General features: G+C 41.0%; 4 protein-coding genes across 5 annotated transcripts in view; 2 read left to right on the top strand and 2 right to left on the bottom strand.

The window, feature by feature from the left end:
• Positions 1-15,494, bottom strand: part of LOC130172606 (heterogeneous nuclear ribonucleoprotein C-like) — a 38,295-nt gene extending 22,801 nt beyond the window's left edge. The window contains exons 1-2 of the mRNA XM_056381433.1: positions 15,287-15,494; positions 9,227-9,302 (exon numbers count right to left, since the gene is read on the bottom strand). Of these exons, the coding sequence (XP_056237408.1) occupies positions 9,227-9,302; positions 15,287-15,308 (98 nt within the window). The 5' untranslated portion in view covers positions 15,309-15,494. The remainder of the gene's footprint in view (positions 1-9,226; positions 9,303-15,286) is intronic.
• A 19,717-nt stretch (positions 15,495-35,211) lies between these two features.
• On the bottom strand, positions 35,212-45,173 carry LOC130171146 (C-type lectin domain family 18 member A-like). Its single transcript, XM_056379010.1, has 12 exons — positions 44,980-45,173; positions 43,902-43,993; positions 40,605-40,838; positions 40,357-40,454; positions 39,992-40,113; positions 39,167-39,274; positions 38,925-39,017; positions 38,431-38,537; positions 38,183-38,312; positions 37,928-38,024; positions 37,433-37,524; positions 35,212-35,378 (listed from the first exon to the last, which is right to left on the bottom strand). Exons 1-12 carry the CDS (start codon positions 45,104-45,106, stop codon positions 35,353-35,355), a joined length of 1,326 nt encoding a protein of 441 aa, XP_056234985.1. The 5' UTR covers positions 45,107-45,173; the 3' UTR covers positions 35,212-35,352.
• A 2,621-nt stretch (positions 45,174-47,794) lies between these two features.
• Positions 47,795-54,239, top strand: LOC130171186 (fibulin-7-like). The gene is made up of 8 exons (XM_056379056.1): positions 47,795-47,921; positions 50,208-50,367; positions 50,471-50,641; positions 51,193-51,318; positions 52,201-52,398; positions 52,497-52,634; positions 52,878-53,013; positions 53,211-54,239. The coding sequence occupies exons 1-8, from the start codon at positions 47,853-47,855 to the stop codon at positions 53,572-53,574; spliced, it is 1,362 nt and encodes a 453-aa protein (XP_056235031.1). The 5' UTR covers positions 47,795-47,852; the 3' UTR covers positions 53,575-54,239.
• A 5,246-nt stretch (positions 54,240-59,485) lies between these two features.
• Positions 59,486-71,427, top strand: kif7 (kinesin family member 7). 2 transcript variants are annotated; one of them, XM_056382311.1, is made up of 20 exons: positions 59,486-59,710; positions 61,553-61,945; positions 62,266-62,463; positions 62,618-63,017; positions 63,122-63,469; positions 63,842-64,034; positions 64,159-64,326; positions 64,606-64,764; positions 65,108-65,253; positions 65,426-65,547; positions 65,686-65,841; positions 65,948-66,153; positions 66,352-66,549; positions 67,024-67,149; positions 67,587-67,763; positions 68,464-68,679; positions 68,937-69,143; positions 69,414-69,612; positions 69,776-69,937; positions 70,688-71,427. In XM_056382311.1, exons 2-20 carry the CDS (start codon positions 61,615-61,617, stop codon positions 71,080-71,082), a joined length of 4,107 nt encoding a protein of 1,368 aa, XP_056238286.1. In that variant the 5' UTR covers positions 59,486-59,710; positions 61,553-61,614; the 3' UTR covers positions 71,083-71,427. The 2 variants fall into 2 exon arrangements, with proteins under 2 accessions (XP_056238286.1, XP_056238296.1); XM_056382321.1 differs by lacking the exon at positions 59,486-59,710 and adding an exon at positions 59,735-60,470.
• Positions 71,428-72,089: the final 662 nt, after the last annotated feature.

The following is a 72,089-nucleotide window of genomic DNA, read 5'->3' as shown; positions in this document are numbered from 1 at the left end:
TTGAATGAATTCTGTCAACGGATGGTCGTCATACTGATAAAAAACACCATCATGGGGGCAGGTGTGTGAGTGTGATATTTGAAGGGCATTCATCAGAAGGTATCACAGGTTAAACTGCAAGAGTAAGTGGAGCTTAAAGCTGCGGGGAGGGGACTTTGAAGTGTGTGTGTGCATGTGTCTCTCATGGAGGCCAAATGTCAAAAAAAAAAAGGTCTGGCCTTATTTTGCCGAAGCATTAATGGGAGTAAGTTGGTCATTAGAGAGCCTGTGCATTTGGCACTGAGGCAAGAGGAAGGCCAAGCCACAACAGGGTGTCCCCTGAATGACGTGTCTCTAAATCAGCATCTGTCTTTGGGAGTTGCTGGTTTCCAGCCCCTATGAGAGAAAATGTTTTTTGTTTTTTTCATGGAAGAAACTGAAGATTTTAGAGAGTGACTACCATTACTTGGTATTGTGAGTGCATGCATTCATGTATGTTTGTTTGGTTCTCTCACTGTAGTGCTGAGGGTCACAGGGGTCACCGATACATTGTAATATGCCTTGGGATATGCAGTCACTTGTATCCACACACACACACATTTTTATATACCCACACACTCATCTTCACTCCTTCTATCCCCCTCCGCTAACCCCCATTACCCCTCTGTGCTGACAGAGAGCTTTTCCAGTCCAGGCCACAGAAAAGGCTCTCCTGCTGCCCCCCCCCCCCTCTGTTCCACTGCACTCCCTCAGTCTCTCATTGCTTTTATTGCTCCCCGTCACCTTATCTCTGTGTCATCAAAATGAACTTCGAGTTAGTTTTCCATGTGTTCTGATCCCCTGTCGTGCTCGATGAAGTTGCTGTCAGCTTCAAACTAATGACCAACGTGGTGATGACAAATGAAAAAAAAAAAAACCCACTGTAAAGTCCACAATCCCTAACAAACATAAATGGGAACACTGGTGTCTATACAGTAATCACAGCAGGCTGGAGTCTACAAAGACGACCAGATATCTTGAGTAGCAGCCAGTTGATTTTTCATTAGCTCATAACTTTATGAGTACAGACGTTCAGTGGAAGCTGTGCCATGTGTGAGCTCCAACAATCCTAGACTGGACTTTCCAAGTGTTTCCCGGAGATGCTGTTTGGTGAAAGTCACTTTTGAACAATTGTTTATATGGTTTTATTTTTTACTTGGCCTGGAGAGGCAGGTTGCTCCCCTAAGCTGACTGACTGTCTAAATGCAAGACGGTATTGATTGTCCTTCCTCAGGCTTTTCACACAGCCTTGCTGAGGACACATTAAATGTGTTATAAGTCATTAAGAGCTCCAGGCCTCAAATCTCACCTGTCTAGCTTAAAATATATTGACATATTGTGCACTGACAAACTTTCTATTTTTTGAGGTAGCCTCTAGGTGTGTACTGATGCCTGGGCAGAGGGTCTGAGAGCTTGTGTGCGGGTGTTTGTTTATGTGTCTGTGTCTGTACGCGGTATACCCTCTCTGTACTGTGCTGAACACTGGGGAGCATGTGTCAGTGTATAGTACACGCAGAGACATTGAATCTGTGTGTGCTTGCGATTGTGTGTATGGTTTGTGTGTGTGTGTGTGTGTGTGTGTGTGTGTGGTGTGTGTGTATAGGGAGCAGGCTCGTCCTCTTGCTGCCCCGGGGGCTCAGAGCCCATTTCCTGTTGTGCAGTGTGATAAGTTTCCCTGTCAGATCCTCCCAGCACCACTATATTTCTGATAAGCTCCACTGCTAGTTTTCCCGACCTCTGGCACAGAGATCAATTTGAGATTGATTCAGAATGCCCTGCTGGGCCGAGCTGGAAGATCAATTTGAGATGGATTGTTCACGCCAGGGGGCCAATGACACGCAGTGCAGTGCTCACTTGCTTTCCCTCCTTTGCTTTCTTCACCCCTCACTCTCCCCGACTGTTGTTATTTCTTTCTCTCTCTGCACATTTCTCTCCTATCTACTCCTCTCTCTTTCAATTGTTTCACACTTGTCCTCTGTGCTGTTGTTACTCTGTGTTGCACCTTGCACATTTTCACCCTTTTGCATCAGTCCTTATTCATGCCTCCTTTTCTCCCTCTCCCACCTGCTCCCCTCGCTTTTTCTCCTCCCAGCATAGAGTAGGCAGTAGGGATAGAGATGACTTCATTAGCAGAGGGACCAACCCCTGTAGAGTGATGAGCCTGCAGGACAGGAGAGATAACTCATCTGGTTTGGTAATGCACAGGGCCAGTGAATATATGGATAGAAAGTAACTCTCACACACCCACACACACACACACACACAAAAACACACACACTGACATGGCTGGAAAAAACATTTTTTATTTTCTCAGTTATATGATTGTGGTCATTCTTGCTATCGTGCCCTGAGCTACGAGTGTCACCACCGCTGGCTCATGACCTTATCTCCACAGAACATCGTGTCTACAGCCAACATATCGCTATCTCCCTTTCTTCATGCCTCTCTGTCTCTATCCACCCGTCTATCTTCACTTGTTCTCTGCGGCCTCAAAGGCTTTGGCAGTGGCCCTGAAACCAGCAGGTGCACTCTCCTCCCTGCTCTGCACAGTGACCTTTTCCCCAGCAGAACATCCACCTCTGACTGCATTGACCTTTACCTACAGTACAGCCCCTGTCATCTCTCACAGGAATGGACTGCAGACAGCACATTGTCTGTGCATCCGTGCAGAGAGAACGCCGACAAAGGACAGAGGGAAGAGCTGGACAGACAAATGAAAATAGCAGCTGCACCTTAAAATTGATGCTAAAGTGAAAGGGGAAGGTACAGCAGGCTTTAGTGAATAATTAGTGCGCTGTTTTTGGCTCGAGCAAAAACCGCCACCCTGGTGATATGCTTGCCATTTGAGGTGCTCGCTCACACACGAAGAGATAGTGTGTGAGGATGCTGTGGAGGCTACGTGGTTCAGTGAGCTTCAAACAAACTAGTGCATACACAGTGTCATCTGGATATGTTTAAAGGCAAGTGTTTATATTGTAGCTGCTCCAAATGGCCACGCTCAAAGGCAGGGTGTGTTGTTGGATTCAACAACCCAAATTTCCAACGTTGGAATGGTGTGGTGGTTCGACTGCTGATGGTTGATCTGACAAGCGCTTTGTTTAAAGCATACTAATGCCTCACTTTGTTGAACCTCTGCATGGGAAGTTTTCTCTGTATATGAGCATTTTAATTTTGTATTATCATTCTATTTAATAAAGATCTTGAAATGAGTGAACATGTAACAAAACACTAAATAAATCACCGTTGTGTCCGTGATGTTAGACATGAACACACACCCACGCACACACACACACACACACACACACACACACACACACACACACAAAAACACACACACTGACATGGCTGGAAAAAACATTTTTTATTTTCTCAGTTATATGATTGTGGTCATTCTTGCTATCGTGCCCTGAGCTACGAGTGTCACCACCGCTGGCTCATGACCTTATCTCCACAGAACATCGTGTCTACAGCCAACATATCGCTATCTCCCTTTCTTCATGCCTCTCTGTCTCTATCCACCCGTCTATCTTCACTTGTTCTCTGCGGCCTCAAAGGCTTTGGCAGTGGCCCTGAAACCAGCAGGTGCACTCTCCTCCCTGCTCTGCACAGTGACCTTTTCCCCAGCAGAACATCCACCTCTGACTGCATTGACCTTTACCTACAGTACAGCCCCTGTCATCTCTCACAGGAATGGACTGCAGACAGCACATTGTCTGTGCATCCGTGCAGAGAGAACGCCGACAAAGGACAGAGGGAAGAGCTGGACAGACAAATGAAAATAGCAGCTGCACCTTAAAATTGATGCTAAAGTGAAAGGGGAAGGTACAGCAGGCTTTAGTGAATAATTAGTGCGCTGTTTTTGGCTCGAGCAAAAACCGCCACCCTGGTGATATGCTTGCCATTTGAGGTGCTCGCTCACACACGAAGAGATAGTGTGTGAGGATGCTGTGGAGGCTACGTGGTTCAGTGAGCTTCAAACAAACTAGTGCATACACAGTGTCATCTGGATATGTTTAAAGGCAAGTGTTTATATTGTAGCTGCTCCAAATGGCCACGCTCAAAGGCAGGGTGTGTTGTTGGATTCAACAACCCAAATTTCCAACGTTGGAATGGTGTGGTGGTTCGACTGCTGATGGTTGATCTGACAAGCGCTTTGTTTAAAGCATACTAATGCCTCACTTTGTTGAACCTCTGCATGGGAAGTTTTCTCTGTATATGAGCATTTTAATTTTGTATTATCATTCTATTTAATAAAGATCTTGAAATGAGTGAACATGTAACAAAACACTAAATAAATCACCGTTGTGTCCGTGATGTTAGACATGAACACACACCTACGCACACACACACACACAACACACACACACACACACACACACATACACACACACACTGTGGGCCTATGGGTTTCATTCTTGTTTTACAGTTAGTCATAACAGCTGATTGGGCACGTTGCGTGCGACATGGCCAGACCAACGTTGCGACTCACAATGAAAACACTGATATATTAGTCACACGGGCCTAGAACTCCCTCCACACTTCATTTAACTTAATTTTACCAAAGTGCAGACATAAGCAGAATGCTCTTGCTATTTGTGAAAAACTAAACGGCAAGAAATGCATCACTGTGAACTCCAGTATACTCTGAAATGCTTTTCAATATAAAACAAATGAACAGCATAAACCAAAGTCATGCTGCAGTAGGCAATTTTTCTTCTTCTTTAATTTTTATCTGTATTTACCTTGTTTTATTCTTTGTTTTTCATAATATATCTAAAAACAATCAAATATCAAGTACATGCTACGGTGACTTCTGGCCAATTCAGCAAAACACAGGACGACTATTTTGTAAAGGAACGAATGTGGTGGTCTGCAGGATGGTCACACAGTCACAAACTCACACCAGACCCCAACATGAATCTTGAGCAACTTGTTCACATAATAATCTGACATCCACACCGGGAAGAGGGGAACAGGTGGGGGTAGTTCAAGCACTATGTTGCATTTATTTTATTTGTTTATTTATGTTTTCCCTAGAAAAATGCATTTTTTTGGCACATTAACAATAAATACATGCGTAAAAATATATTAATAAGTAAATATATCAGTATGTGGCAGTATGTGACCCCTCTTTTAAAATAATGTTTACAAATGCCATTACAAAGAAAAAAAAAATGATCATGACGTTGTGTGTGCAGATTTAGCTGTGGGTGGGTGTCATAACAGCTGGCAGTCAGCTGTGTTGTGACAATCAGAAATACGTCCAGCAGACTGAGGTCGTTCATAAAAACTGGTGAACTTCAACATTGCTTTCTTTACTGCAGATTGCCTCCATTTGCCCTTTGCTTTTTCACTGCTCGTGGTGGTTTTACAGATGTCAGCCAGTCGCGCCTCAGGCTGGATACACATATACAATCTGTCAAAATAAGTGACAAGTCTTGCATGGGAACAAATTAGACGGAGGAAGATGTCACTAAAAATACACTCTCGGTAAAAGATAAAGCTGCATACTACATCTTTACAGATCTATTCCAAATACTGCCGTACTGCCTCTAAAAGAAGGATAATTCAGGTTTACTACAATGTCTGTCTTTATTTTAATACTGTAGTTTTGGCCGTCATTTCTTTTGCTTATGGTAACATTCCATTCATCAAAGTAATAGATTAGACTAGATGAGAGGAAACATGGTGACATATGACAAAGTCTGATGGGGTGAGAAACCAACAGTCAGATCATTTAGCTAAATGGAAACCATGAACAACTAAGACAAGTATGGAAGGTCAAAGTAGAAACAGGAAGTTGGTCTGTAAAATGTGATGGATCTTGATGCCCCTGACAGTTTGGATTTTGATTGTACCATTTGTCTTTGTCCACTCTTCCAAATAGGTTGGACTAAATTATTTTTTTATGCTGTATGATCATCTATTCTTCTTGCCTCACCCATTCTTTTTCATGAAGCTTACACATTCCCATCATCACCCACTGCTCCTGAAAACAGTTCATACCCTGAGGCCTCCACCACTCCTGCCCCCGATCAGCTATGGGTCTCTATGACAGATGGGTTTCCTGCAACATTTCCGTCCTAACTCAAACTCCTCTAAGACCGACCCATCTGATAATTAAAACAGATGAGAGCATATTAAAAGAGTGAAGTGCGTGGAAAAAAGCTGACAAAAATACCAGAGACCAGATGCTCACTAAACTCTGCCACTCAGTGTTCGGGCCGGTCCCCTCTCCTCTTTCTCTGCCTCGATCCTTCCCCTCTCCGCCGAGATGCAAAATGGAGCAGTTAATAAAATGAACACTGTAATAACCTTGATACAAGCTGGGCATTCATACTGAGCAAAGCTACGGCCACACAGCCACGAACGAAGAAACAAGCGTGAGGTTTTCAAAAAAATAAAATAAAAATAAAAATTAGCGCAGGGAGGGAGTAATCAATCAATAATTATAGGTCTAGAACTGAAGGGATGGATTGTGGCGCCGTGCTTTAGTTGTCAATATTGTTCTGACTCCTCTGTGAGAGTAACTGGCTGAAGAGACAAAAGGTAAGAAAGGACAAAAGAAAATAAAATGCTTTGCCACAGAAGCCTTTTGTCCTGTTTTACCATGTCCTTTAAGTAATTGTATACACAGACACACACACACACACACACACACACACACACACACGCACACACACGCACACACGCACACACACACACACACACACACACACACACACACACACACACACACACACACACACACACACACACACACACACACACACACACACACACACACTAACTCATACACACACACACTTCTGAGACCATTCCTCTGGCACCTGAGCCTCACTATACAGGCCACACAGTACAGTGAGCTTTTGTAGTAGTGCACTGGAGCAAGCAGAGGCCACGGCTGCAGCAGCAGCAGCAGCATCTGGGCTGTGAAACGTTTGCCACTTTCTCTACCCCATCCCTCCCGCCACAGCTGGGGCTCGCCAAGCTACAGGGGACCTATGGCAGTCAGGAAGCACAGACGATAAACAATGACAAAACCCTTATGTTGTCAGGGTCGCTCTGGGGTAAATAGTCAGGGGAGAACGTGAGAGAGCGAGAGAGTGGCAGTGGGAAAAGATGAAGCAGACATGCCTACTGTCATATAAGCCAAGAAATGATGATGAATACATTAAGACATTTACAATAAAAAGCTTTTATTAGGGTTTAATCGTAAATAAAAGTTGATTTTTTTTTTTATTTTGGGAGCTTGATAATCCAACTTTCTAGCAATAATAGCAGTTCAGAAATGCTGGCAACGCGCATGGTGTTGCATCAGTAGATTACATTGCTTTAGCTTCTTAGACATGGTTAGAAAGTTTGTTCACAAAGTAATCTAGGCCACAGGCAGTAGTGTTTGTTTGCCAGCTCTGTGAGGACGGTGGGAGGAGGGAGGGGATGGGCACACTGCTGCCAGCAGCACAGAACAGGATTATTGGAGTCTGGACAGAGAGATTTTTGGTAGCTGTCTCACCATGATTTACATTTGCAACTTTAGCTATATTGTAGTTTTCTGTTGTTTCTAGGAATGATCACGTAGATTGGTTTTGTCTTACAATTTATTTCTCTCGCATATCCAACAAATCTACTCTGCACAGAAAGGGATAGCTTGTTTTAGCTGACTGAATGCATCCATAAACCTGAAATTGCCACAGAAAACCGACTTGGTCTGCTTCAAGCCTGCAATAAATGATTTTTTTGACTATGTGACGGCAGTGGAAAAAGTTGGAAAAGCAACATTGATATATCACCAGCAGGCACCAGGATTTATCCCAGCAGGCACTGGACGTCAATGTAATGTGAGAAAAACGTTGAACTCTAAAAACTCTAATGTTGGACAGACGTTAAATTTTGGCTGGAAAATGAAAACGGGGTTGACGTCAAAACCCAAAGTTGGCTAATTGACATTATGACATTTAGCAGATGACGGTATTTAGCAGTATTTAGAAACACTGTTATTACAAAAATGTCTGTTATAGCCGCCTTAAGTCCTTGTCAGCTCTAAGAAAAATCAGGCAGACACAAGCTATATCAGGGCCGATACCTCAGGTGTGTTCTATTTGTAGTTAGTATGTATGTGTGTGTGTGTGTGTGTGTGTGTGTGTGTGTGTGTGTGTGTGTGTGTGTGTGTGTGTGTACGTGCGTGCGTGCGTGTGTGCATGTTGTATGACTAACCTCATTAATGCATGGTTGCACGCTGCTGAATAACTACATGGTGGAATGGGCAAATAATGTTTGGGGGTGTAAGGTGAGGCAGACATGGTCAGTGGGAGTGGAGGAGGAGGAGGGAGCACAGGCAGAGAGCTAGATTAACTGTTCTGAAGGACACAACAGGGACATAATACATATAATGTCGCATGCTGCAATATTTAAAAAGCCTTGTGCCTGTATGGATGCAGACATTCACATAAATTTCATTATTATTTTTCTGCATCTATGTAAGTCAACACATATTTTCAGGAACCCGATAAATATCTATATTTGTGCATATGTTTTTTGATGTATTGATTTTTCTTAAGTGCCTTTCTTTTTGCTTTCACGTCATGTACTGTATGAAGGACAATGTATGAACTTGCAGAGGACATGCAGGAGAAAATGCACTGTCAGAGTCAGTGGGGTAAGAGCTCTGAAATGAGAATCTGCTCAACCTTCACACAGAGTATTTTCTGTGCTTTATGCTCATTAGACAAGCTCAAGCCTACAGAGCTGCAGCTAGAGCACAGGCTGCAGTTCAAGGAGAGAGTTGGAGGTAAGAGTAATGATGGCATGAATGAATTCAAACAAGTCCACACACTGTCGTCGCTCCCACTGCCCTCCACCCGCTATCTAAGCACGCAGTTGATGTTAGTGTAGCTCCATGGCACTGTATTGAACCACCAGCAATAAAAAGTTATCAGCTCCAATCATATGTGTGCACTACATAAACAGATAGATTAAAACATTGACTGATGGAGACAGCACCTCTGGCTAAAATCAATAGCAGCTTACATACGCAGCTAGTATGACGCTAATAACGAATAATGCGGCATCGATTGCAACGCTGAGGTGCATCCATTGAGTTGCAGATAAAGGGCTGCAGCAAATAATAGAGCGCATGATTATATCTGAGTGTGTGGGGGTGGGACTGTGTCTTTGTTTGTGTGAGGAGGGAGGGGTTCGTACTCACCCGTAAGTGGTGTTGCTGGCCCTCTTACTTGCTGCCCTGGAGCGACTGGACTTCAGCTCTCCACTCATGCTCATGTCTGCATGGAAGAGCAACCAATTAACTTTGTAGTGATACAGTAAAGAGCAACATAACACAACACAGCAGGGGTACAAAGCATATAGGCTGAGAAGGATGTTCAGATGATTACCTGACCCGTGAACCCATATGGATCGTCTGGTCATGTTTATATGTTTCTCCTACACTCAAGTTTACTTTTTATTTGAGCAAAATGAACCTAATCTGTTGTAGGTGTCATCATTCGGCATGGTAATGACTAAAGGGCTGGCTCTGACTGACAGCGGCTGTTTTTCTTGTCCATCTTCTATCACTCTATGTTGATTGCTTCTGCCACTCCGAGCCAGCTGTTCACTTCCATTTTTGTCTCCAATTTTCATGCCTAGATCAGAGACTTGATGCTGCTTTAGACTCGTCTCAAAAGCCGAACCCCATGTCTCTCTGTCTTTGTATGTTTCTCGCTGCAAACACCTCCATACACATGTTCCAATGAGACAGTTAACCACCAGCCACCTTGATTACATGATATACCAGCAGCTCACTGTTGGTGCTGTCGTGGGTTTGCTTTGATTTACCAGAGGTAAGAGTAAAAGAGAGAAAAAGCAGAGAGAGAAGAATAAAAACAGGAAAGGGGAGGGAGAATAAAATGAGAGGAGAGGAGAGGAGAGGAGAGGAGAGGAGAGGAGAGGAGAGGAGAGGAGAGGAGAGGAGATGAGAGGAGAGGAGAGGAGAGGAGAGGAGAGGAGATGAGAGGAGAGGAGAGGAGAGGAGAGGAGAGAAGAGGAGAGGAGAGGAGATGAGAGAAGAGGAGATGAGAGGAGAGGAGAGGAGAGGAGAGGAGAGGAGAGGAGAGGAGAGGAGATGAGAGAAGAGGAGAGGAGAGGAGAGGAGAGGCCAGTCTGACATGGACAGATGGGTGGTGAATGGAGCGTGACTGGGCCAGCTGCACGTACACTCACACAGCATGGCTGTCAAATGGCTGGAAGCTACAATTAATTAAGTAAGGGTCTGAATGTGTGAAAAGAAATTTAGACACGTGTATGTACCTTTACTTCCCACAGCAGGGATAATTTTCTGACAGTTTAGAGTCAAACGGTGACCTACTGGATGGCTTCTCTGCAGCCAACAGTGTGTCTTTACTGGCGACGAACTGGCCCCTGCTGCTGAAACATTACACTAACTGTTACTGGCCTGAGCCACGCACACCTGCACTGCCAGAAAGCTACCGTGAAGCAAGTATGAGGAATATAGAGAAAAATAATCATAAGCATGTTTTAGAAACATAAATACGCTCTTATGTTTACCATAACAATGGATCAAGATCCTTCCAAGACCTAAGAGAAACATTTCATTTACCATTTTTCTTTTTTTATCTACAGTTGCGCACTCCACTGTAAACATATGGAGTTCCATTGAATCAATCTTTACCCACTCCCCCAAGAAAATCCAACATCTGAGTTGTTTATTGAGCATCAAGACTGTATGGAACATAGACCTTAAAAGCTGTGAAGAGATCACAGATTTTAGTTTGGAATAATATTCCACTCAGTACATGTTATTATAATCATCGGTTGCTAAATTATAAAGTTATTCATAGGTCACTTATCTCCAAGAAAATGTTAAACTGACTCGGAGTCCTGTACGTTTATTATGTTCACAAAATTAAATCAGAACATACACAGACACGTGTGACCATCAAGGGGTAAATACCCTCTGGATACAAGTAACAAGAGCCTTGATGGATGTAATGGATGTAATTATACCCTGCTTTCCAAACATTATTCTATTGGAGGATGACTCATGTCTTGCTTGAAAAAAAAACATTGTTGTGTGGAATAACAGCAGCCACAGAAAGGGTAGTAGTGTGATGGAAATATCAGTATGATCTAAATATACACCAGTGGCTTCATTGTTCCATAAGGTTCTTTCTTTAGAATTAACAAAAAGAAGAAAAGAAAATGTTTTGCAATGTCAACACAATATTTCAGTTACTTGATGTTCATGTGTAATGTCTTCTCCTTAATCAGGGGAAAAAGGTAAATAAAAAATTAGGTCACACTGTCAAAAAAGGGAATAATACTGGTATTTTATTTCACTCAGCCAAAACCAGACCAGAAGACCAGAAATGACTCAGTTTCAGGTTAAATCACCAATATCACTATAAATTCTCTCTCATACCATATTGCCCACCTTTACTGGACAAGCCAACATGTTATAAGCCAGTGCAGTATTGCCATGTGACAGTAACAACATCTTCCTCCACGAAGAAGATAAAAGTTTTACACCTCATGAGAAGACTGATGCGAATCATCAGAAATAAATCTTCATTTCCGCAGACGTGGGTGTGGCAGGAGGAAAGAAAACTGAATTTTATGATATTTCATGAGCTACAAGACGACTGTGTGATTGACTGCACGATGAAGGCGTTAGACAGGAAGAGAGGGACGGATGCTGCTGAGCACAGTCGTGTCGCTCTACAGGAGCAAAACCTCAGGAGGCAATCAGACTGCTATTCGGTAAACAAAGTCCTATACGCTACAATTAGCTTCCCCAGAGCAGACTCCACATACGCACCCACACACACACACCTACACAAATGTAAAATACATTTTGGTTAAATGTATGAATTATAGCTTTGAAATTGTAAATTATACAATTGATCTGCTTTTTTAAAGGTTTGTGTTGCACTTAACTTGCAAAGATACAATCTCTGTTGCTTTTTTGCCTTTCTTTCGCAAAGTTTAAAGATGTTTTAATCTAGAATGGTGGAACATAAATGATGACTATGATGCTGATGGTAATTGATTTCTTTTCCCTCCCTTCTCTTTTTTGATCTTATTTTCTTTTCTTCTTGTTGAAGTGAGCCTCACATGGGTTGTCCCCCCTACCTGGCTCCTTAAACACAGGCCTTTATAAATCCACTTGAGCGACATGTCTTCACTGACAACTCACATTCTGCTCAGTAATTGTGTCGACTGTGGTGATAATGACTGTGATGATGGTGGTTGTTGTAGTGATGCAATTACACAGTTTTCTCTTCACTATTATTCCTACAAGTAATTCTTTAGTTTAACCCTATTTAGCACTTCTAACCACTGCATTAACAATTACCAATGCCTTATGAAACACTATTATATAGTTTTATGCAAATATAAGGATATTTTTGCTTGTTTGATAATATATACAATTCTAAACTCTCCTATGAAGACATATTTTGTATTACTAAAACTGTGTTTCACTATAAACTATTGTCATTCATCATCTCTTTTTACTGTTTCGTAACCACAAAACAGGGTGTTAAAGTTAAGTGTTAAAGATACTATATCTGATCTTTTTTTAAATTATTCTGTTAACATTATAAATGACAGCACTTCTGTGATTATTTTGTCATTTCAGGAGTTTGTTTCCCTCTTCAGTACAGATGTATAGATCATCAAAGACATTTATTGTATATCATTTTGCACAAAACTGCCTGTATGGTGCTAGTCTTAATCATGGGCAGCATGACATAATAACATTGTATTGTGAGTCATGATTCTCACTATAGAGCAGTTTAATCAGGGACAAGCCCAAGAGAATCCTGCTAAAAAAAGAAACGGATAGATGGTAGAGAAATCAAGGTAGTCTATTGTAACAGACAGCATGTTTGTGAAATAGGAGCAAAGGGCACCAGAGGACACATCAAGGTCACACACGATCAGCCATAATGAGTTATAAAGCCCCAGTCTCTGCCACAGTCTACGGTCTGTCACTGTGCTTTGTATGAACGGATGTCAGGCTGAGTGCCAGACTGTTGCTCTGTACTGAGCCAAACTGAGAGCTGGCTTAATCACACTACCTGGAAACAAAATTACACGGCAACAATGTGGAAAAGGTTTCCTTGTTCTGAAGACCCCAGTTAGTCACTATCCACCCTGCTTTACCAGCTGCAGGAAAGCTGCCCTGTCTGAACCTGTTCACCTCCACACATCCACAGAAAACACAACTTTTCTATCAGATTCAATTAAGTGTCGTTATGGTTACCTATAGTTTGGCCTCAGGTGATTCATGTATGCAGCCGTAAAACTCTGAAACAGACAGTCAGTGATGCCCAAAAAAAAAAAAGCAACCTCATCTTCTGCACAACCACACGCACACAAACACACACCACAATAAAATAGTGATGTGAATAAGACATTATATATTAATACGGTGTGCATTTTTAATCTGCATAAAAACAGCCCTAAACTTTCTGTCTTCTATCATCATTTTCTATCTTCCTGGTTCTTCACTTTTCCATGCAGTGGGTTGAACTGCATCCTTAATTTTTTCATGTATTTTTCAGTTAACTTCTAAATCACACAACTCATTTCAGAACACAAATGACTTGGCTGATAATTGACACTGATATATTCAATTGTATTTCAGTCTATGAAAAAATAATGTTTTGTTATCCTTCTCACTGATTTTAGAAACTGTTTTATACCTTGGTGGAAAATTATGCTTTGCTGTTGTTTTCTCTTTCTTGACACTTGATTGAATTGCTAAAACATGAGTCTTTTTGGTTTTAGTTTTCAGTCGATTGTCCACAATAAATTTCTACACTTGAATGTTCACTTTTTCACATCTATTTTGCCTTACAATAATTAATTAGATATACTCTATACTGTATGCTCTGCTTGCATCATATACTGCATTTTAAAACATTTTATAGTTCAGAGAAGTTGCCATTCTTGTTTCCGCATTAATACGCACACAATATTTCTTTTATGTAAAAAGCAGCAACGTGCATGCCTCCTCTCTACTCTCTGTCACGCTGCATCTTGTCCATTTCGTGCACTGCGACTGACCTCAGGTCAGACTTAGCGCCAAGCGGCAACCAGCTTTAGTTTCCACTCTCAGGGCTAAATACACTGTAATCACATACATCACTGTCAGCATACAACATGGATTAGTAGATCAGATATAGGCTGATAGGAATAGATGCCATTTCACAGTGATGAAGAGAGAGATGCTGGTGTGTGCCAAAAAGAAAGATTGGCCCCAAAAAAATGCAAATGAAGCTCTTGCATTACAGTTAAGGAGATACAGTAGTGCCATGACTCTACATGGTCTCATAAACCCTGAAGAGATTCCACACTACAGCAAACCACACAGAGACAGCCCACTTTCACTGTCAAGTCTTTCAGTCTGTAATGAACTGACTCGGCTGAAGCCTTTGCTTTGCCAGCAGACATCGTGTGAGCAGAGAGCTGTTTCTGAAGTCGCGTGGAAGTTGTGAGAAGATGCAGCCGCTCTGTCTGCATGTCTGGTGAAGTACTCTTATTAGGAATAAATATAAAGGCACTATCAAATCTGCAGCTGGAGAAAAGGAAAGGAAAATGTATGCTTAACCCATCGCCACAGAGCAGGATTACAGCACAATTAAGCTTTTGGCTGTTTCTGTCTCACAAGCCAATATTGCCCAGAGAGAAAGAGAGAGAGAGAGAGAGAGAGAGAGAGAGAGAGAGAGAGAGAGAGAGAGAGAGAGAGAGAGAAAGCTGGCCTTGCCAATGTGACAGAGCAGGATGAGCTTTGATCATATGTACCTCACAGTTTTGGTGTAAACATGAAGTTGAAGTTGCTTCACAGTGTTTACATCATAAAGTCCTGCCACAGACCGTTTTCTAAACCACCATCTGGATGGGATCAAAGCCACAGAAAACAGCTAAGAGGCAAAAGTGAAAAGGAAACCTGGGATTGGGGATGAAGTGGAGAGATAAGCTAATAAAGGCTGGAGAGAGAGGCTTGCAGACGGACAGGATAGAGATGGCAGGCGAGGGCACAAAAAAAGAGAAAGAGAGAGAGAGAGAGAGAGAGAGAGAGAGAGAGAGAGAGAGAGAGAGGCACAGTGGAAAATATTGTCTTTCAGAAACACAGTGCTGCATGTAAACATCCACTAACACACGCACGCGCGCAGACACACACACACACACACACACACGCACACACACACACAAACAAAGGGATAAACCCCGGTATACTCACATCTTGGGCTGAACAGGGTCATATCAGGGATGCAAAACAACCAGCAGACTGTGAGAAGAGCGGCTAGCCGAAGATTTCTTTTTGCTTCTCTCTCGCAACTCTCTCTTTTTACGTCCTCACTCTTTCTCTGTCTGTGCGTGTGAGTGTGTATGTGTGCGTGCGTTCAAGCTGCCGTTTGGCTGACTGCTGCGATACTACTGAGTCAGTGACAAACCAGCTAGAGAAGCACCGATGGGATGTACCAAACGGTTTCTTGCGGCAGGGGTGGGCAGGGGCGCACCGGACTGTTCCATTAGCAGGAGAGCTGGCAGGAGGATTGGATGAGTGTGCAGCTGGTTTCCCCTCAGCAACAGGAGCTTGGCTGGAGCTCAGGGCTTACAAATTCCAGCCAGGCGAAGAGGAAGCTGCCAGAGCGTGTGTGCGTGATTGTGATTGTATCTTAATGTACATTTCAGAGAGCAGAAACCTGGAGACTGTGCACTTGCTTCACATTTCACTCACACCACTCAGACACACAAGCAAAATGATAAGCACACACAGTCTCAAGGAGGATGATGAGGAAGGAAAAACAATAGGTTAAACATGTTGTAAGAGGATCATCAATGAAATAATTAACGATTTTCTCAAAGCAAGGTTGTCAGAGAATAATATGACATGCATACACGGTGAAGAAAGAAGTGTCTTTTCTCACGGTGTGATTATGTAATACAGGAGACGAAGGGATTAATTACAAGTACAGGAAGTATACTTGATAAACTAAGAAGGAATTATATGTTGAAATGACTCAGACAAACAGTGACTTCATCTCTGCACTGAACCTGAACCCTGATAGGTGAGACAGAAACTGAAGCTTTTGATACATCTCCAGTAATATAATTATCACATATCACAACATTATTTTAACATTATTTACGTTTTATACTGCATCTGAAAACACACCCAGCAGGATCCCTTCTTACATATTGTAAACAGTGTGTGTTGTCTAATCGTTGTCCCATTTTTGTTATGCGGCAGTTGAAGAGAGAATGCACCTGGGGGTGTTTAATCTCTCTGGCACCCGAGGAGAGGCTTTCATGTGGGTTTAATTAGCTTCTTTAACAACCAACACAGGGTAGGACTGGCTGCGAGCCAAACTTTAATCTTAGTCAACTCTAAAATGATTATTACCTCTTTTCACACTGCACTTAACCCAGGCACAATTGCATTACTAAGCTGTTAACTGTTGGATAACTGTGTGATCTCAGTGGTGTGACAAGGAGCTAAATTAGCTCTGGGCCATTGGTCTATAAGGTACAATGGCACTGAGTTAGAAATATATATTGCCAAGAGTAATGTTTCTCTTTTATCATGAAATATAAAGACCTTTCTGGATGTGTACAACTGGATTCAACAACTGTTTTTCTTTTATGTTTCCATGTGTCAACTAGACTACCATGTGAGTCAGTGGCATTATACCATATTTGAACCCAGATTAACATAATGCAATACTGGCGCAATAAAAACATGGCATGTTTGCATAAGAAAGAAAGATAATATCTTGCATGGGTATTCCCTTCAAACACTCTGCCACTGGCATGTGTGGGTAAAGCCTTCACTGCTCAGCTGTATTCTGCATTTGGCTGCGGCTGAATGAGGAGGGTGAGTATTTGTGGATGTACAGTGGTTGGTTAAATATTGCAAAAACAGTGTAAACTGTGGAATTTTAGGAAACATCTCTAAGCTGCCAAAATTCATGAGTAACGGCACTGAATATTGCCAATAAAACAGTGAAAGTTGGTGGAATAGCTGAAAAAAAACTCAATATATTTGTGTATTACAAAATGTATTATGCTCTGTTGTACCAAGAAGAAGGCTGAAGATGCAGACGCAGCCCTCCGTTGATGTGTTATTAGAGCTGGCTACAAGCTCCAAGAGGATACCCAGTTCATTCCAATTAAAGCTGATCACCTAGTGTACAACACTGATTTATTAAGAGACCTGAATGCAGCATGGTAGCCTCAGAGTATTCGAATATATGTGACAGTTTTGGTGAGAGTTTGGACAGAGTTTTTTTGGTTTTCTGAGCTAGACGGTATCACATGAACTACAGTTCAGACTGTGAGCACTATGCTTAACTTGCAGCACAGCCCAGCAACATTCCTGGATGCTTGAGAAGCGGACAGGAAATTAAGAACATGTAGAGACATCTCTCTGTACATGTGAGAGGACACACCAAGCATAAATGCACTCACTATTTATAACGTTCTACACTGTGAACGAAAGGGGGGAGGCAGTAGGGGGAGAGGAGAGAGGTAGTGGAGCAGAACTCAGCTTGATGCAGCCCAGCGGACTGACTCACCTGAACAGAAAGGGCTGAGGGGGAGGGCGGGAGGAAAGAGAGAGAAAATTAGCCTGCAGCCTCAGGAAATGGCTGGAATGAGTTTAAAAGTACAGGGAACAGAACGAATAAGGATAGAATACAAGAGTGGGAAATAATACAGGAAAATAAACAAACTAGCTGAGCTGATATACAGGAACCAAGCTGAGGCATAGATTGAAATGTCATATATTAGCAGGTTTGGAACTTAAAAGAATACATGTAAACAGATTCAGGTTGAAGATACTTGAGAAAATAGAAATGATTTGTGTAATCTGTAGCTGATTCTTGAAAACTGGTTGTAACTGGTATTTCCTAGTGAATAGAAAGTAAAGTATTACTGTATTATACTTCTCCATTTATGTTGAATCCAGGCAAGAGGCCTGCAGAAAGAGGGTCGTTTTAGCTGACGTGCTCAAACTGTGCTTAGCCAACTGACAAATTGACCACATAGCTAAGCATGTACGCTGCGGTCTGTATGCTGGTGATGAACTCTCACGAGGAGGCAGGCAGCCATGCTGAGGTTCAGCAGTCAGCTAGTAATGACCAAAAACAACAACAACAACAACAAAAACAGTTGGCACATAGGCCCACCAAAAAATGTGAACATTTTTCTTGCATGGAAACGTCAGAGTTGGAAAACAGGCCGCAATTTTGTCGTGTTGTGATAGATCTGGAGAAATCAGTGCTAGACTGATGACTAAGATCTTTATGTCTCTTTTCTGACTCATAGTGAATCCACTTGCTGCTGCTGCTGCTCTCAGAAATAGAGTCATTTAAAGCCAAGTCACAGCTGAATTCTTGTAAAGATTGAAATGCAAATCTTTTAAGGGGGAGAATGTGAAAATAAGATATGAAGAATGTAGAGCACGGGGCTATTTCTTGACAACAAACTGCAAAAAATATTTCGTTCATTTTTATTTTCGAGTTTCCATTGTGGTTCAAAAATAATAAGATAACCTTCTACAAACAAGCTGAGAATTAAATAAAGCAAGAATACAACAAAAGGCTTATATCATAATTTAGAGTGAGGTCAACCCAAATGAATTTTTAACTGAAAAATTTAAAAGAAAATTGCCTTGTTCTTTGCTTTCCTGCAGATTTTTATTTTCTTATTTATTTTTTGAGCAAAGGAGTGGTTGACTCATTGAATTCCTCAGGAGAAAAAGGGGGCAAGAAAATTGCCTGAGAGAAAATGCACTTTGTCCTCTAGTTATTTTATTTTTAACTTGTATCCATCCTGGCATCAGGGATGTTACTTATCGTCATGTCTTTGCAGTGCTGGGAAGTGCAGACATATCACATGGTTTAGTTTGTTTTTGTTTTTTTCTCCATCTATCTTCTGAGCCTGCTAACCACCTGATGGTTTCTTAAATGAGGCACATACGCATTACATTTCTTGTCTTGATTGACATGCAGTATTCATAGAATGCATAAAACATATTACGTTGCTAGCTGACCAAACAACATTTATGTGTGAAAGAAGAAGGCTTATCCATTTATTTACGACAGCAGTAATGTTTTGGAAGTAACACATAGTAATTATCATTATAAAGAGGAAACATTTCAATGAATATATCTGCAAAACTGAATGTATTTGCAAAATATTCTAATGACTAATGGTTTTCATTGTTATACTGAGGCTTTCACATCACATCACTGTGTGTGTGCATACGTGCGTGTGTGTGTGTGTGTGTGTTTTATGTTCACCAGCTAGTTGCTAACTTTGTCCTTTCATTTCACACTGTCAAACTGTTTTCACCCTGTCATTGAAACACTGTCAATATAAAAACAGAGGTTAGGGAAAGGTCAAGGCAGCCTATATAAACCTTTAATCGAAGAGGCAATGTAGCTGTCTGATCCAGAGGAAACCATCAGTGCTTGGATCTCATTTTAACCCAGCTTGGACAGTTTATAAGACAACTTGGAGCCAGCACATCCCACACACACACACACACACAAACACACACTCTCCTATCCTGATTAGCTACTCTGAATCTTCACACCCAGACAGACAGACCCAATGAAAATCAGTGTTTAGTGAGGTATTACTGTATCTTGACATGATAATCTTCTTTTTACTCATGAAGCACTGCAGACAGCTCATACATTATCATTGAGTGCCTTTTCTCTTTCCTTCCCCTTCTTTCTCTGTGTCACATCTACTGACACCCCCCAACCCCATCCTCAAAACACACACACGCACGATTGTACACACGCACGCACGCACGCACGCACGCACACACCACACACACACACACACACACACACACACCTCCTCCTCCTCCGCTTTCTCTAGCTGAGGTGTCTCAGTGTGAAAACCTCATTATGTTCTGCTACTGGACCTGCAAACTCGATTGGACAGAGAGCTATAACCCAGGTCTGAGCCGGTGTTGTGTGTGGAGCGCATGTGCATTCATGTCTCGTGTGTGTGTGTGTGTGTGTGTGTGTGAGTGTGTGTGTGTGTGTTTGTGTGTGTGTGAGTGTGTGTGTTTGTGTGTGAGTGTGTGTGTGTGTGCGTGTGTTTGTGTGTGTGTGTGTGTGTGTGCGCGCGTGTGTGCGTGTGTGTGTGTGTGTGTGTGTGTGTGTGTGTGTGTGTGTGTACATGTGCAGGCACCTGTATGTGTGATCAGTGGTGAATAAATCAGGCAGTGCTCCGTCAGCGTGGCAGCGTTGAGGTGGGGAAATTTTCCCCTTTTTTGAGCATTGGGTAACTGTGGCAGCAGCATGAATTGGCCGGGCTGATGGTAAGAGGCCTGCGGCCAGCTGCACATTTCACAAGGCATTGACTGGCACTTCATTCACCCTGCTTTGCTCTGGGCCTTCAGCTATTATACTTAACACATACTCTGGTTCAATAAAACCCATTCTTTGGGACCAGCGTGTCTTTTTTTCATCCAGTGTGTGCATATATATATTACTATGGGAATGATTCATTTTTCATCTCAAAAGTTTAAAAAATGTAATATAATGGAGAAGAGTCTACAACCTTATAGTCAAATCTTTTTACTGCTGTGACTGAAAAACGTAGGACAGCGGAGTGTGTTGTAAAACATGGAATTAGACCATGTCTTTGTTGTAATGATTTTCTTTTAATGCTGGTAACTTCAATGTGAGATAACAGCGGCCTCTGTCCAGTCTGATCTCAGTTCTGGATGAGGCTCTCTCTCCCTGGAGTATCTCTAGGACACAGAACACACATGCTGACTGTACGCCGTTTCCAAACTTGTGATGTATTGAACAAAGAAAACTGGCTCGACGAGGAGCAGTGCAGGTTCCTCAGAGGATACGCCAACTTAAATTGGCCGGTCTCTGATGAGTAATTAGAAGGGGGTTTCAATTATGCTCAGAGATAGTGAGGAGTGTAAAACTCAGTTAACTTTGCTTTAGTGCCTCTTCCCCCTGTCTCCTGCCATGAGACAGACAAAGTGTGTGTGGCTGAACCGAGTAGCATTCTCAAACAGCCCCATTCATCATCCTCCACCGCCCTATCTTTCTGCGTCAGGGATAGCCTTGTTCACTCGGACTGCCCAACTGTGACCAGAAAAAACCCTCTTAACTAATCTGACGTTTTTGCGTCGGCCAGAGATCCTGACGGAGCAGAGAGAAACACATGAAAACACACTTCAGATGATATGCTCATAAGATATTTGCTCTCATGTATGTTGAATTTGCTGTCATTTTCACTGACTTTTTATCATCTCGCTAGACCCTACAGAAATAAATTGTTTTGTGCAACAGCAGCTGTGGGATGTTGAGCAAGCTGTACACACAGAATAATGATTCAATCCCAAGAGGACGCTTTACATCTGCAGAATATAGACGCATGTGACTGATTCTTACTTTATAAACTGCACCAGTACATCAACACCTGAATCTAAATGGAGCTGAATAATCTATAACATGTTTATAAAACAAAAGTATAATAAAGTATAATGCAAAAGTAGATTATTCGAATGTATTTAAGAATACAGAGCATTTTAAATTTGACTGAAGACCAAGTACGAAAAATACAAAACTATAAGTTTTTCAAAGTCTTCCTCTTATTAATGAAATTCAGATGCATATGCAGTAAGCAGCACTCTTGCCCAAGCCCACATATTGGGATTTTGTTGCTACGTCCTTACTTGGTTGTGACTAGAATACTTTAACATAAACGTAACTGAGATTGTGACTGTGTTAGCTCCCTACTTGCACATTCAACTAATCACTATCATTCATTTGGAGCCCAATATTGACTCTCTTTCAACTTTGCTTTTGGTCACCACCAATTCTTAGTGTACAACAGGGTTTTGGAGGTTTTCCCCTGAAAGCAGTGTCTGGAATAAGAGACTAATAAGAGAGCAGTGAGAGTGAACCCAAACCATAAAGTTGTGAGCCGGGCTGGAAATTCAAAACAATGCCTTGAAAAATGTTAAAGCTTTACAGGGCTGAGGGGAACTGCAGAGTCAGGTGATAACTTTATGTTGGTTCATCACTTCAGCAACCCCATTTCCCATGACAGATTGTTAATATAAAACTGCAACCGCTTTGACACTTCAAATTAGTCTGTGACCTGTTGACTTCACCAGACCTTTAATTTCATCCTTTGATATATTCTGCAAACCATAAACTGCAGCTGCTGTCTGCTGCAGAGCAGTTGATGGTGCTCCACGCTACTTGTGCTGTAAACAGAAAAACTAATAGATGACTTAATGACTATTTGAGCATGCAGTTTCTGTTCTCTGGCCTACAACTGACACTTAACAAGATAATTGCAGAATATTATAGTTATTTTGTCTACTCTCTTTGCTTTCTCTTCTCTCTCTAAAGCTGTGTGTGTGTTTTAAATCTTTAAAACATAATTTAAAACATAATTTTCTACTTACCTCAGGTAGCAACAGTATGTAAACTAGTGGTCTAATGATGTTTCCTCTCTTTGTTTTCAATGATTACCCATCAGGTTGTATTTCAGGTCAGAGGGAAATGTTTTGGGTTCATGTCGCGATTTTATGTGTTATGTGTTTGAGTTTAAAGTGTGTGTGTGTTTTGTGATGGTATGTGAAGGCAGCATAAAAACGGCCAGGTTTTCATATACCTAAGGAACCAATCCTGTCAACTTGCAGGGAAGGGGGAAAGCAAAATTAACCCGAAACCTTGACAGTACAGAGAGCGAGAGTTTGCGTTATCACAACCACTAACACTGTGTAAGCCACTGCCAGTTGCAAGCTAACAAACAACATAAACAAATAAGATATGCTAACAATGCTAACCATTTTGATACCTCTGCTAGTTGCCGATTTGATGCACAATAAACTTTCACAATAAACTCCTCAACCACTAGATGCTTCCTGCCCCAGTCACCCATTGAATTTCTCATATTGTTATCTTCTCTGTTGTAACTAAAGATTTTACAGAGTAAAGTAAAAGTCAATATGTTGCTTTTAACAAAAAGAGAGAGAGAAATGCAAAATACATCTGTCTCACAACGCACCATTTTCATGACAAATGAAGTGTCTCAGCACACGTCTACAGCTTCCTGGCAGACTGTGTACAACAGAATAAGACTACTGCTGCTCACGTTACTGGGAAGAAACTAATAAAGATTCATCCAAATGACAAAAAAAGTAATCCTCCATAAAACCCCTTAGTCACATCTTATTATAATCTTTTGTGTGTGTGTTCTATGTGTGTGTGGTATTTTTGTGCGTTTTTTTCTATTCTCAAATTAATATTCTAAATAGGTAAAAAATTGCATCCTATATAAGCTTGACTTGATAATACTTCCGCCCCACACTGCTCCTAATGTGTGTATGTGGGGAAAAATATAAGTATGTGTGATGAAACTATATTACACCATAACATAATATTCATATTCATTAGAATCCATTCATAGTTGTTATCTGGTGTGACATTGAAGAACCTGAGATGTGACATTCTACAACCTCTCTGAGCCACCATAACTGGTTTTGTACTTCTGATTCTCCTGGATGAGTTGAACAAAAAGCTGGTGATAATCAAATTTTCTTCTAAACTGTATTGTGTTAAAGAACTAGAGGTTGTGTATGTCTGCATGATGGTTTGATATTGTTATTCTGGTAGCCAGAACATTTGCAGGGTGGCAATACAAACAAACATGGAGAAGCATGAATGGGGCACAGAATGGGGTGAGTCCGAACAGGAGAAGGACAAAACAATCACCCCGTACCTAAAAGAGTGGCTACTTCTGATGTGATTGAGGAAAGATGTGGTGTGGGTATGGAAAATCTGACACAGACCCGGAAAAACGCACTTTGCAAATTATGCTGACTGGTCCCCACAACAGACTCAAACACCTCTAACCTCTTTTACCACCTGTGCAAGAATCATGTCAAACAATACGGAGAGAGTCGACGGATCAGAGCCACAAAAGTACAGTCGATTGCTCAAAACAAACCCCAGACTCAGACAGAGGCTTTTCCCCGCCATACAACATATGGCAACAATCACACAGCTCTAACTGTGCACTATGTTCCCAATACCAACTAGAGGTGTTCAGTACATGTAACAACAAATCTTCAAAGTGAAGCAATTATCCTGAATCACTGCTTTTAATAATGGAATCAGTTCTTAGCAATGCAGCTCCCCTCACTGATGACTGAAGGCACCATAGTCAGCTCAGCCATGATACACAGTAAATCACTCCATCATTAAAGAGATATTAAAATACTGTTAACTCTGAGCTATAACAGTATCTGTAGTGCTTGTATGGGCTTTGTACTAAACTGCAGAAAACAGCTTGGACTAGTAACATGGCCGTGTGAACGACAATGTGTTCATGTAGGCTACACTTGAAGTGCTTTTAAAAAAGTGTACAAACTACAGTACATAGTCAGTAACTACAAATATTTGCACTGAACTGAAAGTAATTATTCAACTTTACAAAGTGATTAGTGACTTCCCTCTGACAAAGTAACTGGCTGGTGATTGTTGTCGTTGCTCTGCCTGAAGATGTCAAAAGAAAGGGAAAAAAAGGAAAAATCAATCAAACAATTAACCAATGAAAACTCTTTTTTTTCACTAGAAAATCATAATAAATGCATCTTTCATGTTAGATTATGCACTGCTATTGATGTCTTACAGCCATATTTACACTAACTTTTTGTCTCAACAAGCCAAGAAGACACAGACTCATTGCCTGACCTGATTCGTCCTCACACACAGCGAACAGCTCCTCAACTGACCAGATTGGTCCTTAAACGTTTTCTTGTTTTTTTTAAGAGAAAAAGTTTGTATTGGTGTTGACTGTGTTTGATCAGAAAAGCTGTAATTAGAGGCTGCTCTTTTTAAAAAAAAAAAAAAAAAAAAAATGTATTGTCACTTCTGTGAGCGTTCTGCTTTTTGTCCGGCCTTACAACCTCCATGACAATACTGAGTAGTCGTTCACTGCTTCCTGGTTATTATCATTTAACCACTCATCCACTAACCGAGAGCTCTGTCTCTCTCCCAGGGAAAGTCGCTGCAGCAGATTATCCTCATCCGACGCATCAGTCCTCCTCATCCTTTGCACGGCTCCTTCTCCATTCAGCAAATGACACACTTCCCCAACTCTGTCAGGCTGCATCACTCTTTGAAGTTAATGAGTCAAAACTATCAGTCGTTTCGCCTTTAATTAGAAAACGAACGAAATGATTTTCAATTTAGACATTTTTAATTGAAGCTGTCATTTTCAATTAAGATATGACATCCTTGACAAGCCCTCTCCTCCCTCAACTCTTTATTTATTCATTTATCAGCAGCCTTCTCAAGATGTTCCACTCGTTTGCTTCCTGATCTCCTTTCTCCTCCTCTCCTCTTCTCTTGCTAGTGGGGACCCCTCTCATCAGTGGATGATGACAAAGGCCTCTCCTTTGTCAAGCACTACTGCTTCCTCTTCAGATTTTTATCATTTTATCCTCCATTATACTCATACTTTTCTCATGTTCCTTTTTGGGTTCCTTCCTCAATCCCTCTCATGCACTTTACTCTCTCTTTCCCTCACACTAAATCTCATTCTTCCTCCGGCATCCCCCCTGTCTCCTCTAAGATAAACGGTTACATTAAAAGGTTTAAAAAGATGCGTAATTAACTCTCATAGCATGGTAAATTGAGTCGATTCTATTGGCATTGTGACAAAATATGTTGGGAAATTTTTTTGGTGTGCACACAGGACTCCATTCAGTACAATACAAAATGCTAAAATGCATCACATCACATCTCATGAATGAGGAGGAAACTAACTATGCAGATTAGTTGAAATTAGATTATAGTGTCAAATTCAATTCAACTGCATCAGTTATCTGCAGTGTGACGTTCAGAAGCTGTCTTCCCGTGTCTTTCCCGTGAGAACAGGCCTCTCTAAAACTGTTTTGAACCCAAGTTTTGCGAAACCTTTCCCAGAAGCTATTTCCTCAAAAAGGGAAAAAAATCCAGTTAAGAGTTTTTTCTTGCAGCAGAGACGGGTTTCATGGACTGATTAATTCAGACTTAACTATTTCCTCTGACAGATTATTTTCTGTCGCCAATAGGCCACACTCCCAAGCCATACTTTAATGAGAAATGTTAGCACAACTAATGCCACAACTAATATGTAAAACTGCTTCATGATTTTGGTATATACTTCAGATATTTTTGTGAGCTAACACACACACACACACACACACACACACACACACACACACACACACACACACACACACACAAAAGAAAAACATAATTATTGGTGAGGTATCTTTGTGATTTGCGAACATTGTTTTCCTGTTCAAGATTTGGGAAAACAGATTGCGAACACGCACTTTCTGTTCATCTTCCCTGACAAATGCATGCATGCAGAGTATATCCAAGATGGCTGGATTTCAAGGCACAGTGTCAGCTTGTTTTATGAGGCTTGTGTCCTATTCAATTTATATTCCTTTTCTCATTCTCTTCAGAAATGTCTCATATAGCATTTTAAGCATCGGACTGTGAAACATGACTCTTTCATCTTGTACAGCCAGCTATAAGACACGAACCTATAATAATAGATTAGGAGCGCCAAAATGTTAGAAAAAATGGAAAAAGTGCCAACATACAAGCCTGTCTACTTCAATTCTTTAAGAGGGAACGTACTACACACACCATAAAGAATGTGTGTACGGCCTTGCTCCTAACAAATCAAATAAAGCAGGAGCATTGTTGTGGCCAGCGAGGGTGCACAGAGCAGGATGACCAGAATGTAAAGACAGAGGTTGCCGATGTTCAGCACTGTTTTGCTTTTGTATCTGTTATTTTGTTGCCAATTGTTGAGCCCTAAAAGCACATCGTGTCTGGCAGGGAGTAGTGGAGCAGCTCACTAACCAATGAGGACAGCAGTATTTGTGTTTTTCTGGTTGTCAGTGGAAGCAGCAATGTATTGAATGGTGCAACTTGTTTGAGTGTTGTTGGTTAGTGTCGTACTTCACTGAAAGAACTGATATAAATATATCTATTTATATATATATACATATATAGCTCACTCTGAGCTTCAAAACCACTCTTCAGAAACCTATGGGTGACTTCACGGAGGCTACGTCCATCTTTATTTACAGTCTATGGACAGAATGCTGTTTTGAGATGAGATGTAAGGAGAGATATCGCTTTCACTTCAGTATTGATCTAATTTGTGTCTATTTTGAACATTAACTTGTTTGCCCTGATGGAACAGCGCTGCTGTACATCATAGCTAATAATCAAACTCTCCATAGATATTGTGAATGCTATTCACACTATAGAGTGTGCATCAGATTCTGACAGAATGCATTTCTGTCAGAAATGCAACTATAAACACACCCAACACTGATGTCACAGTGTACCGACACACAATGGAGTACACCGCCATGTCACTGCTGTAAGGTGAGCTGGAGGTCAGCAAAAACAAGATTTTCACCTGCTGTTAACTTGCTCTTTAGCTAAACATTATGGGGTTTGACTGCAAGAGTGAAAACACACTGAAACAGAACTGAAGTTTTGTGAAGTTTTGTGTATAATCTACAGTCTGTTAATGCAGTAAGACATACAGCTGCTGCGTGACCTCAGTACCATTTTCATTTTGTTCTACAGTATCAAAGTTGGTTTATATAAAATACAGTAATTATCTCTCATTATGTCTGTACCCAGGGGTTTACCACATTTCTGTGCCATAGTCATATATTTCCTTTTTTCTATTCTTTATCCTTCACACTCTTTCTTTCCTGTCTTTCCATAGTCTCTTCTTTTGTCTTAACTCTGATTCTCCTCTCCTTTCTCCTCTCCTTTTGTCTTCTCCTCCTCCAAACCCGGAGGAGTGGGTGGCTGCAGCTCTTTACGGTCCATTTCCTGGTGAGGAGGCTCTTGAGTGCAGCTCGAGCCATTCTTTTCCTGCACAATGCTGTGTTCTCATTAACTCTTATCAAAGTTCATCTTGCATCCAAATGCTGTGGGCCGCTCAATACTGACTGCACTGAAAGGAGAAAATGAAAAAGACAAAGCAAGGGGTGGTGGTGGTGGTGGTGGTGGGGGGGGAGGGGGGGTGCGGCTGAGAGAGAGAGAGAGAGGGAGAAAAAAGCATCATGTAGATAAAGGACGGAGAAATAATAGTTTAATGGTGAATGAGGGCGGGCAGGATAATCACTGCAGTCCTCTGACTAGACTGAATATTGGTTTGATGTTAAATTAAACTGTGTTCATATCTGAAACTCTGATAAGTATGTTTTATGTTTTTCTTTTCTATAAATCAATACTTGTCTTTGTCCATTTGAATTTGTTAGAGCTGGAAAAGAATTTAGAGAAGTATAAATGGCTCGGACAAATAATTGAATAGAATTCATAATCGTAATTCAATCTTACCAGCACAATAGAGGCTCTTTGAATGCCCTTGTGTTGTTTGCTTTCAATCCGGCATCAAAAGAGAAATGCCACTGCCAATACTCACAAACCACGATAAGGAAAGGAGAATGGCAGAGATGTAAACACTGTCCCAGTTCCCATAAGCAGAGGGCACGAGCAGGTGGAGAAATAAGGTGAGGAGCAATTCTTACTCGACTGGTTCAGATGATTACAAATCACTCCGTAATTCTGCTTTGAAGTATCATCCACCTCTCCTCATAAACATACACGGATACTCCTCCTCCTGTGCCATTACATCCTACAGTGCAGCTGGATTTCCTCTTTGAGATGTAAAGAGCGATAATTGGAGACTGATTGCAGCCTTCAATGACTATCACAAGATGCTTAAACACATAAGAGCCCTATTTACAATAAGAAAAAAAAATCCTGTCTGATGAGAGCTTTCATCTAAACCCGTCTTGTAAGATCATCTGCAGGATAGATATTTTCTACTTGATCTTTGTTGCTACCTTTGAATGTACATTCATGCTGCCAAGAGCCAACATTATTTATATCTAGTTGCTCTTTTATCATAAAGTCCTTGTTAATAACTGTATTAGCTTAGCAGTCACTTTCCTTTTTGACATAAGCGTACTGAAAATGTCAGGAGGCAACGCTGTTTTTCAGGACTGAATGACATGATGTCCTTCTCGCTGTAATTGTAACTGGAGAGCAGTTTAATGATACAACAGATGAATTCATGTAACAAGCTCATGGGTCACACTGACTTATAACTATAAATGGACACAGTATTTTGTCCGGTATGAATGGCCGATTAAAGGACAAGGTTGGTGTTATTTTATATTTTTCTTTTTGTCAATGAAACCCATGCGAAGGCCAAAACCAACCGTGTTAGGCTGTGTCTTCAACATTTTCAATGGACCCATTGTAATTTGTTCCTACTGAAGATCTTTGTAAATGGGTCACCATTAAAATAAAATAAAATAAAATTGAATAAAATAAAATAAATGGACAAATAAATAATAAAAAAAAAATACAAATAATTTCCTAATGTAGCTGATCTTTGTATTTCTTAGCAAACATTACTCAAACATGTAAATAGTATATTTTTAAGGGGGATTATTTTTAGCAGCAGATTAATACACTTTATAGTGTGTACAGTATTTATGACTGTAGGATTGACTTACAGTAAAATAAATCAATAAATCAATAAATCAGTAAATAAATAAATCAATAAATCCACTCCATTTGATCAGAGGACTAGGTAAATGTCACAAAGTATTGTTGCAGTTTAGCTGGTCCTGTTCTGCTGTAGCTGGCTGACAGAGGCTGCACAGGTCAAAATGTAGACAAAATACATGAAGACTATAAAATAGATTAAGTGATTAAAATGTATGTGATGATAGATTTACAGTTGTGCATTTATAGCATGAAAAACAGCAAGTCAAAGAAACAAGTCAAATGGAATCACTGGAGAAGTGACTCCAATTGCTAATATTGCTAAACTGAAATAACAGCATTTTTTGCATGCAATAGTTTGCTCTCCAGCTTATATACTGACAGCTGGAAATATATAAATAAGATAAGGTTTAAGTTAGTAGGATGTCCCACTAGCAACAAAGGATATTAACAAAGGAGATGATCACCACCAAAACAAGACATTTGCATCGCATTGTGCATGTCTGGCTGGAAGAACTACAGACATTTAAATGAGGAAAAAGATATACTTGTATATTTTTCTTCAATGTACGTTAACATACATTTCAGCTTTTGGATAGAGAAAATGTTTGTTTAGTAGCACTGGAAAATGCTTGGGAGGTAAGGTGGCTACAGAATAAATGAGGCATTGAGTTGTTGTTTTTTTGGTCTGACGAGAATCTCTGAGTAACTGTCAGTGCTGTGGTGGGTGATTATTAGCAGCAATGCTTAAAAACAAACTTATCTGGCCCAGTGGGCTTCTTCTCAGCTCAAGGCTCTCAGAGCCCCACAGCACACATCCACTTTACTCACAGTTCAGTAGCGAGAACACTTTCGAAACCCTTCACCCTCCATCGTGACTCTGCCTCAGCTGCCAGATAAACACCCAGAGGAGACTGTCTGATACCATAAACAGCACCAAAGAGTTTAACCATGATGGATGCAGTTGGAGAGTGCCTCCACTTTGCTCAGGAGCTCTGTCCCACAATCCCCCAACTATAATTTTGAGGCATTTTCAAATTGGCAACTCATGTTCCTGACTCTGTGTAAATATTGTGCTGAATATACCTCTTGAGTTATTTAGTACAAACTGCCTGCGCCCCCCAAAAGAATCAAGTCTGTCAAAAAAAAGATAGTTTAGGGGATTAGATGTTCTTTGTAAAAAGGAAAATACAGCAACTAATGGGTGTGTGTATATGTGTGTGTGTGTCTCCGTACTACTTAATGTGCGTGTTTAGAGACAGCCTTGGGCCTTTGGATGGCACTGTTCTGCTGCTCCCACTTTAATTGGCTGCTGGCCCCCTCAGCCTCGCCTGAATGGAGAGTCATTTAGGGACCTTTCACTCTCATAGAGGATTGTCGGTTGCCGCTGCAGGAGAAATTGCATTCCTGTTTCTATACAATGGCTGGTCTGAGTTGGACGGGGCAAGAGTATCACTGTCATTATCATGACAATGGAAGCTAATTCCACTGCCACTAGTGCCATTCTGAAACCCTCTGCAGCACCAGCTTATCAGGGGGCACCATGAGAACAGCAGGAAGATACGTGAGCACCACGTCTGTGGTGAAGATTCACACATACAGTACACACTCTCTGACAGACATACACAAACACATTCAGGGCTGATACTCTGTTTAGGGATGCTGTCATAGGCATGAACCAACACATAAGCAAACTAAAATGGTACTCAGTAGACCGCATAACTCTGCTAAGGCCAAACAATCTTACACATCTATCTAGCTCTTATAAAAGAAAAATAAAAGGAAAAAGGAATTAGTCTGATAATCTGCACCAAATTGTAAAAATTCATAGATCTCAAAACCATAAATGTTTTGCATCGATATCCAAACATTACGTCCTGAGAAATGGACATTGAAAATGTTGTAAAATGATTCGCAATGTTAAGGAAAGTATTAAAAAACAAAATCCTGGATCTGCACCTTTAGCTGGATCTACAGCAGAATTGAATGGGTTCCTCTCTAGCCCACGCCCATCCCACTACCAAGTTAGGTGAAAATCAATTCAGTACTGTTTGTGTATTCCTGACGTAAAAGCACATCTCACTTAGTGGCCGGTGGCCCCATGAATGTATTTTACTATTCCAGCAGAGCAGATTAACAATCATCATTCATAAACAAAATAAAATAAATTTAAACTCTTCAACCTCATTAAGCTACCAGAGTTCAGTCTTAACAAACTCATGTTGTTTGATGGGTTTTTGGGGAAATGTGTCTAAAATGATGCATAAAACATCAAGGATCTTTACTTTTGTTGGAATAGTAAAGCCATAGAAAACATGGACTCATGTCAGAGTAGTAAGAGTATAGAAACATTTGCTTACTTCCAGAGTTAGAGAATAAGATTGATACCACTGTCATGTGCAGCTTGACCCAATAAGAAACGTAGCTTAGTTTAGCATAGAGACTGGACACAAGATGAAACAGGAAACCTGGCTCTGAAGTTACAGATTAAACAAACACGACATAACATGTTAATCAGTGAGCGTTAGAAGTGCCCGCAGCTGGATTTTGTTACTCTGGACTGAGTGAGGCTACCCATTTCCCCAATCTACCAACAAGATAGTTTTTTTTCCCAAAATGTTGAACTATTCCTTGAAAACTAACAGTCGTGCCCACGAGAGTCTGTTAACAAGAGAACAAACCTGATCAGCATTTGTCTTGTCCACTCACAGTCCCTGGTGAAAATCAGCCTGTGACTGCAGCGTGAGCGAGGTCCGACAGAGGTTTTTTTCTCGAAGAGATGCTTGAGGAAGGTTTCACTTTTTGCACTATATAGACATACTTTATGCTGAGGTTGCAGAGGGAAAATATAAAATGTGTTGAGTAAAGTGGAAACTCAGTAAAGCAGAAAGACAATTAGGATGTTGGTTTGCTCCTCTTACTCCCAGTTGTTTAACCCAATGTCCTCATCCCTGTTTCGTTCATTTGTACCATTTCACTGCAGCTCTGCATGTTGGTCTGACCCCATTATCTGCAGCCTTTATCCCTCTCTTTCCTCTCAGTGCCTCATCATCTACCACCCAGCAGGACCTTTCTCTGTTCACTGAGAGGGCAGCATGATGTCGGACCTTGGAGCCACTATTAAAGACTGGCTGACCTGATCCGCAGTTAAGAAACACACACAGATGCACATACATACACACTCACAACTACACTAACTCCTCTGGTGTTTAAGGGTAACACATCTCTGTTAGGGGGATGCATCAGGTTTGAATCCTGTCAAGAGATTCCTCCAGATTTACAACTCTGTTGAACAAGTAGAGACAACAGATTTTTTTAGACTGTCATCTCATTAGACAAAACAATAGGAAAGGCAAACAAAACACAATGTAACCAATTTGTAATTATTCTCTAGGAGTCATTTTTCTTTTTTTATTTTTATGAATTTACATTCCTCTAACCTCCTCCTCTGTGCTCTAAGGTCAGTGACTTGTGGCATCCACATGCAGACAGATGCAGCTGCTGAGTCATTGTGTTATGAGCACTGTGGGCAAATCAGCAACAGAAATACATTAGGCACCTTAAGAAATCTGTTTGTTGATTTGATTTGTATTATTCTGGCAAAGGTCAGGTGAATCTGCTGCCTCCCTTCAGGTTCAGATTTACACTTAGACTGTAGGCATCCTGATACATCCCAGTAATGTAATTGATAAGGGTGTGTTTGTGAAAAACTAACTGGCATGAGCGATTTCCTCTGCAGTTCTTTCATGATATATTGTAATCTTGATAGAGGCATTACTGCAACAGAAACATTCACTGTCCAAGGTGCTGAATCAATCTTTCAGCAGAATTTTCCTCCTAAAGTGTAATTATCTGGTCAAGGATTTTAATCCCAGTAGGCCAAAGATAGACATATTTAAAAGAACCTACAATTCTATCTATTTTTGTAAACTCAGTCACAGTTTGCTTTTCCTTTCTATGATCATTTTGCTGGTGAATACAAGATTCACTGCCTCACATGATCTGTAATTATTTTCAGGGCTACAGTCAGGAAATGATCCTAAATGGCTTATGTGCTGTTTTTGTGGGGGATCAGAGAGAGAATCAGGCCACATTAAAAATAAAGAACTGTATACTGTATATTGGCATTTTCTTGAATGTTTTATGCCATCCATACAAGTATGACAGGTGGCACAGGTGATATAACAATTCCTGTCTTCAAGAAATAATTCACATGCTCTCCCAGATAAATCTCATCTCCTGTGATAACTGTCCTTATCAATTATTTAGTCTTTAAAAATATATTCCCTTCCTTCTTTTTTTTCTTTCACAGGATTAATTCAGGGTCAAAGGAATATTATCAGTGGGTCTGACCATTATTAAAAGGATCGAAACTCATTCTACTTTTGTAGTTTCTGAAAGTTACTCAGGTTAAATGTGTCAAATAACGAGACTAAGAGACTATACAGCAGTGAACTACACGCCAACATCAGCATGTAAACACAGTAACATACTGATGTGAAGCAAGTAGCCTAATATTTGCATTGTGAGGCTGTGCCTCTCCTATTCCATCCATTCATAATAAACCAGCTTTTGAGCTTTAAAACCACATCTCGGAGTTCTGTTTTTGAGTCTAGATTCTAAAGGTTTTGCCATCATAGTTAAGTCTGTTAGCATGCTAACATTTACTAATTATTGCTAAACACGATGTACAGCTGCGGCTGATTGGAACGTCATTAGTTTTGCGGGTATTTGGTTAATAAACCAAAGTATTAGACAAATTTAAATTATAACTCGATCATGGTAATGGTAATGATGGCAATCCATCTAATAGAAGATATTTTACTCTGGACCAAAGTGGTCGCCTCACCAACAGACCTAGAATTACCAGCTTTGCAAGTGTTTTTGCAGAACACTATGCTGTCACAGCGAAGTTGACCTTTGACCACCAAAATATTTTCGGTTCATCCTTAAATCCAAGTGAATGTTTGTGCCAAATCTGAAGAAATTCCCTCAAGGTGGTCTTACGATATCACATACAAGAGGCCAAAAAGCAAAATGATACATATTGCTTTCATGATGCATCCTTTGTGTGAATTTATCTGTGCATCAGATCTGGATCTGCCTGCACTGTGTGACAGAGTACTAATAATAATAATGCATACATGTTTGCACATTTGTGTGCATCATGGGGCACTGCTGCTTTTACTGATCCTTAATGATAATGAGATCTGAGCATTAATTATCAAGTTCTTTGCTTTCATGTTGTTTTAGTGCTGCCATCTGTCCTGTCCCCACTGTTCAGTGATAAATGATGTGCTTTCACCATCATAACTGTATGACGCCTCTTCCTCCACATTCCTCGAAGCGGCATTACAGTAAGAGAACTGAAACATCATTTAATGACGGCAGACCAAATCAATTTCTAGGCCAAATGAAGGTGGAGGTTGGAAGAGACAAGGAGAGAAGAGCATGGATGTATGCCAGTGAATGGCAGCCTTTTCATTTGAACTGAAGCTGCTCACTCAGAAGATATACAGTAGGCAAAGAATAAACAACAAACAAATTTTCCAAGTAACATACACAAATTTAATGATAAATGATTTGAATTAAAACATTCAAACAGGTACAGTATATACAGTACATTTAAACTACACCATGTACAATGATTGACTAAAGACACCAACAACGGAGAGGTCCATCCCCCTCCATCCTACCACCGGGCAATGTGCTCTGCAGCTGTGAAACACACACACACACACACACACACACACACACACACACACACACACACACACATACACACACACACAAATTACAGAAACAATACAAAAGTGTACCATGTTGAGTACAAAAGCATTGCAGAAAAAGGAAAAACAGTGAAGCGTCTGAAAAAAAGTTTGGTTTGTGTCATAAATCCCCAGTAATCCGTCAGTTCTACTGCAGACTCCTTTTGATGCATATGCACACACACACGCACACGCACACGCACACACACACACACACACACACACACACACACACACACACTCCCTCTCTCTCTCTCAGACAGTACTCTGGAGCATAGTAAACATAGTGTAGTGTCTCCCTCGGGCTGTGTCACATCCACTTATCATTTTATTACTAATTAACACAACACAGTAATGAAGGTTGGAAATTACTCTGATGGGTAGAGGGCTCTGTGTGCTTATAATCAGCTGAATTTATGCATTTCAGTCTTTGTAGCTTCAGTGAAATGTAGCTTTTGTTTTGAGAAGAAGGGCGAGCTGATGATTAATTGAAGAATATTTTCATAAGATGAGCTTTATTTAATGACCTCTATATCAATGTGGCTAAACTACCACTGATATCATCTGACCCTCAAGCCCTCTCTTGTTTTACACAAACACAAACTACAAGGAGGGGGACATCAAGAGGTCTTCAAAAAGCAGGTTGTAAAAATGTTGTCTTAGCAACACTGACCACATTCAGAGCAGATCGCTCCTTCACCGATGATCAATACCAGATTACACACCAACCACTTGCAAAGACACACTCAAGTGGGCAAAACTAAACATCTGCCACCATCTCATTCCTCACGATCAATATAAGTGGTATGTGCTTCTAAACACTGTGGGTCTTTGTGGAGCTGACGTATATTGATTGCTCAAAGGCCCTTGATGGCGGGCACTGAGTGCCATTGATTTAGACTGAGTGCCATGTTTAAATGTGTGGGCAGGATCACACAGAGATTTCAGTGTTGTGTTCAAATCATTAATGAACACACTGGATTAAGATTTTACACTTCACCCTGCAGTGAAATAGATAATACTATTTGTCAGGACACAGTAGAGCACAGCAGGTGTGGATTTGAATACAAGAGCAAACAGTCATTCAACTACCCAAACAAAAACAAACTGTTGTAAATCTCCATTAAGTGATTTTTTTTTATATTAAATGCTGAATCAAATCTCTCAGTATAATGTGAAGGGATCGCTTGTAGTGCTGAACTGACCGCCCAAGTCTCACAGACTTTAGCCACTTTTAGTTCAGTTTTAGTTTTCTGACCTTCACATGTACTTTATGGCTGACACCCATTGCTCTAAATGGATAAATAAATAAAAGAGTTGGTAGACGAGGCTGCCCCCCATGGCTTGGGGATAAGACACTGACAGTGAACCGCAAAGTCACACAATGGTATAAAAATGTCCAAAATAAAATTACTTAGAAAAAAGAGAAAAGAAAAAGAAGATTCTGAGACAGACACTCTATCAGAATAAGTCTCATCACAAATCTATGATAAGAAAATGGAAGTCAGCTTTTTTGTCCAAAGACAGGGTACCCATATTCCCTGCATTGGATTCTGTTTTAACGGATGGGTGGAGGGCCATGGGTCTTTGAGAGGGACAGATCTGTTTCACCATGAAGCCCAGAGCCTGGTGGCTTTCTGCATGAAAGCAGTTGGTGCTGGACAGATGGTAGGATGCCAGCCTCTGGGGGGAAATACAAGGGGACAAGCCAGTCTCCCTTGCAATTCGACTGTGGACATGCTGCTGCAGGTTGAAGAAATGCCGCCAACCCCAAAGCCAAATGTGTATCGTCTGTTTGGTTTTGTATCGAAATGGCAAGTTGTAACTGTTCAACTTGCTTATATCGAATGTTCCTCACACGACACAGCAACTCAGTGGTTAGCATTACCAACTCTTAGCAGGATTGCACCCGGATCACACTTGGTGGTAAAGTTGTACAAAAAGAGAAATCTCCTTTTCGTCTTACCCACATTTTCATCCACCCTCTCCCAGAAGGAGCCTTACCATGCTGGCAAACATATCTGTTCCGTGTCTTACAGCGCTGGTCGTTCCAGTTGAAAGCACTTGATGCCTGCAGCTCTACACAGTTTCCAAAACTGGACAGAGAGAGAGATGGAATAAATAACTGTGCATGGATAGATAGATAGATAGATAGATAGATAGATAGATAGATAGATAGATAGATAGATAGATAGATAGATAGATAGATAGATAGATAGATAGATAGATAGATAGATAGATAGATAGAGAGACATCTAGTGGTTAGGGTTAAGGTTGCAGGTCAGCCAACATTTCTTTGAAACAACTTTAGTGGATAATCTCAGCTATACTATTTAAGAACTGGATTTTAGGGATGGAAACAAATAAAAGACCAGACTTTCTTTATTATTTACTACAGTAATCTGTAACTCACACATATTGCAGATATAAAACCATTTAAAAATAAAAACCCTTGATGTTCCCACAGAGAACACGTGTGTTAGTAAATGTGTCACCTACCCTTGGTTGTCTGGTTGCCCAAAGGCAAAGCTGCTGAATGTAGGGATCTCTCCGGTGTCCCAGCGAAATGAGTCTTTCAGAGGCTTGTATGTCAGACCTGTGGAGCAAAAACATTGCTGTTGTATCCGTGCAGCATCGGCCATCTGGTAGTACATCTGGCTAAAATGACAGCAGAGTCCGCAAACTAGTTTGGTAGTGCTGTCTAATGTTCGAGAGCATTATGTTATTAAATTTCAGTAAGCTGAAAGATTGTACCAATCCAGAAGTTTCTTGTTTCAAAGTCAACGCTGGTGACCTCGTTGCTTGTCTCTAGCTGACCGAGATAAAACGCCAGGATGTCCTGAACCTTCTGATTGTGGATCTGAGCCAGAATACCTCCTCGTTCCTGACGGTTTAAACAAAGAAAAGGCCACACTGAGAGCACAAAAGAAAGCTTTGATACAATGATTTACATTATGCACTTGTCTCACTCTCTCAGTGGGTAACACACACCTGTCTCTCACCTGACAGTGACTTTTGGCTCCATAGTAGGTGTCAGCTTCTGAAGACACCATGAAACAATCTCCATCTATCATCACATCACAGCTGTGGAAGGGAAATGCTACTTTCTCTGTAGGGACACAAACAGCGCAAAATATCCATTATGGAAATGGTGTTATTACATTCACATATTCAGAGGCTGAAGATATGTATGTAACTGCGCTGCTTGAGATATACCGTAAATGTCATAACCCACTGATGATAAAATGTCTTTTGTGCAACCTTCAACCAGTCAGTACACTGCGTCGTTTTCATCATGTTCTCAACATGTTCTCAACATGTTTTCAACACGTCACTGGATCCATTAAGATAAACAGAGAATGTAGCAGCAACCAGATTCATGTCCTCAGTATGCGTGTCTGTGCACACTTTTGAATTTTGAAGCTACTCTGTTTCTCAGAGGACAAACTGCTGAGCTATATGAAGCACGTACTGTACTAAAGCACACTGCACTTACCTGCACACTCAGCACCGCCATAGCCGACATCACACAGGCAGGAACATTCTTCTTCTTTGAAACGACCGTGTACACACTGAATACTGCACCGTACTGAAAAACAGACAGTGGTACTGCAAATTCTGTCTTTCTACTTTGAATATTAAAATACTTAAATATAGAAAAAAAATCCATTTAACTAAGTTTGATACCAATATGTCTACTATCTTGTTACAACTACTCATGATGTTGATGTCTGGTACCCTGGCAGAAGCGTCCGGTGAAGCCCGTGTCACACATGCACTTGCAGGATGAGATGTTAAGACGGCCGTGCTGACCACAGGTCATACGGCATGGATTCCTTGGAATCTCTGATTTAAAAAAAATGTGCATGCACAACCAGCAAACACACACACACACACACACACACACACACACACACACACACACACACACACACACACACACACACAAACATGTATGTTTCAAAATGAACATCTGGAATCACAAATGTCTGATAATTTTACCCAAATCAGCTGTCAACGTAACTGCAGTAACAACTGTTACTCAAGACATGTTACTCAATGACATATGCAGGAAACTGTCGAACACTCAAAATACTTTATTGCAACTGACTGGAAAAACCGGCATAGAAAATAATGTGTGGGAACAATGAAAAATAGTTCACAACCAGAAATGTTTCATGTGCATATCTGCAATCTTTGTGAAAGTGGACTTAATTTGCATTGCTGACAATAATGTCAATGACATTGAGGGCAGATAGACAAAAATGACCTTGAAGAACACATTGGACAGCTCTACAGTAGTAGTCATAGCAGCAGAAAGTTGAAATTTCCAATTATGTCCTTCAAAAACAGCATGGCAATGACCTGCATTTATGTTTTAAGGTTTTATGTTTAATCCTTGTGGAATTCATTTGGTATCAAAAACCTCACTGCGGTAGTCATTGGATATTGTGAATGTCCAATGACAGCAAAATTAGCTTCTGCAGCAACCTACACACACACATATATATATATATATATATATATATATTTATAATAATACATACATATATGTTGTCTTACCACACAATCCACCTACATGATCCCACAGTCTAAAGCAGCCAGACATGGAAGAGGTGCAGAGAGAGCAGCACAGCCCCGACTTGTAGGGAATCACCAGTCGACCATTCACCTCCCAGTTACCTCTGCAGCGACACAAATGTATACTGCAAATGCTACATACTACACACATACTAAGAGACACACAATCTGCTCTGGAGTACATCCAATCTTAATGTTGAAAGTAACGAATAAAATCTCCATACAGGACAGGACATAATAATTGTGAGCTCTTTGTATTTTGTTTAAAACTGAGATTTGCTCAAACTATGCTGTTCTCAGATGGATTTAATGTTTTCATTTTTATGGAAAAGGTGTGTAATTGTTACCCTGGGTAATATGCACAGACAAAAATCTCCCGGAGGTCTCCTTCTCTCAGACACAGCTGGCTGGAACAGCCCACATGACTCGAAGTGGCCCACACAAGCTACACAACAACAGAGGGATTAGACACACTACATCAGCACTTTTAAAGGAAAAAAACATGCATCTGAATGTCTGTGAAGTGAGGTGTGTGGTAAATGCAAGACTCCGCATAAACATGCTGTACGTACAGTTGGTATCTGCTTGTGAATACCTGTGTGTAGTGTTGGCAACTGGCGTTCTCTCTACATTGCCCACTTAAGTAGAGAAAATCCTTTCCCTCCTCAAACCAGGAGTCGATGATGTCAGAAAATGAAGCGACACCATGAACAGAAAGATGTGTGTTCCAGCCAATGTGACTGGAGGTTGAGGAGTGCTGAGGGGAGGGGTCTGTGTGACAGGATTCTGCCCTCTCCTTTGCAAGTAAGGCCAACTTCTCATCCCACTCCTAGGGATAAAGACAAAAGTAGGATTTAGTATTATTGCTACATATCTTTCCATTTTGTTCTGCATAGTTAAGCCTTTTTTTTAGCAGTATCTTACATGCACACAGGAGAAGACTATCCCTAACCAGCGCACCTATCAGCAGAAGCTAATACAAGAATTATTGCATTGTATTTGTGTTTTTCAGCAGATGTTTAAGGTTTTTCTTCTTATCTGTGTTTTGGGTCAACCGTGTAACAGCAGATCTGTTCGAGGAAATCAATGGATTTTAGCTCTTCTCCTGTAGTTTCCAATGTGCAGGTCCAACAAACCCCCATCTGTTTATCTCAGATTATCTAACATGCAGTTTTCTTTATTTTGCAAACTGATAAATATGAAGGAAGTAATTATATCAATAATTAGCAACGGGAAATTTTCATCCTTTGTAATATCTCTAATAAAGGTCATATTGTAGTTTGAAGAATGTGATTAAGGCTGGATGAAAGACACTCTTTAGCTTGAAGGTCATTCCTAATAGTGCATGAGTGATTTTCTTTACCCCTTTAATCTTTTTCAGGGGTTGGAGCCAGCCGTAGCCTACAGTGGGCAACAGGCAGAGAGACATCTTGGGCAAGCTGCCAGTCTGCGACAGTGCCAACAAACACAGACTGACACTCATTGCATGCTGCACTGGTATAAACACTTTACTAAGTGACACTTTTTCCAACAGCCAACTGGTTTCCACACAAACTTTCCACTACCACTCTGCCATATTTGCTGTCGTACGGACATCATCGCAGTTACTTCTTTTACTATTAAGAAGGACAGCAACACAACGTGCACAAAGTTAAGCTTTAAATCATTAAAATTAATGAATGACTGTTGGAGGAATGATGGATTATTGTCTTTGCATTTGTATTAGTATTAGTATTAGTGAAAGGACAGTCCACCAATCTGACACCTGAAGGTCAGTTTACCTGTCATCAGAGTGGTAATGCTGTCTGTAGCTGTGGAGGGGCGTTTCTAAAGTTTGAGAAAATAACCCCGGTGATGTCATCAGGGTTATCTGTCTGGTTTAGACACCAACAAGTTATAACAGAAAGCCTGTGTTACAAATGTGTTTAAAAAAAAAAAGTGGACATTTACCAGTCAGGGAGGAGCAAATGAAATGTTATTTCCCATAATACTATTTTACCTTCATTCATGGCTTCATCCATAACTGCTATATTGTTGTACTGTTTATTAGTTAATAATTAATGAAGCTCCATATTTTGCTGTGAAACTGCAGATCTACTTTTTTCTCAGTGCTGGGAGCTTGGGGAAATTCTGAGAGAGATTAATAATACGATAAAATCTCCCAATCAGAGGTCGTGATTTACATATCAAAGTAAACACTCTTTTAATTTCTGCCTGTGAGAGTGATGGTGTGACCTCATAATACTTCTTAGCCTCAAGAGCTCAACGATAACCTGCAGACAGGGCATTTGGGTGAGAAAAGGAGGAGCATCATTTATTCCTAAAATATTACTATCTTATCTCACCCTTAAAGCAAAGCCTAAAGCACTATATTATAATCACTTCAACACAATCTCACCACAATGCTTACTGGTTCGTTTCTGCGTGAAGAAAAAAAAATAAAAACCTTATTCTGATACACACAAACACAGCCGAAGCCTTGAGCCATTTAACTTTTATCAGCAAAGCTCTTTAATATGCCTCTTCAGCTCGGCAAAGCCTCCTCTGAGGGTTTTCACAGGGAAATTACCTGTAATACCACAGCTGTGAATGCAGAATGATTATCCACATCCCCTTTTTCTCATTACTGCCTTATCAGTTGAGAACAGTTCTCCGAGGCTGAAGAGCAGTCGAAGAAAGGGGCTCGGTCTGTGCAGGTGGCTTTGAGGATGTAATCTATGACAAAGTGACAGTTTTCCCTGGTAAAAATCTCATATTAGGCCCTGAGGATATCTAGTGCATTGTGAGTTTCATAATCCATCATTACGTCTTGGTCATAATCACACGGAGACAGGACAGTTGTGCAGATAAGTAGTACTGTACGGAGAAGCAATAGATGGAATAAGATACTGAGAGGATTTAGCTGGGCTGTTTTGCAGAAAATGGGATTAGAAAAACCTGAGACACAAATTAATATTGAGAATTTCTGCACATTCAGCAACACCTCACCATGACCCTCCGACCAGTTACGTCACACTGTCAAATTGTATGACTGGTATTTTTTATGTACAGTATTTTAACTATGTATGTTGATCGTCAGTATTAACAGACTAACAAGGGAAAAATGCTGCTTATTTTTATCCTTATTCAACCCTCACAAGACTCTATGCACGGCTAATTGATTTTGGCTCAATTCTATCTGTCCACACTATCACTCCGCCTGCAGCAGAGCAGAACAAATGGTGCACTAACACTACTATCAGGCTGTTGAGACAATCAGCACCACTGAGAAGACAGCTCGGCTAAAAGCTTTTGTTGTCCATGCCTTTCTTTAGTGATTTCACTTTTGAAAAAGAAATAATTTTTGGTTAAATAACTATGGCTGCATTACAGCTGCATTTGCCTGTGACTGAGCTGCTGTAGTAGCTACCTGTTGTTAGTTAGTTTGAGAGAAAGTAAAAATAGAGCTCTGAACCAACTATTGTTCTCTAAGAACTGTTGACGGCTTCAACAGGGTTTTACATCTTTACACAACACACCTCTGAGCGTTACTGACAGCATCATTTTCATTACTGTTTTTCTCTGGGTTTCTGTACAGGCAAGGCTTGCAACTTCAAGCTTGTTTAAATGCACGGGCATATTTTTTAAGTTTGCAACATGTGGATGAATATCTTCCTCTACTGGAGGGAGAGAACGTCTGTAGTAGAGAGCCAGTAATTCTTACAAAGAGGCAAATGTGAGCTGCATTGTGAGTATCAGCTGTGTGGACAGTGCACCACCTCCAGTTTTTAACAAGAGCGCCGACTACTGTCAACAAATGGACCATGTTAAACTTAAACTCACATTTAGGTGACAGCATTCACACCATTCAAACACACACACACAGAAGAAAAAGACAATAGGTGCCACAAACCATTTTTTGCATGTTAGCTGCCATGGGTTTGACCCGGCTGCGCAGTCTATTGTGCTGGGCAACAATCTGCGAGTGCTCCTTCACCCTGAGCCCTAGAAGAAAACAGAGACACTCATTTACTATACCTCTGCTGCCGTCGCCATGGCAACTGAATGCAAATGTGTTGGCGGGATGTTTGAGTATATGTCACAGAATGTGTGTGTGTGTGTGTGAGACTGAAGCACCAGCTGATTCAGTCTGTCACAGTTTCCCTCACATTTCAACTCCAAGGTCATTTAAGTTAAACACAGAATTCAGAATAAAAGTAAAAATGATATTTTTACCAAGATGGCATGTAGCCTACCGAGTGAAAAAGCATCCCCTAGAAACAGATTTAAAATCTGCACACCATTATAAAAACTCAGGATACTTTAGGCCTGTATGACAACCTTTCCTTTTCAATCTTGAAAGCAACCGCAAATAAATTCCACATTACATTAATATGTAAGCCACAATTATATTGGGCCTGAAATCCATATTGTGGATAAATAACACAATACACTTGGTCTGTTTGGAATCACGTTAAATTATTCTACCCCTCACAGTTACTCATTACATCTGAACACATTTCAGGAAAAAGTTTTAAAAAATTCAGCTCCCCTAGTGATGAGTTAATAATTTTGCCATGTGTTTTGCAAAAATACCATCAAAATGGTAATTTGTTAAGCTCATGCCACACTTCTGTAGTACAGCAGGCAGTGACAGGAATTCTGGGCTGGTGGTGCTTTGCCACATGGATTTGGACAGCTAAGAAAGCCCACTTGAGGCTGCAGCTTAAAGGATTGCCACCTGATTGCCAAAATAAAGATAAAATACTCCAATATATATATATATATATATAAAAAAAACAACAACATTCCTTTATGTTTCCCAGTCCACTCAGAGCATTGTGTTCTGTCAGGCTATAGGCTACAAACTGAATTTACATCCGGAAATCTCTAACAACTTTAAACTGTGTGTGAATTGATGAAGTTCATCCTGCACTACAAGTTTTAGTATTGACCCTCGTGGCCACCTGTCTCGGTTGAGATGTGTTTACCGGTGGTGGAAGGGGACTTCTGGAGGTCCGGTGTGTCTGCGATCATCCGGTTCGCGTTGATAGACGGGGACAGCAGAGACAAAACGACCAACAGATCCAAACTCCGGAGAGCTGTTACAGACCCCATGGTGAATTCCTGAAGTGTCTCAACCACAGCGACAGCGGCCACTTGCTCACTATGCTGCCTCCCTGCTCCCCGCCCCTCCCCTCCCTCTCTTCTCCTCAGCGGCTGAGCAGCAGCACGAGGCACATGTCTCTGTTTCACTGTACTTAAAAGGACTGTAGACTCAAAGTAATCTATACTAAAAAAAAATAAAAAAATAAAAATTTAAAAATAAAACTAAAATAAGACAGCTAATTGCAGACGTGGGTGCAAACAGGTTGAACAGACGCTCATCATCCACAACCAAACAAAGCACATTATAAAAAGTTCAGATTTGTGCTCAACTACAAGAACAAAAACATCTTTGGAAACGTCACTGAATCAAAGAAACTTTCTCATAGCTCTTTATGCTTTTCTTAACTCACTTTCGTTTCTGAATACCAGAAGTAAAAATCTTCCAGGCCTATTCAAAATGTAGCTAAGCTATGTGTGTGTGTCAGTGTAGCTCCTATTCCAGTTTTACATCAATATAGGTATTATATCTTTTGGTTATTATTACTAATATAGTAATATCATTGTTGATGTTATACCTGGTCAAGGTGAGGCTAATCGTAACTCCTTTTTTCTTTCTTTCTTTTTTTTTTTAACTGTTGGGTAGTTTCATCCAACAAGTCATCATGGTTTATAAGACAAAGATGTAAAGTCTTTATATGCTTTATCTGCATCTGTTAAATACAAATAATGGAATAGCACAGAGCTGTACCCATAAATACTCGCTGCTTACTTTCCACCTCTAACAGCAGGTGTTTTACTAGTGCCAGTCAGTCACTGGGAACAAAAGCATATACTAATCATCTCTATTATCTTAGAGACAAAAAGAGAGGTTTACTCTGATGCATGGTTGAGCATGAGCATTCATCATTGTTAAATGAGGGGAAGTTGTTTTGAGGGACTGATCATTCAGGTGACTCACCAGAGATAAAGCTTTATTACCGAGCCGAGGACAGACTGAGGTGTAGGTCCTTTTCATTTTAAGCTAAATGTGTTTGTGGTGTTTTTATCACATATTAAAGAGTAGCAGAACATGATGTGGCACAACTTAAAGTTGTGCTAAATGATCAGATAGGTCTGGAAAGGGACAGCATGGAGCTGTCTGGGTGTCTGTTTAGACTCGGTGTGGGAAGCATGAATCATGATCTGCACATTGTGGGATGATTCAGTGTCTGAAGATGACTGCTGTGCGACACAATAGACATGCACTCATTTCTCTCCCCTGTGGTCTGAATGTATTTTGCACCGAGGACTCAGTCCTCAGTCTGACCGGTTATTTCTTATCTCTTTGATTTTGCTGCATCAGTAAAGGACTGTGTGACCCTGCTGAGGCAAATGGCAGCTGTGCACACAGTCTGTTCTGGGTTCAGTCAGACAGGGCCACCCACTACCATGATTTCTCAGGTAAATCCAAATCCAGCTCTTTGCTGCTTGAGCTCAGAAGCAGCTTCGCCTGTCATGACTCTTTGAACAACAGGAGTGTTAGAAGATCACACCGAGGACAAAAGTCCATGTGCTCGATAGATATTTTTACAGCAGCATAGTTAAGTTTCAAACTCATACTTAGACACATTTTATCTAAATGATAATATTTTTATTATATTTCACTGCATAACTCAGCTATGATGTGTCAACTGTGAAAAGTGCTGAGTTCAAAAACAGCTATAGTTTCCTCTTTTGATTTGGTGGTGTTATAAGGTTGGGAAAAAAATCTGGGAATTAGTGTTTTTACAGCTGTTAATCCCCATTGTTGGTAATATGAAGGGAAAAAATGACCACTGTTATATAATAGTTATGTCAGGTATGGCCCTTTGTGAGTGACCCAAGAGTAATTTGTGTTATTTTGTTCAGTCCAAGTAATGTACAGTGCAGGGATGCATGTATGCATATATTCCTGTAGAGGGCACAGCTTCTCTGCAGATTCTGTCCATCACTGGCAATGAACTGTCTGTCCATCACTGGTGCAAATGCAGCACTCTGATTTCAAGTTGAGTTGACAAATCAGTCATTTAAATGGCTTTGTAATGTTTAAAAAAAGTTGTGTGTGAATATATCAGTAACTTTTCCAGCATATACTGTAAATTAGAAGATTTATGTGTCGCTCATCTATATATATTTCATTATATTGTCTGGTGATCGTTATTACTCCCTTAAACAAGCAGCATCAGAAAATAACAAAACAAATAACAAAACAAACAACAAATGAAAACATAACAATTCTTTTGTCTTAAAAGACCAACCTGTCAAACAGCCAGAGCAGATTCAAATCCTAAGTTTTGAATTTCTTTTTGATTTTTTTTGCATTTTGCAAGAAACACAAAGTGTCCAGAGTGCTATATGTGTGTGTGTCCTTCAGACAGACTATTATCTCATGCTGTTTTATGATATTGATCCAGAGAAATTCAGTTTTCTTCCACTTCTCAGTAAACAAGATATAAACTAAGCTGCTTTGACTTGAGAGGAAGTGTGCTCCAAATTAAGTAAAGCTATAATAATGTGGTCACAGTGTCCTTCCCTGATTGGCTCCTGAAGATTAAACCCAGAATTCCGCAGCAATTCGCTGCAGCAGCTTTTCCACAGCCAACTGTGGTTTTTTTCTCTCACCTGGAGTCCCTGCACTCACTGAGGGCTGCCCACTCAAAGTTCACACTGTCTGCAACTCTTAACACATTTGAGGACTGACCATCGACTGCGCAGTGGATCAGTATATAGCGGAAACATGTTTGTGTCGGCTGCAGTTGTCATCACCTTAATGTGTTCCTGTTCATTCCGTCCTATTTTTGGACAGGTAAGTGCAACACAATGTCCTTGGCTAATGAGCGGATGAATGAATGAGAGTCACAGTAGGATACCTTGACTTGACTGACATCATTTCAGAAAGCTAAGGCCTTGACACACTCATAAAGACAGCTCTATTTTATCTTTTGAATTGATTCATGGGTTACAGAACTGTGATGCATGGTTCAAAAAGTATTTGAAAATGTGAATAATCTCCCTCTCCTCTGAAGTACACAACAGGTTCTACTGTGAATGTCTTTGCTTAGCAACACAGTGAAAAAATTTTGATAGACAAAACCTTGAGTCACCCTCACATTGCGCACAAGCTTCAGGAACCAGATCTACTATATTAATACATTCAGCACATCTCTGCTGTGCTTTACTGCAAATCTTCTGAAAATCTTTGTTTGGTTTTTGTCATGCATCTCTGTGTCTGTGTCTGTGTCTGTGTCTGTGTCTGTGTCTGTGCATGTGCATGTGTGTATTTGTTGATGCGTTACTCAGAGATGGGCAACATAAAAGTTAGTAAGAGTGACAGTGTGATGGTTTAGGCCTTTATATGTATGTTGATGTGTGAGAGTATAAGTGTATGTTGTTCAAAGTTGCATGTAGTTGTTTCAGAATTGTTGAACATTAACAACAAGTCTTGGTTAGATTTAGTAGAACTGTACTGTAATCTTGAGCTCCCATGCTGCATGCCTCCTACACACTATGGTAACATCACCCAGTTAACATGAAGCCATGTAAAATGTCGCCGAGCACAGGTAGAAAGAGGTCTTTGACAACTACACTATAAACACCAGCTACCACCCCCACCCCACCCCACCCCCAGACTGACTGAAGTCTCTCCAAACCCGAGTTTGGTCCAAATCAGAAAGGTGTTTTCAACAAATATTGACTCTTGTTACATAACTCCTGCTGGAAGAAAACACTAATTGGTTGTCTGAAAACATGTATGAGAGGACAGGACAGAATGACGCTGTTGAATGAAAGAGAGTAATGAGGGAGAGGACGTGGGTAGAAAACAAGTCGCTGCCACTCCTCTCAGCCAATAGAAAGTGGGGGTTGTAACACAGGTGATGTTTATGCTGAGGGCGTTTCTACCCGACTGACTGACCCCGAAACACTAAATTTACCACATCATATAGAGCAAGTGATTACCTGTAATGCAAGCTAAATAACTTTTGCTGATATTGCCCTCTTTCCTAAAATGACACATGGCAGTTACATAACCTTATATATATATATTGCAAGAATAGTATACTGGTTACTTTCAGAGTCTGTTTTTGTGTTTATGACTGAGTTACAGTATCTAGTTTTGAGAGAAGGAGGTTCCTGCTTGCAAATGTACTTACAGTGGGAAAACATACTCAGATCCTACTGCATTTACTCCCTCATATAACAGCCCAGCCTCTGTGCTGCACGGGTCTCCAAGTGCACTTTCTCAGCACACTTTCATTCACTGACTCTGTTTTGGTTACAACTAAGATTTCATTTTGAAATGTGCTTCTTAATTAAAGCGTCTACTTGCATAATCGAGTAATGAGTATACAGTAGGTGTGGTGAACCAATAGGGAGATTAGCATTTGGTATCCATGCATTATGGGCACAGAAAGCACATGGACGTGTAATTTATGTGAAGTAATCTTGTGGCTGAGAACTGAAATTTCAGTCCCAGACAGAATCATAAAAGTGCAGCACAATGATTCAGTGATAAAAAGGCGAATGTGTGGTTAACATAAGAAACCTTTTTTGTGGTGCGAGTACATTTCTATACGTTGTAAAGATTCTTTGGTTGTAAAAAAAAAAAAATCTTTAGCATCACTTTGAGTCTCATGACTGAACAGAAAGTTAGTTTAGCCCCAGCTAATACATCAATGACATCTCTGACACTTGTGGTCTCTTTTTCATGTTGACAAATATCTATTTTTAACTTAGATGAGCCAGAGGAGAAGCTCTTCTATATTCATAAATTCAGCAAAAACAGCATTCCTTTTTAAAAAAAAAAACTTATAACAACTTTTAAAGCAAAACAGTGCTCTGTAGCTTTCAACATCCACGTGGTAACACTATGCATAGGGCAGTACACGCTTAAACGCTCGTAAAGCTTTAGAAGGAAGTAGTGTTGACAGAGGTCACGCTCTTCTCATATCTACAATTTTGGATTAAAACAACTTATAATTACTTGGCTACACTTTTATTTGCACCATTGTAGCAAAGAATAAAAATTATTTCTTTCATAATCTCTTGTCAGTGGATTCATGTAAAATGAGTCACCGTCTCTGTTTTGTTCCAGGACTGTCCTAGCAGGCAGGAAATACAGGGCTCTCTGAAGCAGGTCCAGAAGCTGCTCTCAGCCCATGAGGCCTCCTACATGCAGAGTCTACGCAACCTGAAGAAGAAAATAAACTTATTGCAGAGCAACGCAGGGAAGCAGCTGACGAAAGCCATCAACAGTGAGCAAAACATCCTGATATATTAAAATGTTAAAATGCCTGTTATTCTTCTTCTTCTTCTTCTTTAATTTTCTTTTTAAATCACTTTCTGCTTTTCCAACAGACACATGCACAAAACTGGACGCACCGATCAACGGAAGAAAACTTGGGAAGTCACACAGCGTGAGCCATGAGGTTCACTTTCTGTGTGACCCTGGCTATGAACTGGTTGGATCAGAGAGCAGGGTTTGTCAGGAAAGCCTGACCTGGAGCGGCCAGCAGCCCACCTGCCGAGGTGAGAGACCGGCACTGATCCTCTGCTACCTGTCCTTGCTGGGATCATCACCTTCTCCGCTGTCTCCTCATCCTCTTCCCACCAATGTCTCTCTCCTCTTCTTCACCCTGACCGTCTCTTATCATGTTATCTAACCCACTGATCAATTTTACAACGCTGTCATCGTCCTCTTTGTAACCTCCCCCTCTACTGCTCTCTATTGCTGTTCCTCTTTTTGTGCATATGTTTCATATGTGAAGCATGATCACATTTCGCCTTTATGTACTTTGGTCATTGTCCAGAGAGCTTATTGAATGCTGAGACATGCGATATTCCAACCTCAGTGTCCTCTGACAGCTTGTGAACTTTGAGATATCGACTCAAAGGGCTGTTTTATCTAGCAAGGCTTCCCCTGTAGCTGCACCTGTTGTGAGCTCATCTGCTCCGCCTTTTTCTCATTCTCTCTCTCTACCACATACATATGCCATGATGTCAACCGATATTTGGTTGCATGTTCGAACATAGCGCTGGAGTTTCCTCGTTTAACCATTCCTGTCTGTCTTTTCCCTCAGACATCAATGAGTGTGCGTCCTCTCCGTGCCTGAATGGCGGGACGTGTGTGGATGAGGTGAACCAGTTCTCCTGTGTCTGTGCCAAAGGCTGGGCTGGAGCTACCTGTCAGAGCCCTCTGCCAACATGTAGGAATGACATACCCAGACCACACACTGCCTGATGGAGATATAGTTTTACTTAACCATCTTACTGTTGTTCACATTTAGATAACGACTAACACTTCATGCACCTTAGCCTGCTCAAAAAGTTACTGCATATTTGATATTATAGGACTATATTTAAGACAACACTTTTCTTCAGAGCATATTTTTTTAGGCTGGTATCCAAATCCTCCCAGCCTGTTAAAGGAGATTACATTGGCCAGTGTTTTGGTTAGCCAGTACAAGCCAGTGCTACATACCGCAGTGTGGGTTTTATTGAATTCCAGCCTGAAGTCTAAGACAGTCCTGGTTGAGTGGCAGCGGTCTGCTCCCTGATGTGGCTGGTGGAGTTAATGTACAAACAGTGACTGTGAATCTCTGGAGCCCACATAGTTTAGTTTTTCTCTATTTATTTAACATTTCCATGCAAATATGCAATTTGTTACTGTAGGTCTGGCTTTATTTACCTTTTTTTGGGCAACCAACCGTCCATCATGTCACATTCATGACTATAGACCCACTCTGTCTAATGATACCTAACGAATGGTAGTATCTGAGAAGTTTCAAAGCTCTGCAGTCATGGGTGCATGGTGAAAAATCAGCAGAAAAAAGTTCTGATATTGCCAAATAATAATATGGCGAAGAGTCAGTTTTACATAAACATTTCTAATAAAATTTGGTTTGTAAAGAATTTTGACAAGTTGACAGTTCAGGACATTTTACAGTTGAAAAACTTTTCAGTGCTCACTCAATGTCCATTAATGAGCAGGGTAGATACAGACCTATCGCTCTAAAGATATTACAGGAGGGGATGAAAACAGCCTACACGACTGCTTACTTCTCCTCTTTCCTGTCTTTCCCTTTCAGTCTTTGTTACCATGACAAACACCTCCGCAGCCACCACCGCTGCTGCTGGTGCTGCTGCTGCTGCTGCTTCTACTTTGCCAGCTGCCACCACTGGGCCCTTTGTTCGTCCATCACGTTGCACTATAGTGCAGGGAACCACCCACTGCACCTGTGAGCCAGGGTACACCATCTCTGGCAGGGACACCAATACCTGCACTGGTGCGACTAATACTTGCCCTGTAACTAAAATATATACACATTTGTGTTTTCATATAGGATGCTAACTGTGTGTGTGTGTGTTGTGTTGTCCACTTCAGATATAGATGAATGCGAGCTGTTCCATAATGGCCAGGCTGGGAAACTGTGTTTACATACTTGTGTCAACACCCCTGGAGGTTACCGCTGCTCCTGTCCTGTTGGATACAATGTGACCCGCGATGGACGCAGCTGTAAAGGTGCACTCATGTTTTTACTTGTCTGCATTTTGTTTTGCAATCACTTTGAATTTACTCAATTTCAGAAATCTGCTATCAGCATTACATCAAGTATTCCCAAGAAAGCTTCTGCATAGTGAATGTTGCTGATAAAACATCAAAAACGACCCTTTCACAAAAAATTACTCACACAGTGTGAATGATATTCCAACTAATATTTCTGTTTAAATAAATGTCTCACTGTGTTGATGTTTTTTTTCACAGACATTGATGAGTGTGCAACCAGACAAAACAACTGCACAAAGGACCAGATGTGCATTAATACATACGGTGGTTTCCAGTGTGTCCGTGTGGACTGCCCCAAAATCCCTAGTGCAACATATGTCAAGACGTCACCTATGTGAGCATTATCCTCAGTCATGAATTTCTTATATCCAGTTCACTCCACATTGTACAATAAATGTGATTTCCATTTGAAATGCACAGTAACAAGTAGATATTGGGACCAAGTCTTAGACCAAATAAAAACTAATTTGATTCCAAAGTTTTAACACAACTACATCTTCCTCAGTTTTCATTTGTTCTTCTTTTTTCCAGGCGTTGTGAACGTAACCCCTGTCCTGTGGACAACAAGGCGTGTTCTCAGGCCCCAAATTCCTTTTCCTACCATTACTTGGCTGTTGTGTCCAACCTGTCAGCTCCCCGTGTCATGTTCAGGGTCTCAGCATTGCGTCCAATGGGTGACACGCTCCGCTTCTCCCTGCTGGGGGGAAGGCAAGCTCGGCGCCACTTCACAGTCCAGCGTTCAGACCGTCTGACAGGTCAGCTGATGCTGGTGAGCCCGGTGCAGGGCCCTGCCACTCTGGAGGCAGAAGTAGAGATGAGCGAGCTGGAGAAACGCGTCCAGCTGGGGAGGTACATCACCAAGATCACCATGTTTGTTTCCCAGTATGAGTTCTAGAGAGAGGATGAACACGTTCACGAAGGATGAACGTGGAAACTCTCTTAGAGCACAAAGGCCAAACAAAAGTCTGTTGTGCTTGGATTTAGCTATAAGGACAAAGTCACGGATATGTGATAATCTGATGTATTGTGGTGGCCATCTTTAAAGTCACCTGTACTGTTGCAAAAGGAGCTGCTGCCACCAGATCTCAACTGTAGTAAAGTAAGCATAACATCGTGGCAGAGCAACACATGTCGTGCACAGCTGCATGCAATAAAGGTTTTAGAATACAGGTTCTTCAGGGGCATTGGTAATAAGCTAAAGGAATGCGTATTGAGTATGTTCAGGTGGCTTAAGTATAAGAACATGAGTTTTGTATGGATTACCTAAAACGTATTTATTGCAGAAAGATAGAAATGAGTGTAGGAGATATAAAAGGGGAATGGCACGATGCAGCAAACAATAAACCAGCATTCAGCTAAAGGACACTTGTAACAAGCTGAACCAGAACGTCCACCAAGAAAGTGCTATTTTTGTAAAATGATGGTCCGGCCATGTTGACATATATATATATTATGTATAGTGGACAGGTAATCATGATGTGTGAAGACTTTGTAATCCTTTCTACTATCATGTATTATTTATATTCTGTTTTCAGTAAATTTTCCAGTGCAATCATTAAAACACCCTGTAAACCATAAAAAAAAAAAAACATTGGTCTCCTTTTTTTCGCTAATGCAGAAATTTTTTTATTTTTTTTTAATTGGTTTGGTACAATTTGAATGTTTACATTTTATGCTCTTCCCACTGAAATATGCTGTAAGAGCAGTCAGATATGTATAAGCAGTGATATATGTGATCTGTGCTTGTTTGAGAAACACTTCAGCTCTTGCAGTACAGAGCAGTGCTGTTCAGCAGACAGGCAGCCAAAGACATGGCTGCTGAAAAGAGCCACTGTGTTCCTACAGTGCATGAATAACTTTAACTTTGAAATTTGCAAGCAAGTGACGTATGTGTGATCATTTTCCTTTCACAGGGAAGGTGTGTATGTGGAAGAATTGTGAAGTTTCAGAGAAGTGTGATGAAATGTGTCACCTCTGTGCTGCACCAGCCGCCTATCTGCTCCTCGGTAAAGTGAAGGTTCACTGGAGACAAACAGGATGTCTCCAGTTGCAGAGGGGGCTCTGGCTGAGACTCGCCGACGACACCACCGAGGGGGCGGGGGAGATTTAGACACGGGGTCCTAAAACAAGACTGCACGCTGAGTGAAGAAAAAAAGATGCATAGAGATAGGGAGGCAGAGTGATGGCTGAATAGAGAAGGCTGAATAGAAGACGATTCAGGCGAGCCAGTCAGTCACTGGCGGAGGGGTGCAGCCTGCATTAAAAAAGAGACTTTGCTAGCACCACAGAATATGACCTCTGACTACTCATGACTCAGTCTCTCCCGCTTGTGTCTTAATGGAAAAAGTGGAGTTGAATTGGAGGCCATCCTCATGTCTGTCCCTGAGGGATCCAGAAGAGGTGATGAATAAGTATTAAAGGTTCATCCAGACTGCTCCTTTTCTACTCTTGTCCTCTCTACAACTCCCTTTCATCTGCAGCTTATCCCTTCTGTGTTGTACCTCTGAATAGCTTGTGCAAGGTTCAGCCTGGTGCCCACTTATATATACAAACTGGACTCTGAGAAAGTCGGCCTGTGAGAGCACCTGGGCTGGAGTCTGATGTTTTGTCTGTCCTGTTCACCTCACTGTCCTCTCTTTTCCTCCCCTCCTCTACGTTATCATATTACACCCACTTTCTCATCCTTCTGTCCCCACTCCTCCACCTCCACCGTCCTGTCTTTACAGCCCTCTCTCTCCAGTGTGGCTGATTCACACCGTGCAGATAAAAACCCCTCCTAATGAGTGCTGGCAGTGTGTAAGGGACTGAAATCAATATCCTAATCTCATCCTAAGAAACCACCACACTCTCTTTGACAGCAGCTTGGGTTATCATTGGTACTTCGTTTTGAAAGGAAATACCTTGGTCTCATCTGGAGTTTAATGGATCAAAAGAGAGTGTGACTGGGTCTGCAGAGGCTCCCCACACTGCAGACTGGACGCAAAAGTCACTTTGGCTCAGTGGCATTCAGTGTGGGCTTGCAGTTCAGTGTAGGAGGGAGGGAGAGGGTCAAATAGACCTGCCAGGAGCCTTGAATTAAGTTAAAGTTAAACTAGCAGGATATGCAGCTCCTTTGCCTCCCTGCTATGTTTGTTCAATTTCTTTCATTTATTGTCCCGTTAAAGATTCCCAAGTGAGTTTACTGTTGTGTCTGTGTCTTGAATGAAAACCCATGTGTGTGTGTTCCTGTGTATTTTCAAACTATGATGTAACACTGCCCCCTGCTGATCACAGATCATACATGCTGCACACTCAAAGTCAGTTGACACTGAAGCCATAACCTGTGATTTCCCCAGCAGTAACCTCTTTTAATAGCCACTACAGTCAAACAGGTCATAACTGCCTTTGTTGTGTGGCTGTTACAAAAGCTTTTGATTAGTGAGGCTCATCATGTCTAATGTGTTGGTGTGCGTGCACTATATGCACTGAGGATGTGATTATTGATTCATACTGATGAAACCAGTTTATGGTTTTAGAATTTACTTGATGATTGGCATAATCAATGGTGGATTTAGGTACAGGCGACATGGGCAGCCGCCCAGGGTGGCATCTTGTCCGGGGCAGCACAGGCGCTCTATGTCTATATCTATATCTATTGTGATTGTATATAATTGGTATTAGAACAAACTTTAACAGAGATATTTTCAGAAATATCTGCAGGACCTATCTGATTTCTTATATTTGATTTCTTATATTAGTGCGTACGCATCTTTTCAGCTTTCTGCGTAGCCTACGCCACGTTTCAGTGTGAATTCTACGCAAGGCTTTGGTAAATGAGGCCCCACGTGTCCCCTGTCAGTTGATTCACACCTGCTGCAGGTGAGTCAGGTTCAGAGTCTGAGAGCTGACAGCGCAGAAGCTGGTCCAGAGAGGAAGGACGCCGATCTTCAACCCGGAGGCGTACGATCGAATCTGAGGTAGGTTATAACACTCGTGTGTGTGTGTGTGTGTGTGTGTGTGTGTGTGTGTGTGTGTGTGTGTGAAAAAACAACAACAACCTCAAATACTAAAAATTTCAAACGCTGCGTTCACGAAACTCGTCCGTTCGTTTCGATTTCGCCGTGCGAATTTCCGAATTTCCACGATTTCCACCAACGAGGAAGAAACAGAACAGGTGTAAGTCCAGGTGGACCCTGTCGTCCAGCTAGCTCAACAAAGCTAGCTGGACTACAGGGCATTTTGGCGGCATTTTGTTTTCACTTAACATCATGAATGAAGTGAATCATCTGATATGGAGGACAGAAAATTTGTTATTATTATTATTATTATTATTATTATTATTATTATTATCCTCACCTGTCCTCACCCATTGGCGGATTCAAAAGGGCGACATGGGCAGCAATTCTATCTTTGTGCAGAACTAATGCAATTAGCAAAATGCATGCAAAAGCTGCCAAATAAACCACAATTCATTCATAATACTGTGAAATGAAGGGGGTATTGTCCCAGTGCACCATACAACATAGAACCACCACTGGGCATCATGTGTCCTTTTTCAGCCGTCCTCATTGATGAAATGTTTAATATTTTTAATGAATTTTTATCTTGGACATCATTGTTCTCTTATCATATTGCACAGGATTCAATAAGTTCAATAAGATACTATAACCCAGCAGGAGCCCTGATTATATAATTTATGTTGTCATGACCAATCACAGGCCTGGCTTTCATTTCTAGCCTTCCACATTCAAAGTTTGTCACGTCGTGGAACAGTATGTCAGCCAGTCTCAGATGATGTACACATACTTTTGTGCAAGAACATGCCTCCTCATATGGCAAAAGCTAGGTGATGATAGGTAGGGACAAATCAATAGTGGAGTGTGGGGTTTTGTGAAGTTCTTATGTTTCCAGCAGGGTTTGGGAGAATTTACACACTGGTATAAAACAAGAAAACAGACAATAATCAAGATCTCTTCATAATCATAAACAATGGACGACAGGTATGGCACAAAGACAAGTATTTCTTCTCATTTACCATTAAAATGTCCAGACTGGTGACATGTTAAACTTTGAGTAGTCATGGTTTTGTGTTCATTGGGTCATCTGTGCTATAGAGATTACATTCTGACTGACATCTAGATCTAGACAAAACTGACAAATCTCATACAGCTGCAATGCATGACTCTTAAAAAGGCCATATATATACATACAGTATGTAAAACAGTGTTTTTATATGATGTATGATGGCTCTCGCACAGGGTGTGTTCAATTAGTATTTTTTCATATAATTTTATGATTCTTGTGTGCGCAGGATGAAGCTGCAACAGTCATTAAAAATGTCATCTTTATTTTTGTTTTTAAAAAGTGCATTGCTGAGTCGACTGTGTTTATTCTTGTGCAGGTGAAAATGAAAACAGAATAATTTTAGATTCTGAAGAATCTCTACCCACATGTGGAAAGGGCATTTGGATATAGAGACTCATTATTGTTGACATGGACATGTCATGGTCTGTAAGGATGATGAAACAGGGTTTTTAACATTTATGAATGTGTCTTAGCCAAAAAAAAAAAAAAAAAATTAGGTCTCAGATTCATTATGTATCTATACCAGAACTGAGTGTGAGGCTGGAAAGATCCCTGGACATTATGACTGAGACTGATGAGAGTGGAAGCTGCCATAACGTCACAGGATATGTTCAGTAGAATTCTACATTTCAAGTCCTTAGTGGTGAACATGATTCACTTACATGTTGATGCTTGGTAGTCATAACAACGAACCCACTCAAACTGTTCAATCCACTTTTGGATCTGAACGTCTGCTGGATCTGGAACTGGAAAGGTGAAGGAGGATTAAAGTGAATGGCCTTTCATCTCTGAGCCCAGTCGAAAGGTTTTTAGCCACAAATAAAAACCTAATAGTGTAAACCAGGTGGAGACAGCTGGAACACTCCTTGTTTGCTTGGTTGTTTGGGTACGTCATCTTGTGTGTTTCAGTTGTCTAGTATTCATTTTGAATGAGTGTTTTACACATTAAATCTTACCTGGTGTGTAGGCAATGTGGAAGGAATCCTGGGTTGTACAGGTGCCAAACTGTATGTATGAATTATCTGAGACATGCAGCCCTTACATCTGATGCAGTGAAGGTTTGCAAAAAGGTTGTGCTGCCACTTATGGATGCACAGAATGACCTCTATCAGTTTGGTTTTCTGTTCTCCCATTTCAGGGGTGTTAGTGGTGCTCCTCTATTAGAAAACTGCATTTACTTGTGCTCTGACTAGAATAAAATACAGTTTGTTAAGTTATTAAATATTCCTGCAGCTCATTTGTTCACTTTGTTTATTATGCACCTGATCATTCTCTGTGTTATGTTAAATCCTGCAGCTGCATTGAATAAAAATGATATAAATACAATATTCTGTAACCTTATTTCACTGTCTAAAACATAAAAGTCATCAAGTAGCTATTTGATGAAGACTGCAACCTTGAAAGGATTAACTATTAACAAAAATGGAAGATATTGAGAAAGTTATTCACTAATCTACTGATCGGATCAGTGTACTTATATTATGTAAGTAGATCAGTGCTAAAAGAATTACTAAGAATTAAATGCTGATTTGAGGAAAGGTGATTGATTTTTACAAAAACAAAAAGTATGATCATGTGATGAGATAGCGCTGTTGAATGTAGATCTTTGTAAAAACTTTCATTTCCACTCGACATGAATGAATTAGATGATATAACCTTGTACAGTCCATAATACATGTAAAGTTATGCTGTTAAGTAAGAAACAGGCAACGGGCAAAACAAATGCAGAAAAGAGGGGCATTTACAAATCAGGATTTTTTAAATCACGATTATTGTACAAAAGTGTTAAGATACTCTCAATGTGATTTATAAATCACTGGTTCTCTGCAGCCATGAGGCTCTTTAGAGGCCAAACCCAGACTTTCGGCTCCTCCCCATTGCTGCCCCTCAACTTCCATTCTCCAAAAGAAAAAAAAAAAAAAAAACTCCAGTGTTGAATCCATGGAGTAACTTCTGCCTCATTAAAAGTAAGTAGTGTTGACTGTTAGTGGTTAGGAGACTTCACCCGGTCTGCATGCTGTCAGCGTTACCCGTTTCTTACGAGAAACTGTAGCTGCACCTCCAGATGTCGATATCCAGCCTCATCCTCATGTTTTGGTTTTGTTGTTTGGACTGCTGGCTAACTGGCTAACTTTAGCTTAGCTGAAGTTATCTGGGAAACAGGCGACCTAACGAGCGTGTTAAATACGGGAGCCTTCTTGTTATACAAGCTTAAGAAGAAGCCAACATGTGTGTTTTTTCTAATGGATAACGATGGCTAACACATTTAATATCTAGTTACTTTATTAAACAGTGGTAACGACGGCTAGCTAACGTTATCTTGCTAACATGGTCAGAATAAGTTAACTTTACACAGCATGAGCACATGAACATATGAAGCCAAAGTTAACCGAGGTTTCCTTTAATAAACTAGAATTTTCTGTAAATTCACGAGTTTTATCCATGTTGTCTCTCGGTCCTGATAATAGTAACAGTTGTCGTTAATAGTATATCTCCTGAAGTTTGAAGTGTCGTTTAACTAGGCGTACCAAAGTCTGTGTTTAAAATAAAGTTAGACAGAAGACCATCCAGGGGTTGTGTAGCTACAACTTCACGGTGCAGGGTTCAGGGACGTGGTTTTCTGCTGCTGCTGTTGGAGGAGGTCCAGACGTTCATCCTAAATACATCACATGCTCATCCTTGAAGTTAGACCTCATCACTGAAGCCTTCTTATTGCCTGAATTTAAGGTTTGTGCCTGTTTGCAATAAAGCGTTGTATCACCTTTTGTGGTGCCTGCAGTCCCACTTGTGTCAACAGACTCAAAATTCAAAACTATAATTTATTTGTCACATCCAGGGCTGCAACCAACTAATGCTGCAACGATGGGTCGATTAATGATTTGAAAGAAAATTTAGTGGGAACAAATTTGTATAATTGATCGTTTGTCAAGTAAATAATATCAAAACACTTGATGGTTCTCAAATGTGAGGATTTGCATTTTTTCTGTGTCTTTTTTCATAGTTGAATATGTAGGAATTTTGGACTGGTGGTTAAACAAAACAAGACATTTAAGGATGTCACCTAGTGCCCTAGGACATTGTGTCAGGCCTTTTTCAACTGCATATGTTACAGTGACCGATTAATTGTTTAATGGAGAAATTGATCAGCAGAAATTGATTATTTTATAAGGAAAAGAATTGCTTATCATCCCTGGGTGCAGCGTTGGAATTACAAGACAGTCCTGGGGGGCTTAGCTCCACCATAAGATACCTAAGCTTCCTCAGAATCAACAAACAAGTTTCATGTGTTGTTTTGAGCGCTTATGTGGAATGATTGTGAGTCGATTTGGTGCCAGATCAGCCATTTCTTAGCAACCGGTTGTTGGAGCTCACCTCCTGACACTTCCTGTGCATCCAGCAGCCTCTCTCTCATCTCCTCCGCTCCCTCCTTTGGTGATTTTTTTTCTTTCACACAATGACAAATGAATTAGGAAACAAATTAGTTATGAAACTAGAAAAAGGCCTAGATATCTGACAAAGTAGTTACTTATTTTTTCTTGTAATATTTGGTGTTACTTTTGAGACTATAGAATAAGCCTCTTCAGCTGTTTATTTGTACTTTTTCAGTATGTCAAATAGACTCATCAAGCACCTTTTCATGCAAATCTGTAAAAAATAAATAAAGTGTGTTTTGAGCTTCTAGTTGGTTCGTTGCATATCATACAATCAATCACATCCTCAGTAATGGTCTTATTACACCTTTAAACCAGATACCGTGAGATCTAGAACAAAAACCTTTGTTGACAGATGATTTTTTTCATCCCCTGCAGTGCCCCAAAGATGATCAATACATAACAGAAGAACACGGAAGAGCTCCAACAGCGTAGCAGAAATGTCTCCCAAAGTGCCTGGTGGCCAAGGCAGAGGAGATTATTCTGCGGTGCAAGTAGCTGTTCGAGTGCGCCCCCTGCTGCCTAAAGAGCTTCTACACTGCCATGAGAGCTGCATCACCGTGGACCCTGAACTATGTCGGGTTACTCTGGGCCATGACAGACATTTCCTTTGTGACTTCCTATTTGAAGAATCCTGCTGTCAGGAGGAGGTTTATTCTGTGTCTGTCCAGCCACTCATAGATGCCTTCTTCCAAGGTTTCAATGCTACAGTTTTTGCCTACGGGCAAACAGGCTCAGGCAAGACTTACACCATTGGAGAAGCAAATATTTGTGAGTTATTTATTTGTTTTTTTCTTGTATTACATTCTCCAATTCAAAGTATCAAACTATGTGGTTCCAACAGTGTGGTCAGATGTGCTCACATCTGTGATTATGCACACAGTATCAAAAATTGACCTGCGATTGGGAATTTTAACGTCCACCTTTCACTGCACTTTCATAGAGTTCAACAGCATTTTTGCATAGGACAAGGCCAGGAAGAAAGTATGATCAGTTTGACTTGTTAAACAAAGAAAGCACTGTGCTCTAACCAAGGTTTAGTGTACAAAACCAGTTGCATGCAGTTAATTGTGTTTTAATTGACTTCATAGGTTCCTTTAGAGATGAGGAGCAGGGAATCATCCCCAGGGCTGTCGCAGATGTCTTCAAGCTGCTTGATGAAAATGACCTCACAGACTTCTCTGTCCGAGTCTCCTACCTGGAGGTCTACAAAGAGGAGTTCAAGGACTTACTGGAGGTGGAGACAGCCAGCAAGGACATCCACATCCGAGAGGATAAAGGCAACATTGGTATGTAATACCACTCTCTTCATTCTGCTGTTACATATATTATTTTTAAGCATATTTTTGTGGTTGTGATATCTATGCCAGTATTTTTACTTACTTGTAAATGGTTTGTGTATATGTTTACTTACATTTTATATTTGTGTGTGTGATTTCATAGTTTTGTGTGGCGTCAAAGAGTGCGAAGTGGAGGGTCTTGATGAGGTTCTGAGTTTACTAGAGTCAGGAAACACTGCCAGGCACACTGGTGCAACCCAGATGAATCCAAACTCCAGCAGGTCGCACACGATTTTTACCGTGTACATGGACCAGCGTCGAGGAATTTCACGGCTGTACGGGACTGCTGCAAGTTCTGGACCACAAATGTTGTCTTCCAAGTTCCACTTTGTTGACCTGGCAGGGTCGGAGCGCATCTTAAGGACAGGGAACACTGGAGAGAGACTAAAGGAGAGCATCCAGATTAACAGCGGTCTTCTGGCCCTGGGAAATGTTATCGGGGCACTGGGGGACCCCAAGAGGAAAGGCTCTCACATACCATACAGAGACTCTAAAATCACAAGGTACATTTTGAATAAGTTCATGAGATACTTTAGCATACCATTCTTAAAGAAATTGGTGTAAAATGTCACTTTGGTTTAACTTATATAATCCTCCTTTCACCTAGGATCCTAAAAGACTCTTTGGGTGGAAATTCAAAAACGCTGATGATTGCCTGCATCAGCCCGTCGTCCTCAGACTTTGATGAGAGTTTGAACACACTAAACTATGCCACAAGGGCAAGAAACATTCAGAACCGGGCAACAGTCAACTGCAAGCGTGAGCCTGATCGTGTGGAAGGGCTGGAGCAACAAATCAAGGCCCTTCGCAGGGCCCTCGAAAACCGCCAGCGCTCAGAGACCCGCATCATTTCTCACGCTGATCCAAACAGGCGGCCACGACTTGGAGAGGGAGACATCAGCAGACTTCAAGCTCAAAGTGCTCACTACAGGACTTGCACAGACACTGCTTACAGGTTAAAGCTCATTTAATTATCCTGTTAAATTTTGCCTACATAATTTTATCTGTGCCATAAGGGTGCAACAGCCTCTTAAACGTGTTTTTAAAATTTTTAATAAAATTTATCGCATGTATTTTGGATATCGTGGTTAGTGTATGTTGCAGTTCCTCAACTGTTGAGTGGTACGTTAATTTGTGAATTATTGCTCATATGCAGAATTCACATCACACAATTCCATGATAGTAGAGTTGATTGTGTCCCTCAGGCCAATGAGGTAGTAAGTGTGCCTCACTGCACCTCACATCTTCTCGGACATGTGTTTTCGGTTAAATTGTCATAGGTTTTCCTAACCCTTCCTTGAATGTATATGTTGCTGATATATCGCAGGTTACTGCGGGAGCTGCAGAGTGAAGGGGCTCTGACTGCAGAACAGAGTCTGAGAGTGAAGGAGTGGCTGTGCTCGGTGGAGGAGGAACGGAGCGGACTGACCACTGCCTCAGGACCAGACAGTGGTATCGAGAACAGCTCCACTGAGGACAGTGTTGCGCTCAGGAGGGGAAGGCCTACTGTAAGGAACCAGGTGAGTCTCTTTCATTCTCTGAAATAAATATTTAAAAATTATTCCTTAAGTTATTCCTAAAAGACCCCTTTTAGAGATTTAGGCTTGCAGTACTAATATGTCTATAAATGGGGTTTATCACCAGGACCCAGAGGCTGCAGAGGAACGGTGGAGCAACGAGCATGAAACTGAGAAGGACGGAGAGAAGGAGGATAGCGTTGTCCAGCTTCAAGCACAGGTTCAGCGGTTGGAGAGAGAGAACACAGACTTTTTAGCAGCTTTGGAGGATGCTATGGAGCAATACAAGCAGCAGGTCAGATGCACTTTAATTCTGGATTGGACCTACAGAATAGCATGTTCTTTTGGGCAAAATCCAAGTTAAATTCAAAATGTTTACATGTTTCCGAAAAGGTGGTCATGTGCTAAAGATAAGCAATTAACAGTTGGTCACAGCATTGCATAGTACAGATATTCACCCTGATGGAAAACTGCCATAACACTCAATATTTTGTGTTTAATGGACGAACCTGCACTGCATGTTTTAGTGTTTGACTATCTGATACTTTATTTGATTGTCTTCCTTCTGTCTCAGAGTGATAAGCTGCAGGAGCAACAGGACCTGATAGCAGAGCTGCAGTGTCAGCTGTCTACTCAAGGGATGATGGGCCTGGGCCTAAACTTGAGATCGAGGCCACACACTGCCCCTATGGGCTCCATGCATCACAGTCAAAATGGAGGCTCATACAGACAGGTAACAAACCAGCAGAGCTAGAGTTTCAGCCTGTGGTTTTTGTGGACTTGAAAGTAAAACAGTGATTTAAATGTGTCCCTCTCTGAACAGGAATAGTACTTAAATCTGCACTTTGAAAGGATCTCCAGTAGTAAGAAACAGGAGTTCATGTTCTTTACTGGGATGAGCATATACCAAAGTTGAGTGTGATCATATAAAGAAAAGGCCCACATACAGAAAAAATAGAAAATCTCTTCTAAGATGCATAAAAAGTGCAATGTAATTTATCTTGATTTTACTATCATGTTACAGAATATGTTTTAGCCTTGTTTGTAGATATGTGGGTTTGTGTGTGTGGTCACAGATGAGTCCAGTGGGCTACCTTGGTAATGGGCCTTGTGGTGATCAGGATGGTAACCTCTGTGAGGAGCAGGAGATGCTAGGAGGCGCAGAAATGCCAGACACAGAAGAAGAGAGCTATCATTCCAACTTCAGCCAGGGGAGACGCAAGTATGTTGTGGTGAAATCATAGCTGGCAGCTTACACTATTTAAATAGAGCTTAAATAAAATAAATACTGCACACATTAAAGACCAATCATTCATGTGTAGGGTTAATGTCATTGCACCCGTGCTCATGTTATGTTTGAATTGTATATAATGTAATGTCTATGATTCTGCTAGGCAGGTGAATCTGACCTGGACCAAAAGGGACATGCTGTCGGGAGGACTAGCAACTGGTGGTAAAGGGCCAGCACCTCAGCTGCCTGAGCCAGACCATCACATATGTTTAGCCAGAAAAGCATGTAAGTCTAGAATTGTCAGATGCACCTGAATTAATCATTATTATATTCAGTTACTCTGCGTTTTAACCCCACTGTTGTCTGCTTCCTCATTATACCACCCTACTGACCTGTTGTGTATGTTCTCAAATCACTGTGCAGCCAACTTCAGCTCTGGGGAAGTATCTGTACGGGAAAGCTTGAAAGGTTTGGAAGGCGTTTCAGAGTGGGGTTTACTTCAGGCGCAGCAGAAGATCAGGGAGCTGTCTGTCACCATCCGCATGAAGGAAGAGCTCATCAAGGAGCTGGTCAAAACAGGTAGCACTTGCCACCACATTACCCTTCCTTAGCTGCACCTTTTCCAAATAACGGTTCTCTTCTGTGTTTTTGTAAAGCAGTTGCTTTTGGTTTTGGTTTGTTTTAGGCAAGGATGCTCAGGCTCTGAACAGGCAGTACAGCCATAAGATCACGGCACTGGAGAGTGAAGCTGTGCAGGCTCGGCAGGAGCTGCAGGAGGCCCAACGACAGCTCCAGGATCTAGAGAGGCAAGAGAGAGAGATCAGCGCAACAGACAAGACCAGAGCACAGGAATGTCGCAGGAAGATAGCTGCAGCTCAGAGCAAAGTGCAGGTTTGATTGTCACACTCCTATATTCACATATAATAACACATAGGCAATAGATAGCTATTGTGCAGCAAAGACACTTTTTTTAAGGCATGTTCTTGCTTGATGACTGTTTCCCTGATATATAATTAACAACAAACCACTTCTACTAATATTCTAATATTCTTACAATTGAAAGGGAAAATCTTTATGTTCGTGTTTTAGGTTCTAAGTCAGCGTCAGAGGGATACTGCCCGTCTGGCTAACCTGCCTGCACAGAGTGAACGTCGCGTGTTAAAGCTGGAGCGCAGCGTCCAGTCTATGAGGCAGCAGCAGGAGCAGCTGCAGAGGCGGCTGCGTCAGGAAAGTCAGCAGAAACGACGTCTGGAGACCGAGATGCAACGAAGGACTCACAGAGTCAAGGTACACACTGGCAGAGTGGCATCAGTATTTGTTTCAATGATTAAACAAACATGGCTCCTTTATCCATTGTTGGTGCAAAAGTGTCATTTAAGAAATTTACATCAGTAATAAGTGACACACACAGTGCTGTTGCTTTAGTAGAGAATCAGTCTTTGTGAGACTCGTGTAGTGATTAATTTGGTGGGTAATTTATTAGTGGTGACGGGATAGATGGTAATCCCATGTTGCTTCAACCTGAATTTATAGCTGAGGTTTGCCACTGCAGAGATTTCTGATCTGATGAAGTTTTATTTCTTTTTTTAGAACTAAGCTGTTTTCTCTTAGAGTTTACTGTAATTATTGAAAATATATATTGTTACCTCTGTACATAAAAAAGTTCTAATGTATGGGAATGATTTTAAGGAAAACGTAACAGTACATAAGTGATGAAGGCATTCATTTACTTTTGATTCATCTTTATCTTCTCCCCTACAGGAGCTCGAGATAAAGAACGAGCAGCAGCAGAAGATCCTGAGGATAAAGACAGAGGAGATCGCTGCCTTCCAGAGGCAGAGACGCAGCGGCAGTAACGGCTCCGTCATCTCATTGGAAGAGCAACAGGTGCAACAAATTATGTATTCATTGCATATTGAATATACTGTGCTTCAATGGGTCATTTTTAATTTAAAGATCTTGTAAGTTTGATGAGGTGGTTTGACATGATTCTGGCTAAGCTGTTTCATTTTATTGCCGTGATTTTGTGAAATTTGACAAGCATTTCTTTTGTGCAGTGTAATAACCAAATACTGGGTACAAGGTGATAAATGAATGTGTAAATTGCACACAATTACCAAGTACTTTCGCTCTGAGCTGGCAATAACATTTCTAAGATGTCAAAATATTGTTTGAGGTAATGTAATGCATGAAAATACATCAATGTCAGCCTAATATTGGACAACATTATGAATTTTCCGGGTAATACAGTAACACTCCATCATGACTGCTGCAGTGTGTGTCTGTGTGTTTACTTTTTCTCCGTGCTTTACTACGATGAGCAGAAGATTGAAGAACAAAAACGCTGGCTGGATGAGGAAATGGAGCGGGTACTGGAACAGAGGAGAGGACTGGAAGATCTAGAGGGAGAGCTGACTAAAAGAGAGGAAATCCTGGCGAAGAAAGAAGCACTGCTGCAGGAACGCAGCGGACTGGAAACCAAGAGGCTCCGGTCCAGTCAGGTATTAACAAACCGCCATAACTGCAACACCTGAGGGAAGAGGTACCTCGATGTGTCTCAGTAGGGAAGGTATTATCGGATCACATACAGGCAGCCTTGGATTTGTTGGAGAGGATTCAGTTGTAATGGTTCATTGACAAAACACACAATATACCACAGTAGTGAAGAGCCATATAATTGCAGCTCTTGGGGGGAAAAGTTTTTCTCAAATCACACAGTTGAAAAAACATCTGTTTATGCAGGAGAAACCATCAAGATGAAACGTGTGGAGAAGAGTTCAACTGAATGAAATACACTTTTGTGATAGATACAAATATTGTCAAGAATGTGATTTAGCCTAATTTTTCCATCATATGAATGCATTAATCATATTTCTGTTGGCAGCAGTATTTCTTTGAAACAACTGTAATCTCGCAAATCAAACGAAATAGTGTTTCACACTAAGCGCTTAGCTCTTCAAATGCAAGTGATTGGCCTCTTTTTATTTATTGTACACTACCTGAGGTTTACAAGTGGACTTTCAACTCTGAGAAGAAGCTGAGAAACCCTCTATGTATTTTGTGAATGAATCAGTTTGATATATCTGGTATAATGGTTTTGTGCTTTACAGGTGACACACAAACAAAAGTTGTAGAAATTAACTATATGGTTTTCTAAAAGGTATATGATACATGAATTGAGTTACTCAATCTTCCCTGCAGGCCCTGAGTAAGGACCTGATGACACTCACCGGGCGTATTGAGTCACTTGAGCACGAGTTGAGTGAGAGGAACGGCCTCCTTCGCAGCAGCAGCGCTCAAGACTCTGAACAGATCCGCCAAGAGATCTCCAACCTGCGTCAAGAGAAAGATTCGCTGCTTAAACAGCGAGTTGAGCTGGACGATAAGCTGCGGCAGGGTAACCTGCTCTCACCTGAGGTCAGATATTACTCTGGGGTTCAAGCATCTTGATAATCACTTCGACAGAAAAGATTTTAAAAAATACTTCAAATTGAGCAAGATATTGCTGTGCTGCAAACACATTGAGCACTCGCATGGAAATAGCAGGAATTCTGACAAGCAAGAACATGTGGCTCTAATTAGTCCTCACTGAAAACTGCAATATTACCTGTCTGTGGCTGAATGTCTGTGTTCAAATTGTCACTAAGCCCATTTGTTCCCTCTGATGTTATTAGGAGGAGCGAACCCTTTTCCAGTTGGATGAGGCGATCGAGGCTCTGGATGCAGCTATCGAGTACAAGAATGAGGCCATCACTCAAAGGCAGAGACAGCTGAGGGCTTCTGCCAGTATGCTCTCCCAGTGGGAGATGAATCTTATGGCCAAACTCAGTTACCTGTCTGCCTCCGAGACCAGAGCACTGCTGTGCAAGTACTTTGACAAGGTCTGTGCTGTCACCAACCTGAGATTCAACTGTTCTCACCATGTTCTCACCTATTTCAGCATTACAAAATGCTGTATATACCATACTACCTTAGCAGACAGGTTTGCTACTCGGTTACACTACGACTACACTAATGTGATTTAAACATGAATAGTATCAAACAAAGTTATTAGTCATAGCAACACATGTTCATAAGAAACCTGACCTGTATCAGACCTTACAAGGTCAGACTCTTTATGCCGAGAGTGATGATGTGGATGTTTTCTGTAGGTGGTGTCGCTGCGTGAGGAAGAGCGGAAGCTTCAGCTTGCTCTGGCCGAGCTGGAAATGCAACTAGACGAGCAGCAGAGGCTGGTGCAGTGGTTGGAGAACGCCCTCGATCGCACGCAACTCGACACAGATCGCCGGCTCACGCAGCAGCAGAAGGAACATGAGAGAAGCGTACAGCTTTTACTGCAGCAGTGTCGAGGTGCATTTCACACTAAAATAATTACTTGCTGGCATATCCTCTACATTTTTATATTCTTTTCATCTGATTATTTCCATAGTCAGTCATTAGAACTGATAAGTAGCAGTAATAGTAATTGTGGTTTTACATTCAACTATATGTTTGTATCCTCCCGCCCCCTCAGAGCAAATAGACGAGGGCTTGGCAGGAAGGCAGCGACAGTATGAGGGATGGATCCATAACCTCAGCAAGGAGCTTAACCACTACAAGGCAGCTAATGTGGAACTAAGCAACAAACTGAGGGAGCTCTGTGGTTCAGTCAGCCAGCCAAAGGAGCATGCTAAAGGTAAATCGAGAAGATTGTTGAGGTTGCCCTCATCTACAACAATGTCAAGTGAGCAAACATTGTCAAAAATAATCACACTTTTAAAACACCAAGCAATAGACATAAATACAAAACAATGTATTGTTAGATCAAAGTATTTACTTTGCCAATAGCCTTCTACATATCCTCAGGCAAATCCACTGCACAGAGTTCCGTGAACATCAAATCAAATCATCCTTACATAGATTCTCAGCGAGCACTGTATGTCCTCTCTATTTTTGTGCTGCCTTATCACCAGCTCAGTCATAGCCTGCTGCTACAGACCTGAGGGAATTTTTCATATGGTTAGATAACCACAGCACCATTAGAGTTGCAGCTGCTGATTATTTTCATTATCCATTAATCTGTCCATAATTTTCTCAATTAATCAATTTGTCATTCGGTCTTTAAAAAGGGCAGAATCATTAAAAAATGCCCATCATAATTTGCAATGCCCAAGGTAGCAGTTTACAAATAGATAAGACTAAGGAAGCCAAAAAATATTCACATTTGAAAAGCAGGAACCAGAGAATCAAAACCATTTTCAACAGTTGCTGATTAATTTACTGTCAAATCGACTAATCAGTTAGCGTGAATGCTACTCCATGATGGAGTGATAGGTCATCCATAAGCCAGATATTCAGACTTCTCCAATTTCCTTTGATATTCAGTAAGACTGGAGTAAGCTCTCAGGTCTGTTGGGTAATCCTGTTGACGTGTGTTGTCTTTCAGTCGTGGCATCTGATGGTAAACCAGCAGGAACCGGCAGCATGGAGAAGCTGACTCGCTGCTCGGAGGAAAGCCCAGGAGGCAGAGGCATGGGACTGCCTGACAAACCTCCTAGGTCTAGGGAGGAAATGCGTGAGTTGGTAAACACCCCACTCCCGTCCACATGGAGACGCTCTTCTCTTCCTATAGAGGAACCGGCTGTCATGGAGGAGCTGTGGCTTCGAGCCGCTGGGGACGTTCCTGTTAACCGCGTAGTTCAAACTGGTATGGGGTCCTGGGCCGGGCAGACATCCCTGCCTATGGTTAAATCTCGCCGGGAGTCACGTCGCCCCAGCCTCAACATTGGACCTCTGACTTCAAACAATGCATTAATTGATGTACGGAAGAATCCTGTCTGAAAATCAGTGTATTGTTACTTTAAGACCATTCGCTTAGATTTTGTTCTGTGGTTTCTGAGAGACTGATATTTTATCCATTTTTAGTTTTTGTATTCCAATTTTTGTACTTGTATAAAGTTTTGTAATAAAAACGGACACCCACTGATTTTACACGAAGCACTTTCACTAAAGTAAACTTTATGTTTCCATTTCATACAGTAACTGGTAGGAATATGGTCTTAACCATGAAAGTCAAAAAGATGTGAATTATTTGCATCATCACAATTTGAGGTTCTTGCTCTGTAATCAAGTATAAGTATTTTGACCTTTTACAGTATATTAAATTGTTTTTGCCTTCCACAGTCATCTGGCTTGTGTTTTTTAATTTCTTTTTAAGTAAAAGGTGTAAGTTGTGTAAGTGCTTGTGACACAAGAATGGGGAAATGATTTTGCAGATTTGGTCTGTAATCAACAGTCAACTCTGATTGCTGTAGGCGTTGTGTGGATCGCATCTGACTATATAGTTTTTCCACAGGAGCACTTTTCCACCAGCATCCAAAACCACACAAGGAGATGAAAGAAAAATACAAGTGATGGCTTTTGCTGTCTTTTTAAGCTGGTCTGTACACCCATGGGTACAAGATGGGAGTGCGGATAACATTTGAGCACTAGAGGGCAGTAAGTCCTCAGGGTTTCACAGTCTAATATTTTTGGAGTCAGTTTTTCCTATTACTGAAACTTGGACCATGTGTAAAACATATGCCCCTTAAAAAAAACAACCCAGATCAAAAAAGTTCAATTGTTATTGCTGATTTTGGCCAATTTAAAAGCAGCAGATTTAAAACGATTACACACATCAAAATGATATATTGCAATAGATAAATCCAAGAATGGTCTAATAATAAATCTAACATCTGTTCTCCACATCTTTCTAGCTCCAGAACAGGCCTGATGGTGTTGGCAGAGCTGCTTGGAGAATAAAGAGGCCCAAATCATTCACACTGCCCAGAAAAGCAGCATGAAATCCT

Source organism: Seriola aureovittata, chromosome 1 (genome assembly GCF_021018895.1).
Source record: "Seriola aureovittata isolate HTS-2021-v1 ecotype China chromosome 1, ASM2101889v1, whole genome shotgun sequence".
Taxonomy (NCBI): Eukaryota; Metazoa; Chordata; class Actinopteri; order Carangiformes; family Carangidae; genus Seriola; species Seriola aureovittata.
The sequence above is the reverse complement of the archived record's forward strand: the minus strand, read 5'-3'. Positions and strand labels throughout refer to the sequence as shown.

Excerpts from the sequence above, each read along its gene's own strand:
- LOC130171146 (XM_056379010.1), bottom strand. The coding sequence starts at position 45,106 with ATGGGGTCTGTAACAGCTCTCCGGAGTTTGGATCTGTTGGTCGTTTTG. Across the intron at positions 43,994-44,979 it reads GAAGTCCCCTTCCACCACCG|GGCTCAGGGTGAAGGAGCAC; the intron begins GTAAACACATCT and ends GTTTTCTTCTAG. Across the intron at positions 37,525-37,927 it reads GGGCAACCAGACAACCAAGG|TTTTGGAAACTGTGTAGAGC; the intron begins GTAGGTGACACA and ends CTCTCTGTCCAG.
- LOC130171186 (XM_056379056.1), top strand. The coding sequence starts at position 47,853 with ATGTTTGTGTCGGCTGCAGTTGTCATCACCTTAATGTGTTCCTGTTCA. Across the intron at positions 50,642-51,192 it reads CCAGCAGCCCACCTGCCGAG|ACATCAATGAGTGTGCGTCC; the intron begins GTGAGAGACCGG and ends CTTTTCCCTCAG. Across the intron at positions 53,014-53,210 it reads TATGTCAAGACGTCACCTAT|GCGTTGTGAACGTAACCCCT; the intron begins GTGAGCATTATC and ends TCTTTTTTCCAG.
- kif7 (XM_056382311.1), top strand. The coding sequence starts at position 61,615 with ATGTCTCCCAAAGTGCCTGGTGGCCAAGGCAGAGGAGATTATTCTGCG. Across the intron at positions 64,765-65,107 it reads ATGGAGGCTCATACAGACAG|ATGAGTCCAGTGGGCTACCT; the intron begins GTAACAAACCAG and ends GTGTGGTCACAG. Across the intron at positions 69,938-70,687 it reads GCCAAAGGAGCATGCTAAAG|TCGTGGCATCTGATGGTAAA; the intron begins GTAAATCGAGAA and ends GTTGTCTTTCAG.